This window comes from Agelaius tricolor, unplaced genomic scaffold (genome assembly GCF_023055355.1).
Source record: "Agelaius tricolor isolate 1412-34295 unplaced genomic scaffold, bAgeTri1.0.p SCAF_30, whole genome shotgun sequence".
Taxonomy (NCBI): domain Eukaryota; kingdom Metazoa; phylum Chordata; class Aves; order Passeriformes; family Icteridae; genus Agelaius; species Agelaius tricolor.
Genome location: NW_027269290.1, coordinates 3,617,255 through 3,688,918, shown reverse-complemented (window position 1 = coordinate 3,688,918; position 71,664 = coordinate 3,617,255). Strand labels below are relative to the sequence as shown.

At 43.8% G+C, this 71,664-nt stretch overlaps 1 protein-coding gene across 3 annotated transcripts; it reads right to left on the bottom strand.

The window, feature by feature from the left end:
* Positions 1-15,787: 15,787 nt before the first annotated feature.
* On the bottom strand, positions 15,788-43,840 carry NGF (nerve growth factor). Of its 3 annotated transcripts, none has more exons than XM_071450067.1 (3): positions 43,512-43,651; positions 20,394-20,521; positions 15,788-16,645 (listed from the first exon to the last, which is right to left on the bottom strand). In XM_071450067.1, the coding sequence occupies exon 3, from the start codon at positions 16,632-16,634 to the stop codon at positions 15,918-15,920; it is 717 nt and encodes a 238-aa protein (XP_071306168.1). In that variant the 5' UTR covers positions 16,635-16,645; positions 20,394-20,521; positions 43,512-43,651; the 3' UTR covers positions 15,788-15,917. The 3 variants fall into 3 exon arrangements, 2 of the variants coding, with proteins under 2 accessions (XP_071306168.1, XP_071306167.1); XR_011682850.1 differs by having other exon boundaries at positions 16,462-16,583; XM_071450066.1 differs by lacking the exon at positions 20,394-20,521 and having other exon boundaries at positions 43,512-43,840.
* Positions 43,841-71,664: the final 27,824 nt, after the last annotated feature.

The following is a 71,664-nucleotide window of genomic DNA, read 5'->3' as shown; positions in this document are numbered from 1 at the left end:
CTCTGCAAATACTGCAAAGAATAATATGAAAGCACAGCCCAGATGAGATGGTATCAGAATGTAGGAAAAAAGCTTAGAATGTAGGGAAAAAAATCCAAGTGACAAAAGCTGGATGAATCTGGAAAGTTTCTCCTTCATAGCCTTGTGATTGGAATCCTGCTTTCTGTCTGTCTTTGGCTGTGCTGTTTGATTGCTCAGAAATGGGGGAAGTCTAAACCCATTTCCTTGATTTTTACATTCAGAAGCTGAAAGAATAATATAAAAGAATAGTATAAAATCACAAAGAATAATATAGCATAAATAAATAAAAGCACAATAAATAAATAAATAAATAAATAAATAAATAAATAAATAAATAAAAACACAAAGAGTAATATAAAATCACAGCCCAGATGAGATGGTATCAGAATGCAGGAAAAAAGCTTAGAATGTAGGGAAGAAAATCCAAGTGGCAAAAGCTGGATGAGTCTGGAAACTTGGTCCTTCATAGCCTTGTGATTGGAATCCTGCTTTCTGTCTTTAGCTGTGCTGTTTGATTGCTCAGAAATGGGAGAAGTCTGAACCCATTTCTTTGATTTTTACAGTACGAAGCTGAAAGAATAATATAAAAGCACAAAGAATAATATAACATAAATAAATAAAACACAAATAATAATATGAAAGCACAGCCCAGATGAGATGGTATCAGAATGTAGGAAAAAAGCTTAGAATGTAGGGAAAAAAATCCAAGTGACAAAGCTGGATGAGTCTGGAAACTTTTTCCTTCATAGCCTTGTGATTGGAATCCTGCTTTCTGTCTGTCTTTGGCTGTGCTGTTTGATTGCTCAGAAATGGGAGAAGTCTGAACCCATTTTTTGATTCTTACAGTCAGTGGCTGAATGTCTTTTTTCCAGCCCTCCCCTGCACTTGCAGGCCAGGTAGGAAACTTCTCATGGATGCTTGTGGTGATTGCAAAACTGCTGGTGCTGTTCAAAAGCTGTTGGAAATCAGGATTTCTGGTGACTGATGTTGGCTTATATCTGGATATCTTCTGTGACTTTCACAGGTCCTTGAGAATTAAGCACTTCTGCTGGAATTGTGGTGTGGGAGGGTCACCATTCCCAAATCTTTTTTCTTCCCACCCACATCTCCTGAGTGTTTCTGTGCCTGCTGGTTGTGTTTCAGTTGTGCCCTGTTGCAAACACCTGGGGAGACACAAGATTTGTTCTGGCTCAGGATGTTTTAATGCTTTAAATGTAAAAATATTTTTTTGTGTGTAAAAATGGGACCATCCACCAACCTTTCCTGCCCTGATGACTGCCAGCTTCTCCTGATCCTGCAGAGGGAAGGACATGGACAGGGTGGGTTTAGATCAGGTGTTAGGAAGGAATTGTCCCCTGTGAGGGTGTCAGGCCCTGGTACAGGGTGCCCAGAGCAGCTGGGGCTGCCCCATCTCTGGAATGTCCAAGGTCAGGTTGGACACTGGGGCTTGGAGCAGCCTGGGACAGTGGAAGGTGTCCCTGCCATGCCAGGGGTGGCACTGGATGAGCTTTAAGTTCCCAACCCAAACCATTCTGTGGTTCTACAATTTTACAACCCCATTGATACAGTGCTTATCATTGAACATTTAATTTTTTTTCTTTTTCTGAGCAGTAACTTCAGCATCCTTTTTTGGTGGCTGCAGTGGATTCTGGGCTGAGCTCAGATATCAGGGTTCTGTATTCCTGGTGAGATGTCAACCAACATTTAAATGTGCATTGAGTCCTGCCTGATAAACCTGGCAATTTGCAGCTTCCCCATAAACACCACTTTGCATAGCAAATATTTTTCAATCAGTATCATCTGTCTTGCAGGTTTTGTTTCTTCCAGGATAACAAACCCTTCCTCTGTTTGCAAGAGTTTTTGCTCTTTCCAAGAGTTGCAAACCATTGACTGAGGCTGCAGCCTCAGTAAAAGGAACCATACGGCTGAGTTAAGATCCTCCAAGGAGGAATATGGCTGGAAGCAGCTCAGCTCTCTGCACTGAGCTGTTAAGGCTGAGCTTCCAAGTTTCTAATCAAAAGCTGAAACCAGATGGAAGTAAAATGTGAGGAATAATATGAAAAATATGTTTCTGAGGAGATCAAATGGAAGAAAGAAAATGAAAATTTTCTCAACTGACTGCAGAATTCCTTCAGAAGCAGCTTTGGAGGAGTCACCTCGTTCCTCCTACACCTTTATTTTGTCCCCAGGTGCACCCAGGTGAGGCCAAGTGGAACCTGTGGAGCTGGGGCTTTGCCACAGTGCTCCTGCCAGCACTGACTAGCTCAGGTTTTCTGTGTTACTAAATCACATTTAGGTACCTATCAGGTTTTCTGTGCCACTAAATCAGATTTAGGAACCTACCAGGTTTTGTGTGCTCTCCAAAGGCTCTCCCTGCAGTCAGCAGCTGAAAGGACAATAATTGAAGGTGCCAGCTCTGCAGGTGAAACTCTGTTCTTGTTTCTTTATTTGAGGCAGTTAGGATGACTTTCTCTGAAGAGCAAGATTTTGAAGGACCTGAAACCTCCCGATCTGAAGATCCAACAATTCAAGAAGGAGAAGGGAAAATAAATAATTAAATCTCTCTGACAAGCAAGATGTGTCCTTATTCAGAGAACAGGAATACCATTCTTTCCTTCTTTGGGGAATACATGAACAGAAAAATGAACCCGGAGACAATAACATAAGAGTGTTGTCAAAGTATTCCAAAAAATAACTGAGACTTGTGCAGATGCCAAGTCTAACTTTGGCTGATTCTCTTTTTTAGGAATGTTGTACAGCAATTTTCTGAATTCTATTAATATAACAAGCAAACAGACTTTGGATGCTCTGGATCTACATTGTGGGAAGTAAAGGTGATTTCTTGGTGATTTTATAGAGTCCAAGAGCCTGCATGCTTTTGAAATATGATCTTAAATGTTATTTATAAATAAAAAGATGGTTAAAAGTTTAGGGAAGGGAAAGAGGGGCACAAGGCCTATGGAATATGCTGGTGATGGTACAGGATGTGTGCAGGCCATGAAGAAGGATGATTACAACAATAAATTCTGTTTATTCCAGCCTTGCCAGGGAGGATGGAGAGGGGAGGTCTGCCCATGGCTCTGAGTTGATTCCTTTCTGTAGTCCTGTGGGAATGTACATTGCAAGGGCTTCTTGCAATGTACATTCTTGCAATGTACATTCTTGCATTGCAAAATGAGGATGGGAGTGAGCTGCTGAACCTCCCACCACTGAGGTGCATTTGTCTTTCTCAGATGTGGTTTCCCAGAGTCCTGGTGACACTGGTGTGTCCTCAGGCTCCTTGCAGGGCTGGCAGTTTTGGTGGTGAGCTCCAATACAGGAGGCTGAAATGTGTTTTTGATTCCTTGCTCATTCCCAGCTCCCTCTGTGTCTTGCATTTATAAAGGAAGAGGCTAAACAGGAGCACAGGTACTTTTACAGTGATACCAAAATCCTGTTTAGGTGCTAAAAGCAGCTGGCTTTGACAAAGTTAAGAAGGTTTTTGGGTTTGCTGCTGTTGGCTCAGGGGTCCTGTATTTCTTATCTCTGTTTCTCTCCTATTTTGTTTTCCTATGCTGGTAAAATGAACCAAGAGCCTTGAAGTTTCCCTGTCTTTTGAGGACCAGACTGTCCCAGAGGCACCACAATCCCCAGGCTGAGAGCAGTGGGCTCAGCTTTCTTCTGTTACTGCTCCAAACCATCCCTCAGCTGCAGCCTGAGCCCCTGTCTGCAGTGTCAGGGTTGTCATGGAGGAGCAACACCACCTTCTGCTGCTTCCATCACACTGTTTATTAAGTATATATTTATATATATATAATATGTATCAAAATGGGAGTAAAATGTGAGGAATAACATGAAAAATATGTTTCTGAGGAGATCAAATGGAAGAAAGAAAATGAAAATGTTCTCAACTGACTGCAGGGCTCCTTCAGAAGCAGCTTGGGAGGAGTCACCTCGTTTGTCCTACACCTTTATTCTGACTATATATATAATAAATAAAAGAAATTTCACTTTGACCTCTGGCTTAGAGAGGAAGGCAACTTAAACACTAAGAATAAACATAAAATGGAAGACAATTGAAGCATCACCAAGTCATTCCTACGTATTCTGTTTATCTTTTGCTGTGGATTAAACTCTGCTTGACAAAGGATCTTCTGTGCCTTCACAGCAAAGATGTGAATGAAAGTAACAGGAATTTAACAACAACACTGAATTAGTTCCTGTAATGTTACCTGTCAGCAGTGGCAGACAAGAAACTGTCTCCAGATGATTTCAATTTCACACATCTTCTATCTTCTAAACAGCTTTAGGTGAGATTCCAGCAATCAAAGAGGGTAGGAAAAGCTGAGTAATGGTGTCACCTGAGTCAGGAAATGTATTGCTAAGCATGCTGTCACAATATGACTGCAGGAATGCAGGTTTAATGAACTTCTAACAAAATGTGTGTCAGATTTCCAGGCAGAATTCACTATTTTAGTGTTGTGTGGATGTGTGCAGAAATCTGCAGAGCAATCTGCTGGAGCAGTGAGGAACAAAAATTAATAAAACTCATTTGAAGGGGCTAAAAAGGCAAGGCTGTGCAGGTTGCAGAGTCTTCATTCAAAGTGAAGGCAAAAATGTCTTTGAGAGTAGAAATGTTTTGAATGAGAAGCACAGCCTTGAGTGGAATCTGCAAACTGAACAAGTCCAAACAACTCTCACAGAAGAAAGGGAAAACCAGAAGGAAGGAGACAAAAACCCCAAGACACTGTTAGGAAATATTGCTCTAAATGTTGATGAGGAGAAATGAGTAGGGGCTTCAGTTTTTAAGGCCTCAGAGGCTGGTTAAGCTCTGGCTGGTGCAGCACAGTGGAGGTGCTAAGACCACGTTGCTGCTTCCAAATTTCATGCTGCATTTGCACTTTCCAGCTCTCAGTCCTGATGTGCTTATCTGTCCTGCTGGATCACTGAATTAGGAGTAGTCTTGGGCTAAAGATTTCCTAAAGCTCTTGAAACCTAAAATCTAGTGGGTCAGGAGAGAGTGTTTGAAGAGAGGGTTGAGTGATACCTTCCTTTTCTGATCTCCCCATGTTTCTCCTTCTTCTTTCTGGTTTCCATTTCATGATGTTTGAGTAATGTGAGCTGCACCAAATGATTGGTACTGCAGATCTTAGAATTCCAAAGTGCTTTGGGTTGGGAGGGACCTTAAAGCTCATCCAGTTCTAACCTCAACACCTTCCACTATCCCAGGTTGCTCCAACCTGGCCTTGGATGCTTCCAGGGATCTCTAGAAGTGAGATCTTCTTTTTTATTCCAATTCTTATTACTCTTTCTTTTAATTACTATTAATAAAATTTTCTTTATACCATTTTAAAGTTTTAAACCCACTCTACCTTTCTCCTAATCCTATCTCACAACAAAAAAAATTAATACATTAATAATATTAAGAAAATATTATTTTATATTGATATAATATAAGATATTTTATTATTAATATATAATTAATTATATAGATTATAAATATTATCGTCTTGATAAAATATTATTGTTATAAAAATAATATTAATACATTAATAATTAACCAACACCAAACCTGATACACTCTTTAAAATATTAGCCAAAAAAATCTCAAAATTGACAAAATCTCAAATTAACAAACCAAAACCACTACACAGGGGCAGCTACAGCTTCTCTGCCAGGCCCTCCCCACCCTCCCAGGGAAGAATATGAATGTGGCTGCACATTTGCTGGATGCTCCCATTTTTTTTGCTCCCTAAAACCAGACAGAGCATTCCAAGACACCTTCCTGTGACACATTTCTCCAGGCCTGGCTGTAACCTTGCCTTCTGTCCTAGGCAGACCACAGGCACATCTCTCAGGAGTGTTCTTTGCTGCAGGACTTTGTCTAAACATTTTCCCACTGGATCTAATCCAGTCTGGGATTGCAACTGTCGTGAGAATGCAACAAATCATTCTGGGAAGTCTCTAATTTTGCCCCTATTGGTCAAAGAAATGTTTATGCACAGCCAGAGCCACATGACAGAGGAGAGGGTACTCTTGAACCCTGTTAGCAATGTGTACTAAAAAAATACCAGAGCTCCCAAGTTTTTGTATGAGTAAATGGCAAAACTACTGTTTCCTAGTTTGAACAACCCCTGATTTGAACATCACTGGCAAAAAGCCAGGAAAGCAACTGGAGTCAGCCCAGAAACATTTTTTATCCTTGTGGCTGCTTTATTTAATCAATAAACAAACAAACAAAGCCCCTCAATAAACCAACAAAAAAGCCTTCTCAAAAATGTACTTTTCCTTTCAAAGGGTGTTTTAGGGCTTTACAATGAGGTTTGAGATGTGGTACCTACACAGAGACTGCCAGGGAAATGTGAAACACAAAATAAATGCTCTAAGTGCATGTGGTTTTGCTAATTTTCCAGTCCTGCCTCAAATAAATAATTGAGTAAATAAACCATTGTTCAGTTCCTCTCTAGGAGCTCCCTCACATTCCCCAGGTGTGTGCAAAGGGCCAGCCTTGCAGAGAGCTCTCTTTAGCAGTTTCCCAGTGGAGGGGACTGCAGAGCTCTCACACATCCAGGGCAAATGGCCAAGAAATGGATTATTTCCATGGGTTGCTCTGAATCCTCTGGAGAGATGGGCTTACCTCCAGTTCTAAGTGATGCTTGGGCTGAAAACAGAGAATTTAACATGTACCTGAGGGGAAGCTCTGAGTGACAGAGGCTGTGTCAGGGAAGAGCACTGGTGCTGTTGTAGCCTTTCTGCAGGAGCTCTGCAGGGTAAAATACCTTTGTTCCCCCTGTCACCACTTCATCAGAAACACTAAAACTGGCTGGGGTGCTCCTGCCTCCAGCTGCCATTTCACTTTAGGGTATTGACAGGAAAGATCCTTTGGGAAGGAATAAAACCTGGTTTGAAGGCTCAGATTGATGAAACACCCACCCTGTGCATGGTCACCTCCTGGGGAAGAGTCACAGCATCTCCTGGGTGACAATTTGAGAAATAAATGAAGGTTTATGGCATGAGGTGCACAGCAGGTAACTGAAATATATTGCAAAAAATAGGGGGGAAAAGAATGAGAGCTGCTGCTGTTGAGGAGCATTTTAGAAATAATATTAATAAGCAAGATCCTGAACACAAAAAAAAATAGTCTGTGAAAATAAAAGAGAAATAAGAATGGGATGGAGAAAATTGGCTAAACCAAAACAGAAACTGGGCCATGCTGAGAAAGTGACAGCGTGAAGTGTTTGTTGAATCACCTTTGATGCTCAAACACAAGATCCTGTTACAACTGGTTAACACAAACGCAGGGCTGGTTGATGGATGGGGAGATAAGTGCTGTATACTTGTCTGAAGAATGATGGGTTGTTATGAACATCAAGAATAAACTATTACAATCAACACCATTATTCAGCCCAGTGCTGAAGGAGCCAGAGCAGATCTCGTTTACAAAAATCCCATTTATTAATTTGATTCTCCCTGTTTGCCCTCGCATGGCTTTGATGTTCCGAAGTTGGTGTTTAAGCCTTGCTGATGACAGCTGTATTGGGAGTTATTAATCACCAAATGAATCATCTCTTCACTCACATCAGACAGTATCTAAGCAGTTTGATAAACCTGAAGGTGATCTGAATTTAGGGAAGATTAGATAAATAATATTTTTTTTTAATTTGTCCCAAATCCTCTGTAGATAAGACAATCTGTATCTTAAATTCTCCAAATAAATGTCTGGCTTCTTTTAAGCAAATCAGACAATTAGGACCTATAATGTCTTTACTACATTGGTGAAATAGAAGCAATTTGTACTTCAAGTGCAGTTTTCAAGAAAGTTTTTGGGTTGGTTATACTTGAGGTGCTGGGGACTCCATCTTGCATTTTCAGAAAGAAAAATCTCTTGATGTAACTTAATTGGATGATCCTAAAGTGACAGAGAGTAGGTTAGATCAGATGTTAGGAAATTGTTCTTCCCTGTGAGGGTGGTGAGGGGCTGGAATGGAACTCCCAGAGCAGCTGTGGCTGTCCCTGGATCCCTGGAAGTGTCCAAGGCCAGGCTGGACAGGGCTTGGAGCAACCTGGAATAGTGAAGGTGTCCCTGCTCATGGCAGGGGTGGGAGGGGCCTTAAGGTCCCTTCAACTCAAACCATTCCATGATTGTATGAAAATGGGGGTTTGTCAGCAGTGCTGAGCTTATAAAGGATCTGCTACTTCTGGAATGTGTAGCCTTAATTTTCAGTTCCACTCTTCTCCACTCTTTCAGTCCCTTCAACTCAAACCACTCCATGATTGTATGAAAATGGGGATTTGTCAGCAGTGCTGAGCTTATAAAGGATCTGCTACTTCTGGAATGTGTAGCCTTAATTTTCAGTTCCACTCTTCTCCCTGTGCTGGCTGTAGAAATTGCAATCAGAGTAACTGATTGCACTCAGGGCACAGCAGAAAACCTTTGACTTCTCTGAGAAGCTTTATTGCCACCATTCTCCTGGCTCTGAGCTCTCTCTTACTGCAGCAGCATGGATGAAGCATGAAAGCTCCAAGAGCAGAATGTCAAGAGCAAGTAACCCAAATGTTTGTTTTTTTTCTCTTTCCCACGTCAGCGATTAGTCACTAATTGTATCAATCCCTTCAATGCATAATGAGCTGCATTCTGTGCAGGTCACTGCGCTGATGTGGCCAGGGTGGAGCAAGAAGAGTTAGAAATGGCTTTTCTGCATCAGCTCCTGGCCTGGTGGCAAGAAGGGTTTTTGCAGTTCAGTGGCAGAGCTGAGTGTGGCAACCCCTGCCCCATTGCAAACAATGCTGCAGGAGCTGCTGCTGGGCTCTGGGGATGCTGCTGGTGCCTGACTGGGCTGCCTGGGCTCCCAGCTCCTGCAGGCACACAGCTGAGGAGTTGTTTGCTTCAGCCTGACAATAACCCTGGCCAAGTTTGTTGTCTTTGGCTTCAGGGATCTGCTTTGGGAGCGCACTTTGAAAGGGAACTTCAAGAACTCTTGACTTCCTAGAACAAGAGGATTGGGCTCCTATCATTCCCCAGTAAACAGTCCCAGTTTAGAGCAGCACTTTCCCATTAGATACTGCTTTTCCTGTGCTACTAATCATCTAAATTTATGGATATGATTCCAAAACCTCTTTTCTGCTCTCCTTGTCTATTCTGATTTATAGTCTTGAGAAGTTAATGGAGGATAAGGGACTTTCCACAATATTTTGCATTCTGGTCACCTTCACTTCTTCATTTTAGCTCATTACAGCTGTTCTGATTCAGAATATTTTTAACAAAGCCTCCAGTTTTACTGTTTGCTAAACAATATTTGTGGCTAAAAATTTCTTATAATTGTTGTCAGTGACGTAAAGGCTTTTAAAAAATTTGTGCAAAATCCGTCTGCTTGGCTTTTTACTACCTTAATAAGAAAATGTTTTCCATGACTTTCTGAAAAGTATTCTGGACCTTGTGTGAGAAAACAAAATAAAAACTTGGGTTTTACATTTATAGGTTTGATATAGTGCACATTGTCAAGCAAATTAAGCACACTCTCTTGTTATTTCCCTTTTGAGCAGCTCCTGCCTGTGTCCAGCATGTTCCACCCCACTTAAAATGTCAACTCACGGCATCTAAAGGCTTGGAATGCACAGGATTTTAGAAATTTGGGTTCCAGTCTCTGTAAGGAGCCTAGAACCAAAGCAATCCTTTCTAGCTGGTGACACTAATACTTTTCCTTTCCCTTTTCCTCCTGTGCATCATCAATCCAAAAAGAAAACAAATAGAGCTTGAATGTCAGTGCAACAGATCAACTGAATTTTGGAATGAGTGCTCAGTTGAGCTCCTAAATCAGACAAGCCCTGTTCTAATTAGAACCTGTAATAAAAGGCTCATTATTTATTGCTTAATAGACCTGTCACCAGGGAATTGGGGTTGTGCACACTCCTTCCTTCCTGCCACAGCTTAACTTGTTCTCAGACTTGGACTCCATGCAGTAGAACTGGAATGTACCCAAATCCAATGATTCAAGAGGAAAAAGGGAAACGGAACAAAATCCCCAGAGGACACATCTGATCAGTAACAACAGCAGATGTGTTTTGCACAGAGGTGCCACGAGCATCTGTGTTCATCCTGGGCTGAAAGCATCACCTGGGCTGAGGTTACCCAGAGCTTTCCAGCCCCTGTGAGTCACTCCTGCACCCATCAGCCTGGATCACAGCCCTGGGGGCAAGATCTTGCTAAATGCCTGTCAGGGCCCCCCGTGTGTGCTGGATTATGGAAACAGAGATGATAAAAAAAGAGGCAATCCGTGAGTCAGTGTGCTCAGTACAGGCTTGCCTTTTCCAGGCAGAAGGAGCCTTCACACAGGCACCACTCTGCACAGTGGGTCTGGTGGGGTTTGTGCAGGAACTGCTGGCAATATTCTATTTAAAAGCCATGTGTGCCTAAGCAATGCTTCAAAAGAAAAAGCTATTCACATTGGAAGCAGAAATCCATTTCACTGACTGTAAGAGCCTGAATGAGGGATGTGGGACTCCAGGCAGCTCTGCAAAATGCAGTTTATTCCGTCCAAGAGGTCACAGCAGTCCAGGGTTGTGCCTACAGCTGTCAGCTCCAGCTGCAGGCAGGCCTGGAGACTCTTTGGTTTTAGTCACAATGCATTATTTACTTTTCTTTTGGTTACATTGCATTATATACTTTTCTTTTGGTCACAATGCATTCTAGACTTTTCTTTGCTGAGCATCCTAATACAGTAGAACCAATCTATACCTTAACTTTTATCTATAGCCCATCATAACTACTGTAATTACCATATTCATGTTACTGTTCTCCAATCACTCAAAGTCAGTACATTACAGTTTAAGCTAGAAGTTGTTTTTCAGTTTTCTTGCAGTGGAAAATTCTGAGACCTTTTTTCTACTTGCACCATTTGCTGACTTGTTTGCCTGTGCTCTCTCCCTGCTTGGTAAAAACATCTTCTTGTTTGAGGTGGGTTTATCCTTTGCTCTAAGCCATAAAAACCCCTTCTAACTAACACACCCTTTGCCTCCTTGGTTAGCCAGTGAGACTGGCTCAGCCATTCTTCCCTTCTATATCAAAACTTGCTTCCATCTCTATTCCTTCATCAGATTCTACATTTAAAAACCTTTCTACTAAGCACACATATCTGTGAGACTTCCTTGTCAAACTTTCATCCTTCCCAACAACTGATTTAGACATGAGCAGATGTGGATTGGTTTTATTTTTCTTTTGGTGTAACGGAAATTTTTTTCTTTTGGTGTAAAGGAAAATTTTTTCCTCCAGAACAGTTTGTCAGAAACACAACAGAATAACCTCCTACTCCATCCCACCCACTTTAATTGTCAGACTGCAGTGTCCCCATCATTCAGACAGCAAAGGTGCACAGCAAAACTTGGCAGCTTCACTGTTCCTCTTCATGTCTCAGAGAGTTTAGGGAAAACCTCCAAAAGCTATGAATTTCTGATTCCCTGGGGAGTATTTGAAATCTGGAAGGACAAGAAGGAGAACTCAAAGAGCACTGAGGAAGTGCTGAATAGATTGTTGAAGTAAAGACAATTATTGTAGAACAGTTATCACTGTGAGGATAAGGACTAAATATTTTATCTGGTAATTTGAGGCCAAGGCCTGGGTTCTGCTGTAAAATTGGGCATACAGGAAAGATTTAATCATCTGATCTTCTTTACCACCAACCAAACCAAAGAACATCCATTTTTCTAACACGATATTGGTCCTGCCAAGATTCCCTTCTGCTGTCTAAAACCAATGGATGATGTCTCCATCCATTAGAAACTGGATAATTCTGTCTTGTATTTTCTTAGTTTCAGCCCTGTGCCAGGTGTTCTGCTGGAGTGTTTTCTCTATGTATTAAACTGCTGCTCAGTGGTAATTCCATATTTTGTTCTGCTTTGGGCTACATTTAGGGTTCCTTAGGTTTTGTTGATTCCTTTTCACTTCCAAAAGCAGGGTGATACTGAAGTGTCAATGTACAATCCTTGATGGTTTTACTGACCAAGGGGTTCAGGATTGAATGTCAGGCCCAATGATTTATATCAGGCTGGAGATGCCACATCAGAACATTCGTAGGCACAGAGACACTGACTTCTCCAGAGCACAGAATTCCTCAGGAAAACACTGAGAAAAGTGAAAACACACACACAGTGATTCCAACCCCTGCAAGGAAATTCCCCAGTGGTTGTAATTGCTCTCCTGAGGTGTAGCTTGCTAAGGAAGAGCTGGCAAGGGTGTGGCTGCTGCTTAATTACATGTTTGAACAAGGGATTAGAGAGTGGAGCAGCAGTGTCATGTAAGGGGTGAAAGCAAACCAGGAGAAGGCAGGACTGTTATGTAAACCATCTCTTCTCTGTCAGTGTCAACATTTCCTGTCTGTATTGCACTGAAGTCAAAATAATCACCCAGGCCCGATGAAGTGCAGCCTGGGTGCTGGTGTAGGAGTTGGAATGGGCTTTTTGGCATTCCAGGCTTTCTGGCATTTCTTGGCATCCCCTCAGCAGCAGGAGTGACTGAGTAACCTGTGGGGTTTTAGATGGGTTGGTGCCACCTCCCACACCCCTCTCAAAAAAAGCCCCACCAAGCTAATTACAGCAGTGATTAGAGGATGAGTCCCATGCTGGCTGATGGAAACTGATTATGATCCATCTCTCTAGAGATTGATCTGTTTCCCTCCAGGCAAAATTTAACCTTCACTCCTTAGTCAGACCCACTGAGCAGGAGTGAAATTGTGGGTGTCAGCCATGTGGCATTTGGCTAAAGGTGAAACCAGATTGATCTGATTTGCTTTTTAAATGTAAGGATCTTGCTTTTCTGTCCTCAGATTCTAAAGAGAATTCAGATTCTTGAATTAGCAATGATGTAATTTTCCCAATCAAACTGCTTCATAGCAGTCCCTCTAGTTGATCTCCTTTTGGATGAAGTAGCTTTATTTTTTCTTAGCCATAAATGTTTTCAGTCCTTATATTTAGAAGTAGGGCTTTAAGAAGAAATGAAGATGCTCCATCTTTAGGGAAGCAGTTGGTTATCATGCTTATATATATATATATATATATATATATATATATATATAAAATTAAAACTGGTAGACTTCTTTTCTTAAACAGTGGGAAGAGAATTCAGCACTCAGTGAGTAGCACTTGTTCCAAAAGCTGAGGGCACCAGAGGAACTCCTGGGAAATGCAGAGAGCTGTGAGTGAGCACTTAGTGTTGAACAAACGTGGTCTGTGGAGATCCTTCCTCACAGGTTTTTCAGTTACTGTCACCTTACACAAAAAGCTGAGCAGGGCATCAGCTCCATTCTCCATGCTGAGCTGCAGTCTTGACTCATCATACAGATTCTAATGCAGCTTTTACAAGTGAAAGTAAATTATCTGAGTCTGGATGGTCCTGTCAGCCCTTGGATACAGCAGAAACAAAGCAGATGAGCTGATTTGGGTGCTTGGCAGCTTTTATTTCAGCAGTGTGAGTTGAGCTGTGGTGTCACCTGGCCCTTCTGTCCCTCACCCCTTCTCCTGCAGTTGTGGGTTAGGTTTGATCACCTGAGATCTCACTCAGAACCCAGCAATTTCTTGCTGAGCAGTTAAATCCTGCAGTTGTTTTCTTCTCTCCCTAAAGTGACATCAACAGATTTCCCTCTCTGCTCTGCTATGTAGCCTCTTGGTGTGAACTCTAATTAGGGATGGTGGCTCCCAAGATTTATTTCATTATCATGGAATCCTAGAATGGTTTGGACTGAAAGGAATCTTTTGGATCATTTTCTTCCAACCCCTGCCATGGCAGGGACACCTACCACTGTCCCAGGTTGCTCCAAGCCCTGTCCAACCTGGCCTTGGACGTTTCCAGGGATCCAGGGGCAGCCACAGCTTCTCTGTGCCAGGGCCTCAGCACCCTCACAGGGAGGAAATTCTCCCCAAAATCCCATCTAAATCTACCCTCCTTCAGTTTAAAGCCACCCTCACTATCACCAATGTCCTTCTCAAAAGTCCCTTTCCAGCTGTCCTGAGGAAGAAAGGCATCACTTTCAGGGCTTTTGAAGAAATGCCAGGTCTTACACATGTTTGGAATTACCAAAGGCATTCAGAAGACACTTTCAATTGCAGTTCTCTTATGTCAGTGGTAAAATAATCTCAGTCTCCATAAACCTAGGAGTTCTGAATGAGCAGCAGCTCCATTCTTCTCTAGTTCCATTGTGTCAGTTCTAGAAAACAGTTCTACAGCAATTTGTTACCTTGGCTTTAAGGGCACTGAGGAGCACAGCCTGCTCCAGTTCCATGCTTTCCTCTGCCTCAGAACACTGTGTGTCACTGATGTCCCTCCATCCCTCCTGTGGTGGTGACAGGGTTCTGCTGCTGTGTCAGGGCACCTGAGACCTCTGTGATTTCCTTGCCTTCCCCTGCTCCAGAACAAGTTGTTATTTGGAGGATCAGGACAGCCAGGAGCCTGCCTCCTCCTCAGCATTTCAGATAAGTGATTATTCACAAAAATATTGCAAATATGTTGTTCTGGAGAGAGCCATACTTTCTCACTGGGACATTGCTGCCCCACACTATAAAAACTTATTGGAGAGGAGTGAAAAATGGCAGAGCAGAGATGGTCAGGGGTGGTGTCTGTGCCCTCCACGTCACACAGAGTGGCACTGTCCCACCAGGAAGCACCTCTTGCTTGGCCTGGGTTAATTGCACTGGCACTGTTTTACCCCAGCACGTTTTCTCTGGAGATTTTGCTGCCCTGCTGTGCTGCTTACGTGGAGGAAGCAAAGGTCAGCTCTGCTTTTTGCATTAAAGCAAGAACCGTGCAGGAGGGGAGCCGAGCGTGGCTGTGCCCTCTAGGATTTGGAAGGGACCACGTTGAAAAACCTTGATGGTATTTGTTTTGAAACAGTTTCTGCAATGGAGAACAGCTGCTCTTCCAAGGGAAACAAGGAGAGGATCTGCAGCTTTTGGAGAGCGCAGTGAAACGCCCAGCACAGGCCTGGGGCTCCGCTGGGTATTTCTGGAGGTCGATGTCCCCGACATGCAGAAATCTTGAGCACAGGGTTATTTTGGGTCCTTGCTAAAACACAGCCTCAGTGATTTTTTTGTTATTTATTTTTGGATTTTAGTCTGTCATGCATGAAAAGACTTGCTCTTATGGCAGGTCCCATTACCAGAACGCTGGCTTGAGAAAATTATCAAATTTGAATTATAAGGCACTTGAACTTTTTTAATTTATGTAAGTATATTGACATTTGAAATCCCATCATTCTGATATAGTTCTGAAGTAATGAGCTGTAAAATACCATTTTAACACAAAAATACATACTTTGAGATTCTATTCTTGTGCAGACAAATGTTCCAAAATAATTCAGAATGGATTATTTTTGCAATGAAAGTAACAGTGGGCAATTTTAAAATATGCACTAATGTTCTTACTTATAAAGAACTTATAAATTCTTACTTATAAATTGATCTGGCAACAATGAAGAATTAGCGTTTCTAACAGGACTTTACTAAGATGATTAATTATATATGATTAATACCTTTATGAATAATTAGTAACACTGGAAGCAAGTTTTGAAAGTTCTGTTTTGGTCTCTTGGTATTTGGACAAAAAATTTCAATTGAAAATAAGCCTACAATAAACTGGCACGGAAATTTTCTAGTAGAGGAGAGCAATACCTGTGAAAACTGTGTGGAAAATGTTTTCTTTTTGCTGAAAGCTCATTCAACACCCCAGAGTTGTAGAGGTGAATGACACTAAAACAAACACTCATTTTAAAGAGCTCTGCCAGTAAATAACTTACAAAACACCAGAGGTTTCCAAAAGAGTTTAATAAATAATGAGGTTCTTTCTGTACTGTATAAACTATAAATATACCATGCAGTCCTTTATAACTTAAAATAATTTACAGGCTGAGGTAGGGGGGTCGGAGGGCGCGGGCTCAGGGCCTGGCCGCCTTCCTGCTGAGCACGCAGACGCAGGCGGTGTCGATGCGGATGAACCTCCAGGCCGCCTGCTTGCCCTCCATGGTCAGGGCCTTGACGAAGGTGTGGGTGGTGGTGCAGTATGAGTTCCAGTGCTTGGCGTCGATGCCGCGGCACCCGCCCGACACCGGCTTGGGGTCCCTGCACTTGGTCTCGAAAAAATACTGCTTAAAGACGTTGTTGTTGATGTTGACCTCGCCCAGCACCGTCACCTCCTTGCCCTTGATGTCGGTGGCCGTGGTTTTGTCCCCGACCCACATGCTGACGCTGTCGCACACCGAGAACTCCCCGCGGTGCAGCACGGGGTGCGTGCTCCTCCTGCTCCTGGCAGTCCTGTTGAGAGCCCCCACGCCGCTGAGAAATCCCAAATTCCGGCCCTGCCCGGCCACCGGCGGGGGCTCCGTGCTGAACAGCACCCGGGGAGAGCGGAAACGCCGCTTCCGAAAGATTTTGGGGTCCACGGTGATGTTTAGAGCTTCTCTCCTGCCGGGGCTCCACGTGGCGTGGCCGTGGGACGTGTGCGGAGCCTCCTGGGCAATGCGGTGTCGGTCGCTCCGGGTGCTGAGCAGGGAATGTTCTGCAGGAAACTCCAGTGGGGCATTGTCCTCTGACTTGGGAGCTGCCTGTGTGCCGATCAAAAAAGCTACAGTCAGAGTGTAGAACAGCATGGGCATTACGTTATGACCTAGAACGAGACAGAAAGGCACTGTTACTGCAGTCAGAGTGTAGAACAGCATGGGTGTTACATTCTAACCTAGAACAGGAGAGAAAGGCACTGTTACTGCAGTCAGAGTGTAGAACATCATGGGTGTTACATTCTAACCTAGAACAAGAGAGAAAGGCACTGTTACTGCAGTCAGAGTGTAGAACACCATGGGCATTACATTGTGACCTAGAACAAGGGAGAAGAGCACAGTTACTGCAGAGTGTAGAACAGCATGGGCATTACATTCTGATCTAGAATGAGACAGAAGGGCACTGTTACTGCACTCAGAACAGCACAGGGATTACATTCTGACCTAGAACAAGAGAGGAGAGCACTGTTATTGCAGTCAGGGTGTAGAACAGCATGGGCATTATGTTATGACCTAGAACAAGACAGAAAGGCACAGTTACTGCAGAGTGTAGAACAGCATGGGCATTACATTCTGATCTAGAATGAGACAGAAAGGCACTGTTACTGCAGTCAGAGTGTAGAACAGCATGGGCATTACCTTCTGACTAGAATGAGAGAAAAGGGCACTGTTACTGTGAGGCAAGAGGGCACAAACTGCTGCTGTTCTGGCCATAAATTTATCAGATACCCGGGATCATACGGATTTCATCAGGTACTCATGTGAGTGCCAGATGTTGTTCTTCCGGAAGAGCTCATTCAGACAGCATCAGTGTTCTTAATAAAGCGAGAACATTAGAAAATAATAGCTAGATTATTATTAATTCCTCTGGTATTTGTCGTTAGAGCACTGTTTATGAAGCACTTGTTTGGTGTTATTAATGTGGAGACCATATGGTGACAGCATGTTCCCAGGAGTCAGATCTCTAGTGAGTTTTGCAGCAACCTTTTTGGCCAGGGCCGGTCTCTTGGCTGCACAGGAGTGAAAGCAGAAGCAGTCCCTTGGCTAGAGCAGCTGTCCATTCCCTAGATTTGTCTGAGAGGTGTCCTTGGGGCTATGGTGGGGGCCACCAAGCCCGTACCTCGTGCCATTATCACACCCTCAGCAGCCACCCTCACCTGCCACATGGCCAGGCCTCGCTGCAGGCTGGCTCAGCAGCCTCCAGCAGCTGCCAGCTCTCCCAGCTGCCCTTCCAGGACACACCACATCACTGAGTTAGGGCAGATAAAGCCCAGGCTCCTTCCTTGAAGAGCTCAGGTATCTGTGTCACAAGGGCAGGTGGGATTTTTCCACATTCAAGGGCAAATATAGGAGCACTGTGGATACCAAACTACCTCAGCTTGGATACAGCACAGCTACAGCAATTGTGGCCAAAGTACTGGAAATTCTGGACAGGGAAACACCTGGGTTTTTTTTCAGAATGCCACGAGCAAGAACTCCCCAAAAGTCTCTGCAGAGCAGATACAGTGCCAGTGCTGGTCCTTCTTCAATCCAGAGGACAGGCACATCTGTTTGAGTGTGGAAAAATGCAAGCCAAATGTCTAAACCTTTGCTAAGACCCATTTCATGCAGGAAGAGCAGCAGCAGCAATACCTCGTTGGGCAACTACCATGTGCTGACTAATTCAGCCACATGTTGGGAATGAGAGACATTCAAAAATGCTCTGGAATTGCAGTGAAGGGCAGACATTGTATTTCCTCTGTAAAGACTTAATAAGCAGAGACAGGGTATAAACAGAAAAGCCCAAGTGAGGCTCCTCCCCGTCTCTTTGCCTTGTTTTCCTGACATGTCTCAGCTGGCCCCGAGCTCTGCCGTGGCTGGCCAGCAGGCAGGGAGCCCCAAAGCCACTGGACAAACAGGGTTTTGTACCAGAGGAATCAGGCTCTGCAGTTCCACTGTGATTTCCCAGAATTTCTCTGTGTTTTTGCTGGGTGTGGGTCAATTATGGTTGCAGTTCCCCCTCTCTGTGGAGCTTTGTCAGATTAGAATCCCAAGCAGCACTAAAGGACTCCACCAGGGTGCTATGCCAGAGCATAATCCTGTGGAAAATGCAGAACAACCCTAAGATGTCCCACAGGATCTGGTGTGTCTTATCTCAGACAGGAGCAGAAATGACATAAACAGCAAGGTTTGTGCAGGGCTGAGCAAACATTCAGGGAACCAGCAGGAGACACCAAGTGAAGCAGTGACTGAGGAGGGAGGAGAAGCAGAGCCCTGGAGGGGAGGAAGGAAGAGAAAGGCCAAAAGCCTTTGTGTGAGCACTTGTCTGTGCAACTGCTGGGCTGGAGGCACTGGGGACAAAATGATGACGAGGAGAGTCAAATGTTTGTCACAGAGCAAATCCTCACTGTTCCAAAGGCACTTTAATTTGTTTAAAGCAAGGCTGAGGGTTGCTGCTTTCCCACGTGCTGCTCGTGCTGGAGCACTCGTCATCCTCTGTATAAGGAAACAGAGCTGGGTGTAGCTCAGAGCTTGGCTGTGCACCCTCCAGAGAGTAACCCCTTGTTCCACAACCAAACTAAAGTCAGATGGTTCATTACATCTCTCAAGAGTCAAGCTTTCCCGACAGAAATGTTAATGGAAAAGGTTTGCAGAATAAAATCCAGGCACAATTTAGCCATGCCAATAGCAGCCTCAATGTATTGTGTTTATGCATAAAGCCCTTTTTTATTATTTCCTTCTATAGGAAAGAGATGCTGCAATGTCAGCAAAGAGCTGGTTCTGGTTTTGTGCTATACAAGATTTGCTGCTCTAAAATGCAGCTACATTTACCTCCCTTCCCTGGGTTTCTTGTGTGGCCTGTGCTGAGATTTTTGATTTAAGGCCATTAACACAAAAGCAGAAAGACCTTGCCTGCCTTTTTTCTTTAATTGCCTTGTATTTCCTCTCCTTGTGCTAAATCATTCTGTGGAGTGTGGCCCAAACAGACAGAATGTATCTGGGATATGTGGTAACTTTTCTGAAAATTCAAAATAGAATTTCTTTATCAATTAATGAGTTAGTGGAGAATAGAAAGTGACACATTAAAAAAGTGAACTCAACTTGATGACAACCCAGGCAAGAGAAGTTAACATGAAAGAATAGGTGTGCCTTGGGCTGTGAGGGTTGTGAACTCTTTTGCTGGCACACAGAGGTATTTCACAGGCTATTTTTGGGAGTTTGGGGTGTCCCTGCCCATGGCAGGGGGTTGGAACAGGATGAACTTTAAGGTCCCTTCCAACCCAAACCATTTTGGGATTCTATGATTGTGTCTCCAAACTTTGTCCCATGATTAATTATTAGAGTCTCTGATGGTGCTTTCTGGAGATGCTCCCAGTGGATGCCTCATGCAGCCACCTGGACTTGCAGGGGACGTGCAGCTGCCAGTTCCAGTGCTGGGGGTCCGTGGGTGTGTGATGGGAACCCTGGGCACAAAGGTGTGGAGGGATAGAGTGTAAGAAGATAAAGATAGTGTAGAAGGTAATCTCACACCTAAGGAGTTGCAGCTGTACTAATCAGCAAAGATTAGGAACAGGCCTGCCCTTGACAGGCCACAGCTGTGTCCAGTAAGAAGATGAGTGCTACAAAAGAGTTGGAGTTTGTTGGTTGTGCTGTGGAGAAGGAGTCAGTGCTGCATGGAGCTGCCAGTGAGAAATCACTGAGAAGGTATGGGAGCTTTGCAATAAGATGACAACACAAAGGTTATCACAGGCATTGTAATGTCAAAATTACACCACTTGTACTGACCCCACTTCTGTGCTTGGCCAGTGTCATGAACCCTTCCTCTGTTACCCTGGCCCTGGGTGACCCCAGGCTGCTGGGGCAGTGAGTGTGGCTTACCTGTGAGTGGACTGCACGAAGAACTGCTCCCCCAGCAAGGTCCTTATTTCATCCAGAGCTGAGAAGGGCTGGGCTGCACCTTGCCATGGGGCCCTGCTGCTCCTGCCAGCTGTGTGTGCTGTGGGTCACTAGGGCAGAAGGGTTTGTGTCAGTAATCAGCCACAAATCAGAGTTCTCAGTGCCATCCCCCCCTGGCTTTCTGAGCTGTGCCTTTTCCCTGTCACAGCATCAAGGGAAACTTGTTCCTCTTGTCCAAAGCAGTTCCAGACTTTGCAGAGCAGCACATTTGTAAGACAGGGCTGCCTTTACTCAGCACCTTTACCAGACTGTCATTATTGATCCACTGCTTCCCACTCCTCTCAGACACCTTCCAGGCTCAGCAAACCAGGAGTGGGCAGCAATAGCTGATGGCTCTGCACAGCAGCCAGGCACCAACCAGGGCTCATAGCCCCAACATCTACTCTGGGAAGCAAATCTGGTTACAATTAAATTCAGGAGCAGAATCACAGATTGCCATTTATTGGCAGACAATTATCTGATTGTGGCTGATGTTTGAGAGGAATTGAAGATACAAAACTCACAGGCACATAAAAGCAAATCCTTAGGTGTTTGTTGTGTTGCTGCTGTAAGGGCAGCAATGACTCCAGTCTTAATCACTACATTGGGAATGGTCATACAGACCCCAGCTAAAGGAAAACCATTCTTTTCTTCACCAATTAAATCCAGCACACTGACACCTTCTCAGCAAAACACATTTTCTGGTTGTAAATTCATGCCACTGAAAGGGATAGAAATAGTATTTTATTAATCTTATTATTCAATAGCTCATCTACTCCATTTCATGAGGGAGGTAGGGGTTGAATAAGGTAAATAGAGGTTGTATAAGGTACTCCTGCACTGAAAAAATCCTGCTGCATCAGACTGAAGTGCATTTGCTAAGGGGAACAAGCTGCTAATGCAAAAATATGAATTGGACTCACTTTCCACCTGCACAGTCTGTCAGTGGGAGCACTGGCTGCCAGCAAAGGCAGCCACTGGGTTTGGCTCTTACAACACCCAGGTACAAGTTCCTTGATGTTTAAAGCTCCAGCTGAAACCTTCCCAGGCTGTTTCCATCAGAGCAGGGCACAGGAGTCACCCTGGTACGTGCGCAGTGGTTTGGGCACCCTGCCTTGCTTGGGGCTGTGGCTCAGGCTGCCCCTGGCTGTTGCAGGGTTTGGGAGCTGAGCTGCTTCCACTCATATCAGTGTGTCAGAAAGGTCACACAGAGTTCCAGAATCCAGAGGTTCATGCTACAGATGGAGTATGCTGTGTTTTTGCAGGAATGTACGAGTGAAGTAATAACCCTTTCAGTGAACTCTGGAGAGTTGAGTACCAGTAATGATAGAGCTATAATGTGCTGGCCACTGCCAAAAATAATCCAACAACTTTTCCAACTGTTCTGCCACCCTAAGAAAACACTGTTTCAGTTCCAACTGGCTGCTTTTTAACCACAAAAGCATTTATTTTCAGCAGGACTTTTTTTAAAAGTTCTTTTACTGTCTTTTTCCCGGATTCCTGGCTGTGGTGGAATCCAGTAAATGATGCAGTGTTATTCAGCATCCATAGACTATTCCTCTGTTCTACCACTCCCAGACATTCATAAAATATCCTACTGAAGTGAGTCTTTTTTCAGGATGTACCTGTATACAGGATGGCAGACCTGGTGGGTAAAAAAACCTCACTTCAGTCTTGTTTCTTAGTCTCAGCACATGTAGAGTAGAATTAAAGACTCCCAGACCTGTTTGGGCACAGGGTGCCCAGAGCAGCTGTGGCTGTCCCTGGATCCCTGGAAGTGTTCCAGGCCAGCCTGGACAGGGCTTGGAGCAACCTGGGACAGTGGAAGGTGTCCCTGCCATGGCAGGGGTGGAATGAGATGAGCTTTAAGGTCCCTTCCAGCCCAAACCATTCTGGGATTCCAGGGTTCCATAATTCTGGAGAGTGGGGAAATGGATCACATCAAAAAGCAAATGGTTCTGTGTCTTGAAAAGCTCTTTGCTTGCAGGATTTCTAAGTGCAAAAAGTGCCAAACAAAATATGTTTAGGGATTCCCCTTTTGTTAAAGTTACCCACAGAATGTAAGGAGAAATGGACAAACAGGAAATGTTGCCTGGAGAGTTATTAGGAATGAGAATTTAATAAATTTACTAAATTAATTGCTTCCAATGAGAACAGCAGTCAGTGCAGCCTTCTCACTGCACTTGACCAGATGCCATTAAAGCAGCTCCTACACTGAGAAAAGATAAATTAATGCTTATTTATCTCAGTCAAGCACAGCAAGTAAATTATTTTCTAAATAAAAATAAACATAGTCAATAAACATAAGCATAGAATGTTGTAATCTAAGGCATTATACAATTTGGAATGTTGTTTTGTGTCGTTCTTGAAGTTGTTGGCATATTTTAGGGATGTGTAAAAAATAAACAGAGCTGCTTGGCTGTCAGTGCAGCAAGTGGGATCGTGGAGGTCACCAAAATAAGCAACAAGTAGTGAATTAATTTTCTCTCATTGCTTCTGGTAGTGAGAGAGAAATGAGGGAGGCAGCTGCTGCTGAAGCTGCTGGTAAAGAGAAAGTGCCTCTGGCACATCTCTAATGGAAACATTTTCACCAGTATATAAGTTACAGGAATAAAAATTTAGCAGTAGCAGCTCAAGGAAAAGATTTCTGAGCCTTGGGAGGCCTTGAAGGGAATCCTGAAGCCATTATGACTAAGAGCAGTGTCAGAGGCACAGCTTTGCCTTGATCTTAGCTGATGAGCAAGAAAATGGGAATCTCTAATGGACCCAACATTTCATTCCTCCATTATATCTGCAGTGACTCAGCCTGTAAATAAGAGGTTTATGAATGCTGGAGAGCCAGCTGGAAGCTACCTGTGTCTCATACACTTCCTTTTTTTTTTTTTTTTCTTTTTTTTTTCAAATGCCTCCAGCACTGAAATGTTCCTTTGAGGATTTCTAGGGAGAGCAGTAGACTGAGAAAAATTCTGCCCTGCAGGAGGGAGCATCATCATGTCACCGTGATCCTCCTCGTCATCAGGATGTGCACCCTGCATCTGCCTCCAGAGCTCTGACTCAGCCTGGGCCCAGGCAAAGATAATCACAGGGATGGTTCACAGCCCACTGAGCCTCTGGGAATTTGGGGTGCTCAAGGGGGAATTGCTCCATGAGTCTCAACCCATCCCTGGAGGTGCTCAAGGCCAGGCTGGACAGGCTTGGAGCAGCCTGGGATTGTGGAATATTCCTGCCCTTGGATCCTTGAGGTCTCTTCCAACCCAAACCATGCTGGGATTTTGTAGGGTGGGGATGCACCAAATCCAACACTTCTTAACACTTCTTAATGTTTATTCTATATTTATTGGGGTATAAGTAATGGAAGTGGCTTATTTGCAAGGGCCTAATTTCATCCCTTCTTTCATCCTGAACCAGTCCATCAATATTTCACCTGCTGGTTTCTCTGTAGAGAAGTCCAAATAGATGAAAAGTGTCTTTCCCATCACCTTCATTGACACCCCATTCCCTCAGAGCATTTGGTGCTGAGTGAGGCCATCTGCTGGGAGAGATCCAGCCTGGAGCCACAGCTGGAGGTTCCTGACAGGTCTGGTGACATGGGACAGGCACAGCTCACCTTTAGAAGCTTCACTTTAAAACTCCTGAGTGGTAAAACAAAATCAAAACTTCTAAGAATATAATAATTTGTTTTGCTTCTCAAGTTTGTTTTACAGTGTTTGGCATCATGATACTCTGGCCTGTAGAACTTGCTCTTGGGAATTCAGAGGCATCAACAGTCATGTAAAATGTGATTCCTTTGGGAAAAACCCCATGCTCTTAGGTCAGGGTGGCCATACCAGCAAAGGCTTGTGACAGGATGCAGCCCTTGCTGTGACAGAGTGGCTGTTAGTGAGTGTTAAACATGCACAGAGCCACCCTGACAGAGCAGAAAGCTTTATCCTGCCGCAGATAACAAAACCAAACTGACAGTTGTTAAATAAAAGATAAAGAAATTGTCTCTGTCAAGATAAAAATCTCTTTAAGTAAAGTGAAGGGAAACACATCACTTACAAAACTAGTGACAAACTGAAAATAAATGGCAGAAAACAGCTTTTGGAGGAGCATGTGAATCTGATTCTCCTGAAGTCAATAACCTCAATGACATAAAGCTGGTAAATTAAATGAGCTAGAAATAAAAATCCTGGCCAGGAGTAAGTTATAGGAGCATACCAGGGTTGTATATCATCCCTATATTATTATCCAGAAAGCAAATCCTAGAATCAATGATTGGCATGTGATGATTGCTTTGGAACTTTCCATATCGCCTTGGAGCTGGATGTATATATTTTATAGGACTCCAGGGTTTCATATATCCTAATTCATAGGCACCAAGGAGTGACTAAAGATCTCAGGCACTAACTGACAGGAAAACTGCTGCAGGATAAATGGGATAAATCCATCCATATAAAGCTGCTGCCTCCATCCTACCCAGCTGCAGCCAGGATGGGATTGCTGCTCCCTACAATCCCTGTCCAAACACAGCAGGACTCGTTCCCTACTGCTGCTTAAAACAGAGAGTCCAGAGACCTTCCTGGGGCTGGAGCATGGCTTGCCCTTCTCCCCTCTACACCCTTCCCAAATGGATTTAAATTTGGGAATAGTTGGCTTGCTATATTTGGCCCCGAGGTTTCCAATACAAAATTACCAGGAATGAAAGAACTGGAATTTCAGACTTCACAACACTACCAAAACCAAACTGGAATTCAGCTGGGAACAGAAAGTATGAGGGCAGTCAGACTGTGATGTTACATCCCCTCTTACAGCCAAGAGTAGTTAAGGCAGAAAAATACAATATCTTTAGGGCCAGTAAACCTTTCCAACTAGTGATCTTATTCCAGCTATTCAGAAGGGAATATAAATCCTGATTCTTTTCCAAGCCCTGATTAATAAAAACCAGCTGAATCCCAGCAGCAATGCTAGCATTTCATTTTTATTCAGGCCCATAATTTTCATTTATATTCTCCTTTTTCACTTTTCTACAACTGCATTAACAAACTTGAACACAGGGATTTTAGCAATTGCATGTGTTGTAGTGTAAGGCATCAATGTAGTGCCTCCAAAAATGAGGTAGAAAACAAAAATGAGCTGGGATGTCATGATCACATTCCCAAAGGCAGACTCCATCATCTTCAGAGTTTCTCTGGATCATGAATTTGGAAAAGAACATTATGTAAGGAGAAGGAGCTGCCATAAATTATGGCCATGACTTTTCAGACTTTCCCGTTCTATTAATTATTTACATCCAAAAGGAATTTTATCTTCTACAAATCTTCCAGTGTGTTTACAACTATTTTCAATGACTCAATAATATTTTAATGGGGCAGGAATTCTGAGAAGTTCCAAAGGGAAGCTGAAGGGTGTCTGTGCTTGGCAAGTCAGAGTACAGAAGGATGCAGCAAAGGATAGAGTTGAGAGAACTTTAAAATCTCTGTTCTGCTGAACTGAGGGCCTGGCTGCACCTGATAAAAACTTCTATAGCTGTAGCAATTCAAACTGATGTGCTGGATTTTTTTTCCATTGAAAAAACCCTTAAGGATATAGACAAAAATCTCCAAAATTAAATCTTATGACATGGAGGTGCTCTTGTGTTCCCTCAGAGTGCTGAGATAGGGAAGAAACATCAATACTGGAATGGAATCTTGCTTTGCTTGTGTAGGATTTTTCCATCCAGAAATGTCGAGTGGTTTTACAAACACTTAATAAAATGATCCTCCCCACTCACTTATGGTCAGTAGAATTTACTTGTGTAGCATGTGAAGAACCCAAAGAATAACACAGGATTCCTGCCAAGCAGTAGCAATGTTCCTCTTCTCCACTGCTCACCTTCCTTTTGTTGTTTTTTTTTTTTAATTTCTAGGATGTTCTTTCCCATTTTTAAATCTATTTTACTTTCATGAGACCTACAGAATTCAATTGCCTTCTTTAGGGATTGAATTCCCTCTCTTATGATTTACTTTACATTACAATAGGAAAATCATGACAAAAACCCCTAAAATGACACCTTTAGAAATACAAATTCCTTATTTTTATTGCAGCTAGAAATGGGTATTGACCCCAGAGAAGTCACAATCATTCTGTGCCCTTCTTATTACAACTCTCAAGGCATAGGCATAATACTTTGAACTAAAGAAAAATGTTAATATTTTTCCTTAAACTAGCATACCCCAAGGTGAATTGTGTGTACAAAAAACCTCAATCATTGGGCTGTTGCTCATTAGCTGTTTGATTTCTGTATTCTTTGTCATATCCTGTACATTTGAGAAGTATATTGCCATATTTTCTGGACAACTGAACATAAGTTTTGTGTCCTGCTATTCATGAGGCGACCTCCAGGATTTGGGCAGATATTTGTCTGTCTGCTCATTTTAAAGCCTGAGTTTTTTTTCTGCAGATTGTAAAGATGTGGTAATGCCCAAACCCTTGTACTCCACCTGCCTTTCCCATTTGAAATTGAGTTCAAACCAATTTTTTTTTTGAATTCCTAAGCACTCCACTACAGAGGTGTGAAATACAGTGGGTTTTAAACTGAGCCGATGTAAATAAATAGTGATATACTAATATATTACAACATTTTAAAATATATTAAGTAACAGTCTTAGTGTTAAATGTAAACTAAGCAAATACTTTAGTTGGGTGCAAGAAAAACTTTCAGCTTTGAAGGTTTTTTGCTACTTGCTGGTGGCTTAAAAATTTAGTTACCAAAGAGGTGGAAAAAAGGGTTTTCTTTCCCTGCACAGCAGGAGCCTCTTAGATGTGGTGTAGTTTTGAAATGAGAGGGTAAAAACCTCCTAAGAAACAGGGTAGAGATTTCCACAAAAAATCTGGAAACACCACCAAATAAAACAAAGGCAACCACAGAAACACTGAGTTATCAGATTGCAGTGTCATCTTGTAATGTTCTCTGCAAGCACAAGTAGTTCTTGCAGGAGAAATAGGAGTCTCCTGTCATCTAGGGTCGTTTACCAAGAAAAACATGAGGATTTTACAATTGCTTAGACCTTTCAGATATTCCTCCTGATGCTGTGGCTCATCTGAGCACCATCAGAAGGAAACAACAAAGGGGGTTTCACCTTGCAGCTCCTGCACTCCAGACAACAGTGCTGCTTCATTTTCCATGAAGGGACAGAGCTGCTTTGGAAACTGTGCTGCTGCTGGAATTTTTACCCCTGGGCTTTCATACTTTGTATGTCTGTACTCAGCACTTACTGAGGATTAAAGCCTGCTTTCTGTGGAAGTGTGTTGACACCATGCAAAATGCTCCATACCTACATTTTCCCCTGTATGTTTTTCTGAGCTCAGCCTGGGAGATCATCTTGATTACTTGGCAGCAGAGTAAACCACTGCAAAGCACAAGTGTTCAGGATGTTTGGGAAACTGATCCTATTTCTTCCCATGCATTTATTTGCCTTATTGTCCTTATTTGTTCATTGTATTTTAGTGTCTGCATGCCTCAAGTGGTAGAAAAACAAGAGTGGTTTTGCCAGTGTTTGTAATCCATGTGAGTACCAGCTCCTTTTCTCTTTACCAAAACCCTTTTCTGCACCTTTCCTTATGGAGGAGATGGATTAAAAAGCAGCAGGAGAGTGAGACAGCCATCCCTCAAAACCTATTCTCTGGCTCTCTCACTCCTGCCCCCGGTCATGCCTGTGTGTTGACATCCTCTGGTTTGTTTCCTCTCCAGCTCCAAGTGCTGCTCCACGTGCTCTCTGACTCTTTATGTGCAAGGCTCTTGCCTTCTCCTGTCACACATTGAGTCCAGCTGCCTCAGAGCTGCTGCCCCACACAGTCTTGTCTGCAGCACACCTGGGACCTCTTCAGCATCTTGGCTTTCATCTGCTGTGGAAGGTATTTACTCCTTGCTGTGGGATTGTTTGAACTCCTTGCTGCCTTAACTCACAATGCCAGACACCTCTAAAGAGGGGTGGTAACAAAATGTGATGGATTCTGTACATTAGCACCAAAATATATATTCAGAGACACTAATCCAAGTAGTGTTTCCTTGCACTGAGCTAGCACAGAGATTGATTTAGGTGTTACTTCATTCCTATGCTCTGAGAATCTCAGCTCTGCTTCAGCTGCCACCCCAACACCAAACCTGAGGCCAGAGAAGCACAGCCCAAACTTCAGCACTCTCAGCATCCTGAGTGTGTCAGGCAGCTGCTGCACAACAAATCTGCTCATGCTCCCAGAGAGCAGAGACAGTTTGAACTGGGGCCATATTTCATATTTCAGCTGGACCTTGTGGGCTGCTGGGCACAGACCCAGCCAGCAGTGGGGAGTAGGAGTTTTCCATCTTTGTATTATGTCAGAGTCTGAGGGGAGGCAGCTGCTGTGGATGTTTTAAGATAGGAGGTTTTTATTCCCTGCTCACCCATTTAAGGTGAAATGAAATTTAAGGTGACATTTCAGTGTGGGAAGGGGTTTGTTTGTCTGGATCTTGAACCTCTGGAGCCTGACAGCTCTGGAATATCCTCACCTCACACAAAGCTTGAAGGGTGTAACACGCAGAGAAATGAATGATGCTCCCTTGCTGGGAGCCTGCAGCTGTGGCTGGAATAAATGTCTTTGAACATTGATTCAGCTCTCCTGGCCACACAGACCCTCTGTGCAAAAGGACAGCTCAACAGCAGAGTGTCTGCAAAGGAAAGATCAGATCCTGTCTGTGCTGTGGGAATCCTTCAAGCACAGAGCAGACAGCAAAGAAGTTTAAATGAAGTTCAGCAACCTTTGCTTAAGAACAGGAAACAGGGAGTTGGACTGACCTGGCACTCTCAGCAGCTCTTATAAATCTGTGTTTGGCAGCTCACTTGTGTGAGGAGGATTTGAAGGGTCTTTACATTTTCTGGCATCATCTGGTGGTTGAAAGCATTTTTGCTTCAGTACAAATGATAATGGGAAAGATGCCTCTTTTTCCTTTAAACTGTGCCCTTGAGTGTTTCTGTCACATTTTCTAGAACTCTCTTTGGCCCTGCTCTGAGTCTGAACAGCTCTGAAACCCTGAATTGCAACACAGTGCTATCACTGATAGCATTGGACATCTTTGAACAACTCATCCTTCATCTTTCTGTGGGGCTCACTGACTTCCCTGTTATATGGACGTGGAAATTAGGGAATTCTTAAAAAAGTAAGCCAAGATTAGAAGATTACTGTTCCTGTGTTTACCAGCATATTATTTTCCTTGCTAGCTTTTATTATATTAGATATGAACCTTTTTTCCCCCATTTCCACAGTGAGAACAATCAGTGGATTGAATGTGGGAACTCCTGGACTGGGAGGATTAAACTGCTGTAGTGAGTTTCCTCAATCTACATTCACCAAAACAATCTTGCAGAACCTGATTAAACAAAATTTAGTGCTGTGTCACAACCTTAGAGAAAATAGGGGGAAGGAGTGAGGGCAGGAGGGGCTTCTGAAAGCTGTGGAGTGGTACCTTCATATAGCAAGGAGAAGCTACAGAACTGAAAACTTTGTGAATAAAATGTCAAGGCTGCACCTGGTAAGTGAAATACAGCTTGAAGTTCACAGGATCATTAAGGCTGGGAAAAACCTTTAAGATCATGAACACAGCACTGTCATGTCCACCACTAAAGCAAGTCTCCAAGCACCACATCCTCATGTGTTTTGAACATTTCCAGGTATTCCACTCCACTAGTGCCCAGGGCAGCCTGTGGCAATGCCTTCAGTGAAGAAATCTTCACCAGTATCCAATCTTCCCCTGGCCCAGCCTGAGGCTGCTCCCTCTCCTCCTGTCCCTGCTCCCTGGAGCACAGCCCAACCTCCCTGGCTGTCCCCTCCTGGCAGGAGTTGTGCAGAGCCAGAAGTTCCCCCTGAGCCTCCTTTGCTTCAGGCTGAGCCCCTTCCCAGCTCCCTCAGCCCTTTCTGGTGCTCCAGACCCTTCCCCAGCTCTGTTCCCTTCCCTGGACATGCTCCACTCAGATTATGCTTCTTTCAGTTTAATAAGGGAAAAATGCTGCAGAAAAATGCATGAGTGCTCCTGACAGGACAAGATGTTGGGAGCTTTTGGTTGGCAGGGACACCTTCCACCATCCCAGGCTGCTCCCAGCCCTGTCCAGCCTGGCCTTGGGCACTGCCAGGGGGGATCCAGGGGCAGCCACAGCTGCTCTGGGCACCCAGTGCCAGGGCCTGCCCACCCTCCCAGGGAACAATTCCTAATTCCCAATATCCCATCCATCCCTGCCCTCTGACAGTGGGCAGCCATTCCCCTTTTCCTGGCACTCCAGGCTGTCCAAAGTCTCTCCCAGAGCCGCTTTAGGCACTGGAAGGGGCTCTCAGGTCTCCCTGGAAGCTTCTCTATTCCAGGCTGAGCATTCCCAGCTCTCCCAGCCTTCCCTTGTAGGAGATGATGTTGATCCCAGTACAAAATGGAGCCTGTTATTCAAACCAGTGTGGATAAAAAGTCATGGCCTACATGGAGGAGAGCTATCTTTGTGCAAGCTTTGATGTTAAAAAATAGTAACTTGAACTCACAGATGTACTGATTACCCTGCTAAAAGAAGATGTGGAATCTCTTCTCAGAATTACAGCATTTTAATTAGAAGAATGTGAGCAAAGCCTTAATCTTGTTAGTAGGGATAGATACGGATGAGGCAGAAACAAAATCCACAGCAACACAGTCCAAACACAAAAAGCTGTCTTGGATGTTGGTAACAGCACCAGAACTGCTCCCTGCCACTGCTTTTCCTGCAAGACTAAGCTTGACACTGACTAAGTTGGAAGAAATTGCTCCTCTGCCTTGTAGCACTGAGCTACATCACACACAGCTGTGTGAAAAAAAATAGCTGAAATGTGGGAAAGGTACTTCAGGTTTACAAACCAAATCCACAGATACTTGATTATTCTCTTTAAAGTTTCTTTGAGCCCTTCTAAATTCTTGTGACATTCAAGGATCAATAAGAATCTCATCTGTAGCTGATTCTGACAGATGTTAATCTTTGCCTTGGCTTTGCAGTCTGCTTGAAATAGTGCTTGTTCCTTCATGTCAGGCCTCTGGCAATGCTTACAGAGCCAGGATTACAGTCTCCAGTCAATCCCATTTGTACTGTCATTAACTTTCTAAACTGTTCCCCATAGCTGGCAATCTTTCCATGCTTGGAGATCTACTTAGTGGGAAGCTGGGAGAGTGATGGGTTTTGCCTGTCTGGAATTATTGTGCCTTTAATTGAGATTTGTTTAATTTTGTCATTAAGTCCATTTACATTGTAGGCATTTCATGACCATGATTACACACTGTGACTGTACCCTGGCTGTGTTTTGTGCCATTTACCTATTAAAGAAAGAGAAATAAGCTCTGTGTTTACTTAAGATTTTTACAAGTAGCCTTTGTTTTTTTTCTTCCATTTACTTATTTAATAAATTAACTTAATTTTTGGATTGGAAAAAATTGCTCATGTGCAGATTCTGTGCTGTGTTTCTAAGGAAATTACTAGATTTATTTGGCAAAATACAGGTGAGGATTCCATATCTGTTTGTCTGTAAGGAATTGTCAGAACCCATAAACATGGGAATTATGGTTGATTCCAAATTAGGGACACATCTCAATCAGAAAGCAACAGGAATGGGAACATTTCTCCTGCAAACAAGGACTTTGTGGTGAACAGAAATCCCTGGGTGCAGCTTTTCTGAGTGTGTCCCTCAGTCCCAGAGGTGTGGGAGGGCTTGGAGCAGCCTGGTCCAGTGAAAAATGTCCCTGCCCATGGCAGGGGTGGGATGAGATGAGCTTGAAGGTCCCTTCCAGCTCAGACCAGGGTGGGATCTGTAATTCCATGATTCTCTGACAGGTCAGGTGCTGGTTTTTGTTTTTTTTTCATCCAGGACTCCAACAGTCAGGGGTGCAGGTGACTTTCCTTCTCCCAGAATGTGAGTCAGGGGTGAGCAAAGCTGTGGGAGTTTCAACACGAGTTCGATAGTGATCACTCCAGCAGCTGGGGAAGCCAAAGTCTTGCTTCTTAACAGGAGAAAAGAAAGCTGATTAATCAGCTGAGTCATCCTGCTCTGCCTCAGTGCTGGTATGAGTGGCATTCCCTATGGATCAGCCTATTCTGAGGGAAAAGCCAAACCATAATCAAGGCTAATTGACTGAGCTCAATCAAATGTTTCAAAATACCACCCGTGAGTTTGACATCAAATAAAAAGCAGGGATATTCCCAGGCAGACAGTTAATTGCTTCCTGGAAACCTGTTCTTTGCAATAATTTGGAGATTTTCACCAGTGCTCCCTTTTATTTCCATTCCCTAGGCTTACAGTGCAATGTACAGATTAACAGACTGGAACAAGACACTTGCCCTCTCACCTTTCTTCTTCTGAATGATGCTGCAGTGCTGCCTTGTCTCTGAGACAGAAAATTTGCAGCCTCCAGGAGTTAAAACAACTTTTTAGAAGGTTTTAGAAAGATAAATAATATCAACTTCTTGCAGCTATTAGTACTAGCACTAAAAATTGCAGTATTTTAGAGCAAAGCCAGTAGGCTCTTTAGTCATTATGTTTAGAGAATTAATCCCAGAAGGATATTTCGATGGGTTTTGTTTCTTACATCCAGCAGAAACTGTTTCAAAGAGGAGCTGAAATGTCAGACTTGTTACAAGAGTTTGTCTGGTGGAAAATAACGGTGGAGTTTAAACATTTGTCTGATGTGCCCCAGGTTGTGTGCAGTGATGAAAAATCAGCAGCACATCTGTAAATGAATCATCATTTTCCCTGCACGCACATGCTTGCACAATTTTATCAGCTGCTTGCTTTGATGAATATTTGATATTTGTCATGTGTAGCTATCCCATCCCATTGTAATATCAGAAATTCCAAGCACGATTAACAGCTGAATTTGATGTCACAGTTAACGAGCCACAGTCCTCCTGTGACCCAGGGCAGCAGCACACAGGGTGAGCCAGCCTTGAGTCAGCAGGGATAGCAGGGCTGCAGTAACAGCACCAACATCTGGCTGCCAACCCTGCAGCTGGATTGGACATTTCCTCACCTGGCTGGGTGTGCAGAGCAGGTGGCACAGGACCTCAGGTGAGGCCCAGCATTTGAAAGAATCAATATGGAATCCTGGAATGCTGTGGTTGGAAGGGACTTTAAAGCTCATCCAGCTCCAACTCCAACACCTCCCACTGTCCCAGGTTGCTCCAAGCTCCATCCAGCCTAGCCTTGGGCACTGCCAGGCATCCAGAGGCAGCCACAGCTGGTCTGGGAAACCATTCCAGCCCCTCCCCACCCTCACAGGGCAGAATTCCTTCCCAATATCCCACTTAAACCTTTCAGCCTTTCTGTCCAAGCCAGTGTTTGGGTTTCACAAGGAATCTGGGAATGCTCAATCCAGAACTTCTGAAGTTCTCCTTTCTAGGAGCACCGGGGGTAGGACAGTGGGGACAGATGGAGATGAGAGATCTCTGCAGCCAGGGCTTGGAACTTGTGGGTTATTGCAAAGGGCCTGGGTGCAGGCCCCTGCTGGGAGCTGCCAGCCACAGCTGGAGCAGGACTGAGAGAAGAGAGGGGCAGAGAGGATGAGAGAAGGAGAGAGGTTCCCGTTACAATACCATAAATCTTCTGTGTTGAATATTCTGATTCTCACTGACCAATCTAGTACAAGATACAAATCCTGTAGCATTTCCATACAGCCTATAAGAATCATTACATTACCACACTGTGTTACATTTTAAACCCTACAAATTCCTCTTTGGGCCCCTTCTGCCAACCCTAAAAACTACTCTTTGGAAACCCTAAAAACTCCTCTTTGGGCCCCTTCTGCCAAGCTGTAGGGTCTGCTCTGCCCCTTGGGGCCTGTCTGCAAGCAGAGGGTGTTGTTCCATCAAAAGGGGATCACCTTCAGTGGCCACACCATTGTTTTCCAGTTGTTCAGTGACTGAGGGATCTCAAAGCTTGCTTTCATTTCAATCTCACTTATAGTTTCCGTATTCTCAAAATCTTTTGCCAGACAATCATATTTGTAAGGCTTTCCTGTTTCATCTTCCCCAACACTCTTTCAGTTTCTGGGATCCTCTGGGAAGGTCCTGCTGGGACCTCCCAGCCCTGGGATGTGGGTTTGACCTTTGTTGTGGGGCATTGGTCACAACAGGGGCTGCAGAATGATTTCATGGGTGTGGTGGTGTTCAAGCAAAGGTTGGGCTTGATGATCTTGGAGGTCTTTTCCAACCTTAATGATTCTGTAATAAATTCCATGCTCTTTTTCCCCACATAATCATAATTCTGGTTTGGATTTCACTTAAAAATCCATCACTCTTCTGCAGCAGGACATGAACACAGGTGCCACAGGCTTCACCTCTTCTGTACCTCCACAAAACACATCCAGAAAACTCCCAAATCTGAATTTCCATGGGGGTTGTGCCAATATTAATTAGTACAAATAACCTGATATATTTGAAATTAGCTGTCATTATAACACTTCACCCCATATGTAACCAAGTATTTTCCTTGTCTGGATACTTGCTGTGCACCTTGTATTTATTACAGTGTTATTTGTTAATGCTTTTGTGTGGTGAATCAGTTGTCAGGAAGAATCATTGTGGTTACAAAAAAGCAGTTTTATTGTGAACTATAAGGAAGAAAATATGGATGAAGATGGAGTGGGAGGAGACAGAAGATGACATTTGTAGCCAGATGTGATTTGTAGTATGAAAATATTAAATGCTGTTGAAAAGTGGGACTCCACAAATTATTGACATAATTGTGGCAATAGGAATAAATTTTCTTTGGTATTTGCCTATTTTTGCTACAATTTTCCTCAGATGATGAATACATGAAAATTTTACATTGTCTAACACAAAAAAATTGGCTTTTTATTCTGTTTTTTAAAATAACATATGTCTAGCAGATTTCTAACTGAACCATCTTTTAAAGAAGCCTATTGTGACTGAATTTTGCATCTTTCAACTTTTCTCTGGGGTTTCTTTGCATTAGTATTAGGTTCAAAGCAATAATCAAGGTCTAATCCTCACAAGATCATTTTTGCCTGCTTAAAATGAAAACCAGAGGGGAGTTTTGCTGATTAGGTGTGTATTTCATTTCTGTGCACAATGCCAGAGTTTAAATACATGTCACTTGGAAATGAGCTTTTGCAAATTCAAAGGGAGAGAGATGAACTTCAAATCTAAACTTTAAACCTCACATCAGTTTTCCTGTGGCACTGGAGATGTGTTATTTTCACAGAAAGCATTTCCTTTGGCTTTCAAGTGATGGCACAAGCAAGTGCTGAAGACTGAATTCAAATTACTCGAATTCTATTTAAAATTTGAAATCCTGAACAAAGGGGAGACATTCTGCAGGTCATTAAATTGTTTTCTAATTTCTTTGCTTTCAAAGAGGAGGGAAGAAATGAGAAGGAAAGGGCCACACACTTTTCTCTCTCAGAACACACAGAAAAAAGAAATGGTCTCTAGAACAGCCCTGCCCAGCACCAGGAACGTGCACCCAGGCAGAGCTCATGGATCAAACTCCCTCTGATGCTTTGGATTCTGGATGCTTTGCCAAAACCAGAAACTCACACTTTTGGCATAGATAAAGTGTCCTGGAATGTGAAGCTGAGCAGTGACCCTTTGCACTCTCCTCTTTACAGCTTGTGCCTGAGAAAATGATGAGAGGAAGGTTTGGCAGGAGGGACTGGGCAGGGAGTGTTTGGATCCAAGCAGGACAAAAACGTGGATGTTGAATGTTCAGAGCACTGATAACACCAATCATGGAATTCCAGGATGGTTTGGGCTGGAAGGGACCTCAAAGCTCATCCCATTCCACCCCTTCCACAGGCAGGAACACCTTCCCCTGGACCAGGTTGATCCCCAGTAATGAGAGAAGGGATGGAAAAGATTTTTGACATGGAAAATAAACCCACACCTCACTTCAGTAGCTTGTTCTGTGCTGATTGGTTTCTCTTGATACACTTCATGTACTTTCTCCTCCCAGGTAAGAAGTGCAGTTACTATGATCAGTTTTGCTGAGGGATATGGCTCAAATTGCTTACACTGAGCAGAAACAAAAATAATCAACTTATTCCTTTTTAGAGAGAACCCTTCAATGTCCTCTCAGCAAAGGACAATGACCAGGTGAAGGGCTTGATGTCTCTGGCAGGGGCAAACAGAAGATTCTAAGAGCAAAGTGAGCAAAATCTCAATAATTCACATAAACAGATTGTATGGCTGTGGGAATGCACCCACCTCAAACCCCTTGCTGGTCTGGTGCTGGAGAATGTCCCAAAAGGATCATGGAATAATGGGCAGGAAATGATGCACTGGGAAAATGCAGGCTGTGTCATCCACCACAGGGCAAAGCTCTTTGTGAACAAGCACAGGTCTTCTCTCATACCTGACTCATCCAGCACATAAAGTCGTCAAAGAAAAAGAATAAAAGCTATATTTCAAAATAGAAAAACATATATTCTGTGAGCCAAAGCTCTTAAATGTATCATAATCAAAATATTACGTAGTAATGAGGTACCTGGCAAATCCCCATCACAAAAATTCCTGAAGAACTCTTTTTTTTTTTTTTTTTTAAGAGCCTGGATCACATATGGTTGTGTCAGGAACAAAATAAAATAGTCAAAGTGAAGCAGTGAACCAGACCAGTAAAAAAAAAATCTGTGTCACCTTTCTACTTATACAACAAGGGGAAATACATAGTGATTAAGAACTGGAAAAATCAAAATAGTAGTTTTTCACCTTGCAAAGCCATAGTTGGCAAATAGAAAGTTATCAAACACATAATCTGCTTCCCAGCTGTATTTACACTGGGCTAATTTACTCATTGGAGGCCAGAACTGTCAGAATCAGTGTAATCTTTATAAATTTCCTGGGCAGTTAAGAAGTTAATGGAGGCAGTTTTCACTGCATCCTCTTTAAAGCAGCAACATTTCTCACAAATATGGCAGATCAAAAGAAATTACCAGCCCTGAGTTCCAAACCAGATTCATTTTATCCATTAGTCATTCATTTAATTCATTCCTTTGATTTTATTCTTGGAGGAGCTTCATGTTTGCATAACATAAATGGTCATTATGGTTTAGTGGGCATCGTGGTGTTTGTCAAAGGTTGGACCTGCTGACCCTGGAGGTCTTTCCCAACCTTAATGACTCCATGATTCTGTGATTTTGTCAATAATACGTCAACCAAGGCCCAGAAAAAAAAAAAATCAAAGAGCTGGTTTTACTCTCTGGTTGTTTTTTGTCTGTCTTTTGTGCTTGAATGCCAGTTAGGATTTTGATTCCTAGCAAGTCAACAGGAGCAGAATCTGAACTTTTATTGGCACGTTGTTATGGACCCCATGGGGACAGGAAATTGGATTTTGGAGCCAGGAAGATAAACGAGGGAAAGACTTTTTGGAACCAGTTTATGGTCTGTGTTCATGCTCAGTTTTAGAAAACCCTGAATTAAAGAAGTCTTGAACTACCTCAAGTGGTCTGATCACTGCAGGTTTGATTTCTGTCACACTGAGAGGGGATTGTGCCAGGGTTTGGTTGGAAGTCCAGGCCAGGGAGCTCCTCCCTTGGTGCACTGTCACCACCTCCCTTGGTGCATTGTCACCATCTCCCTTGGTGCATTGTCACCATCTCCCTTGGTGCATTGTCACCATGTCCTTTAGTGCATTGTCACCATGTCCTTTAGTGCATTGTCACCATCTCCCTTGGTGCATTGTCACCATCTCCCTTGGTGCATTGTCACCATGTCCTTTGGTGCATTGTCACCATGTCCTTTGGTGCACTGTCACCACTTCCCTTGGTGCACTGTCACCACTTCCCTTGGTGCACTGTCACCACCTCCCTTGGTGCACTGTCACCATCTCCCTTGGTGCATTGTCACCATCTCCCTTGGTGCACTGTCACCTTCTCCCTTCGTGCATTGTCACCATCTCCCTTGGTGCACTGTCACCTTCTCCCTTCGTGCATTGTCACCGCCTCTCAGTTTCCTCCAGGAAATGCCACTGTGAAATGTGGCAGTAACGTCCATGAGAGAGGGCAAGGAGGAATGGCTTTACACTGAGAGAGGGCTGGGTTAGATGGATACTGAGGACAAATTCCTCCCTGGGAGGGTGGGCAGCCCTTGGCACAGGTACCCTGAACAGCTGGGGCTGCCCCTGGATCCCTGCAAGTGTCCAAGGCCAGGTTGGACAGGGCTTGGAGCAACCTGGGACAGTGGAAGGTGTCCCTGCCATGGCAGGGGGTGGGATGGGATGAATTCCCTTCTCAGCCAAACCATCCTGGGATTTTATATGATAAAACCCATCCCAGCAACAGTGTGTGCCTGATACATCCTGATTTGGGTCATCTGGTGGTGTCAAGCACTGTGCCATAAAATCTCAAAGCATCTTGGAAATGCTGGAGCCTGGGGGAATAAAGGAGAAAGGTGATAAACAGCTGCCTCCAAGATAAGGAACAGTCAGAGGTGTTTCATTCAGTCAGCAGTGGCCTGAGGCAGCTCAAAGGATGGCAGAAAAACCATCGAATGTTATTTCAAACTACCTGCTGCAGTCATTTGAATTTAGACATTATGGCAGAGCCTCCTTGGTGTGTATTCAGGGCCTGATTTCTCCTTGCACTGGGCAGCTTCCAGCTGTGTGCTGGCTCCAAGGACTGAGCAGCACTTTGCTGATTCTCTCCTGCTCTCCAGCCCTGGTGTGATCTCAGTGTCTCTCCCAGGAGCTGTTCTGACTCTGGGCTGCTGGAGCCAGCTCTGGATGTCCTTGGTGACTCCCCAGCTCTCTGCCAATGCACTCAGGTTCTTGGCATCCAGGATTCACTGCTGGCGTTGCCATTCTCTGCTGCATTTCTCAGGGTGATGCAGTTCTCAGAGTGAAAGGTTTTGCCAGTGTAATTAATGAGGCATTGCCCTGCTACTTTTTACTTGAGATTTATTTGTGCATAATATTTTTTGTGGAAGCTGCTAGAAAAGACCTGAGCTCAGTAAAAATTTTCAAATAAGATGCCAGCTCCCTATGAAGGCCACATTGAGATGAGATAAAATGGTATTTCCCCATTTCAGTGAATTTCACAAGATGCTCCAGGATTCACAGGCCCTTCTCCACTGTCTCAGACACTGATTTGCCTGAGGAGCTGTAAATCTCATCACTGATGTCTTTCTGTGCTGGTAACATCCATGAACACTGGCCTACACCTAATCCTTGAGCAAACACCAAAATGAGAGATGTATTTTACCTCTTGCCATTCTTTCACCAATGAACTGGTAACCTGCAGCAAATATTAGTGTCACCTTTTTGGGGTGGGTGAGGTGGAGTATTTGACAGCTGAAGCACCAAGGAGAAGGAATTAGAGCAGCAGGTCAGGAATTCTGCCTCCTGCAGCCCCTGGGGATGGCTGGGGAGGGGGGGGACAGCAAATCCTTGGGCTGCTCTCCCACCCTGAGGTGGTTCTGGAAGCACAGACTGATGGAACCACAGGCAGCAGCTTTGTTCTCAGTGTGCCTGAGCGCTCCCTGAGGCCTGTGACCTGCAATATCCATGGGGAAGAATTACAGAGCTCCTTTATGCCCAGAGGGAGGAACACCTTGTTTTGTTTGCCTTGACTTTGCCACCTGCCAGTTTTATTTCCTGCTCCTCGATTTTGACAACAGCCATTTCCTCTCTACATCTTAAGGACAACTGTGACTATAAATATCTCCCTCACACCCCTGCTCAGCCATCTCTTTTCCAGACTTAGAAATCATAATCTCTGTAGTTTCTCTAAATACAGAAAATGTTCCAGGCTTTCATCATCCTGCACCTTTTCTTGTTTTGCTTTATCCTTTTATCCTTGTAACCAGTGACCAGAGGTACCAGCAGTGCCCAGGATTTGGGGATGGGATGGGTTTATATTGAAGGTCTGAGATCTTCTTTCCCCCAAATTCCTTTAGTATTAGTGGCCTTGGGCAGACAAGAGTGTACATAACTCACAGTGATTGATACTGTGATTTCTTGGCAACAGCAAAAATGATCTTGCTTTGCTTGACCACATAATTTTTGTGAATAAATTTACATACACACACACACACACACACACAAATATTTAATGAATTCTGTGGGGCTGCACAAAGGGCATTGTGGGGAGAGAAAAAGCCACAACACATCCCACAGGACATCTGTCCCTGACCTTTGGTTGGAGAAATGTTCTCAAATGCTTTGGCCTCTGTGACCCTGCCCAGGTCAGGCACAGCACAGGGAGAGTTTCCTTCTGGCCAGGGCAGGAATGCAGTTGTAGGAGCATGGGTGGATGGCTTTTTGCTCCCACAGGAGCATGGAATCATTCAGGGTGGAGAAGACCTCTAAGAAAATTGAATCCACACAGCACCACTGAGCCACGTCCCGAGTGCCACACCTGGGCATTTCCAAACACTTTAGGTGTGTGGTGACTCCAGACCTGCCCTCAGTCCCAATACCTGGCAGCCCTTTCAGGGCAGAAATTTTCCATAATATCCAACCTGACCTTCCCCTGGCACACCTTGGGGCCAATTCTGCTTGTCCTGTCCCTGTTCCCTGGAGAAGATCCCGACTGCCCCAGCTGTCCCCTCCTGTCAGGAGCTGTGCAGAGCCACAAGGGCCCCCCTGAGCCTCCTTTGCTCCAGGCTGAGCCCCTTTCCCAGCTCCCTCAGCCCCTCCTGGAGCTCCAGCCCCTTCTCCATCCCCACTGCCCTGGACAAGTCTTTTTCCTTTCTTTCTGTCCACGAGATAAACTGGTGGGAAGAGGTCTTGCCTCTTTCTCAGGGAATAGAATGAGATTTAATAAATATTTGGGTGTAACAAATCCTTTGCCCAAGCAGCTGCCGGCAGAGGTCAGCGTTGCTGTAGCTGGGCTGGAAGGGGTTGAGTTTCCCTGGCTTTTATTGGCCCCACATTTGGGATTGACAAACATTTCCTACCCCACCAATCCAGTGCTCACTGTTGCTGCTAGAGCACTGAATCTTCTGGAATGCAACCATGGGTTTTAGTAACCCTTTATCTTTTTTTTTTTTTCTTTATCAGCAGTTTGTTTGTAAAATGTAGATGAAAAAAATCAAAGATTTCTGTTAACTTCTTAAAACTACCAGTATTTTTCCACGTGCCTTTAATTTTAGTCAGTAATGCTGATTAGTACATATGCAATATTCTCCTAGTCCTAAAAGAATTTTGTAAGGAAACAAAAAACCAATTAGTAGAATCTGTGCTTGAAGGAACATTTATATGGCCAAAGCCATGGAGCAGTAGGGAAATTTGTGGGCTTTACTCTATTGATTGAAACAATCTAGTTTTTAATGTGTTCTATTTGACCCTTGTTCCAGACATCCCATTAAATAAAGATATTTTACACTTGAAAATGCTAATCTGAATACGTATTTTAGGTCTTTTTCTAAACTAGTTTTTCAATTAATATCTTGTGGTTATTTCATAGGCTGCTCAGTTACCCTATGAAGTAATTGTTTATTTAGCATATGGGTTAAAATGATGCTTGTGCTCATTGTAACTCTCCACTGAACTTAAATGAAGACATCTAAAAATATAATTTCAGACCTTGGTGGGGAAAAGGGGCACTGCTGAGCTACGAGGATGAGGAAATAGAGCCACAGTTACTTTCTTTACCACCTTGTTGGGAGGGCCAGATCCCCCCAGGGTGAGTGGCTGGGATTGATCAAGCTGTGAAATCACTGGTTCTGCACAGATGTGTCAGAGGGGGCTCCTCTCCAGACCTCGCTGAGATTTGTTTTAAAATGATTCATATCTATGATTATTAATACATTCTAAGGCCTTTAGAGTCTTTCTTATCATACTTGAGAACTCTCCAATATATTTGATTCATCGTTCAAATCCCTTCGTTCCATCCCTGTAATCTCTTGGGGAAGTGCAGAAAATGTTGTAACCCTCTGAATTTCAGACAAAACTGCCTGAAATGGCATTTGGCAGTGGGATTTTAAAAGGCTGTTTGCCACAATATCTGAACCAGCTCAGAAGTGCCATAAGCAGGAATGTACAGACAAATCAGCTCCCTCTCTGTCTTATTGCAGATCATTGTCACATTTTAGTTTGGCTTAGTAAAAAAAGTGCCCCAAAAACTTTATAGTGATACCCTAATGCATGAAAACATCCATAAATTATCTAACAGCCACAATGCAACTTCCAAGTTGTGACAACTTGGAAAACCAGCCTGACAAGCACGCTCACTTTTGGTGTTTTTCTAAAACTTCTTGAGCTTTATAAGGAGAATTTAAATTGAAGAAAGAACCGAAGCACAAACACTTTTTGTTCTCAGCACACAAATTCCTTCTGTCTCCCTGCCTGGGGTCCCTGTTTTTATCTGTGAGCAGTGTCTCAGCTAAAACAGTGTTATCACCAGCTATAAATCAATAAACATTGTCAGCTCCATCCTGTCACTACACACAGGCAGCGGGGAGGTCGTGAGCTTTTCCAAGTGGACATCCCAGAGGATCCATGGTCTCTGCTGAAGCACTGCTCTGTCTGCAGCTAAAAGGATCCTGCCTTGGGTCAGTCACGCTTTGATTTAGCAGAATTCCTATTTATTTATATTAGTAAAGAAAGAAAGGAGTTTTTATCTAGACTAGAATTATCACAGGGCATGGAAAAAAGGAAATAAGAAAGCCTCAATATTCAGAACAAAGCCAGTAAAGAATTTTCATATAGGTGCAACTGCTGTAGAATGCAAATAAAACTAAGTTCCCATATACCTGGATAAAAAGAGTAAGAGCACTTGCATTTCCTTGAGATTAAGCTGCTCTGGCTAAAGATGTTTTTCAAGCTCTAAGCTTATCCACAGCTGCCCCACCAACACCTTCCAGATGTGCGTGCGGCCAAACCTGCCTTGAGCAGATGCGATTTTCGTTTCCACCAACCCACAAGCAAGCAGCGAGCGCTCCGTGCTGCACAGGCATCCCATCCCACCTTATCCCACCGCATCCCACCGCATCCCACCGCATCCTGCCCCATCGCATCGCTCCGGAGGAGGCTCCGGAGGCTGCTCTGGAGCGCGGAGCCGGCGCTGGCCGCGCTCCGGGGCCGCGCTCCGGTGCCGCTCCCGCCCCGCTCGCTCACCTGGGAGCCGCAGCGCTGCTCGCCGCTGCCCGAGGCTGTCCAGGCTGTCCGGGCTGCTGTGACACCCCTGTCCTCGGCCCCTGTGAGCCATTCACATCGCCGCTGCCGTGGCAGCCTCATTCAGCGCTCGGGGCTCCGCTCTGATTCACGGCGAGCCGGCTCCCTCTGGGTCCTAGCGCTTGTGGACGTGTGGGAGCTGCACGGGCTCGCAGGAATTCAGCGCTTGGCTCGCTGCCGAGCGCAGGCAGGGATGCACAGATGTGCAGTGAAAGTTTCAAAGCCTTGGCTGCTCTGGGAGTGCGCTCGCACAACGCCCCGAGAAGGCTCCGGCTCGGCCGTGCCGCTGGCAGCGACTGAATCCCTCTGCGAGGGGGGTTTGTCCTCTGCCTTCCCTCTCTGCATCCTAATCCTTGCCCTCGATTTAAAGATGAGGGCTCCCAGAGGGAAACTCCCAGCTCCCCGGTGGGAAAATCATCTCCAGAGCTCTGTGCTCATCTCAGGAGTGGGGAACAAACCTGTAGGAACAGTAATGGTTAACTGGGGAAGGAGGGGACTGGTTCCCTACAGAAACCGTGCAGTCCCCATTATCAGCTGGCTGTAACTGGGGTCAGCCAAGCACTGGTTGAGAGTAGCAAAGAAATATTTGACCCTGACTTGAGGCAGAGGAAAAGATTATATAAGAATCCTTCCAAGTGAAATATTGTGTGTTTAACACGCTTACCTTCAGCAACAAAGAGATATGGAAATGTTTTCCAGCGTGTTTGAGGAGAGGGATTAAGTAGTTTACAAGGGAACAGCACTGGGATTTGGGCAATGGTAAATACAGGAAAGAAATGTAAAAATTTAAAACTTTGTAAAATATATATATATAAGGCAATTTGGCTAAAAACTCTACTCTCAAAAAAGTTGGCAGCTCTGTTGAGGATTATGAAGCAGCCCCTTAGAATTTCATAGTTCTTGTTCTGGCACAGTGGAACCTTTGTGATTACGCAGACCCAAGGAAAAAAAAAATTAAAAGCAGATCACTGCATTTTATCTAAGTGGAAGTAATCAAACACTTTTTGATTCCATCCAGGAGAGGGCAGCCAGCTGGAGAGACTGGTCCTTAAATCCTTTGGGAAAGGGAAAGATGTGTGGAAGGCACTATGTAAAGGAGAAGAGCAAGGAGGCAGAGTAGCCTTGAGATAATCAAGTTCTCTGCCATGGGGATGTGCTGCTTTCTGGACCTGGAGCACCCCTATCCTCATGTTTCATTAGCACCAGCAGAAAAACCTTAAATTCCTTCCCCACAGAGCCAAAGTGCCTTCAGAGCTAGATTGATTCTTGGAGGTGATGTGTGTTTAAAATTGCCTGGAATATCCTTTAGGAAATTGCAGCACAAAATGGTGGATGGGACTGCTGAAATTGCCTTTCCCATTTGCCAGGATTATGCAGATTGCTTTGTTTTTCTCCAAGAAAAATGCTTCTGCACATGGTGGCAGCCACAGGCCAAAGTGTGTCTTCATTTACACAGGGAGAGTTTCTTCAGATGTTGCCTGCAAACCTTGACCTGGGGATTTGGCCAAAGCCTCAGGGTCCATGGCAGAACTGCCAGGCTGTGCCAGTGCTGAGCATTTCTCTGGCCTCATTAGGACATCCTCTGATTAGGACTTGGTGCTGGAAAATTGGAAAGAGCCTTAGAGCTCATTGTGACTGCAGTAAACAGCATCAGATGAGAGCTATAAAATGATAGGATTTTTTCTTTTCTTTACATAAAAGTTAGTGCACACTTGTGTTGAGCATCTCTAAGAGTATTTCTTGGCAAGAACTGCCTGTTTTTTCTTAAAAGCTCCTTTGGACACAGTAATCAACAATACATTGTGTTTGTACTTAATCTGTATCACCAGCACTAATTTCTAGAAGAAATCCTCCTCTTGTCCCACATTCTCATTCCCCCTGAGCTCTCCCCAGCAGGCTGATGGTAGCAGGGAAGGAGCAGGAGCTTGTCTGCTCTTCCTGACGTTCCCATGTCACCCAAACAAACACCAAGTCAGCTCTTGGGGAAGGTGTGGCAGCACTGCAGGGAGAGGAATGTCAGATCCCAGGGCATTGCTGTGCTCAGAGGTGAATCCTCCTCCTCCCTCAGCAGTGGCTGGAGGCTCAGATTTAAGGAGGAAAGCCTTGCTCAACCCCTCCATGAGCTGAGGCTTCTCTTGCTTTGCCAGGGGAGGGATTGGAGTGTTAGGAGAAGGAAAGGATGTGCTCTGGAGTCAGAGAGGCAGCTGGATAAAGAGTCTTGTGAGCACAGGATGAATGAATCCTGATTCCTGCTTTGCATCCAGTTATTTTTCTGCTTCTACCACAGTTTAAAGTCTCCCATGATCTCTTGGATGAGCTTCTTCTGTGAGAAGCTGTGGCTGCCCCTGGATCCCTGGCAGTGCCCAAGGCCAGGTTGGACAGGGCTTGGAGCAGCCTGGGACAGTGGAAAGTGTCCCTGCCCATGTCAGGGGTGAGGCTGGGTGATCATTGATGTCCCTTCCATCCCAAAATGTTACAGGATTCTGCTGATTCCTCCTGAAATCTGTGTCCTTTGTGCTGCTGAAAGTCTTAGACAAGGCATTTGAGAAGAAATGTCTGTGTTCTTTTGGTTTAGAAGAAACAGCCTTCGAAGAAAAATGTTGTTTTTGATGAATCCTCATTTATTTCTGAAATCTTTGTGGGTTTGGAAGCAACATGGGCAAGTACAGCTGCTGTTCATAAAATCTTGGCACTTTAGAGAGGTGTCAGGTCACTGAGAAAGGGACCTACAGAGCATCAAACAGTTTTCAGAGATCCTGTAAAAGTATAAAGGGATGGGATGAACTTTTATTTTCTTTATTTTATTTATGGGATGAAGTTTTATTTTCTTAAGAGACACTTATTTAAATATGTGTGTGCATTACATTCAATATTTCCTTGTAATGCTAAGTCTTTACATGAGAAAAGCTGTATCACAAGCAACCCTCTTCCCCTGCCTGTCCTGGGGGTTCTTTGATGTTAGTGTCAGGAAGAGTTATAAACAGCTGAAATTAAACACTCAGAGTGGAAGATGGTGTCTGTTTTACCTGAAAGAATATTTAGCTTTTACACTTCTACATTTGCAGGAAGCAGAACATTGTTAACTTGTGTAAACTTGTCTGAGAGCTGTTCCCAGGGCTAAAGTGAGTGGAAAGAGATCACAGAATTCCAGACTGGTTGGAGTTGGAAGAGACCTTAAAGCTCATCCTGTCCCACCCCTGCCATGGCAGGGACCCCTTCCACCATCCCAGGCTGCTCCAAGCCCCATCCAGCCTGGCCTTGGCCACTGCCAGGGATCCAGGGGCAGCCACAGCTGCTCTGGGCACCTGTGCCAGGGCCTGCCCAGCCTCCCAGGGAACAATTCCTGCCCAAAATCCCATCCATCCCTGTTCTCTGGCAGTGGGAATCCAGTCCCTGTGTCCTGTCTGTCCCTCCCTTGTCCCCAGTCCCTCTGCAGCTCTCCTGGAGCCCCTTTGGGCTCTGGAAGGGGCTCTGAGCTCTTTCTGGAGCCTTTTCTTCTCCAGACTGGGCACCCCCAGCTCTCCCTGGCTCCAGAGGAGATTTTAACTCCTACAACTCAGCTGGAGGAAGCTCACCCATGTTTGGCTGAGTAAAGTTAATCAAGAGATTGGAAGGAACGATCACAATGCAAATTCTCTTGTGTTCATTACAGAAAAAGGAAAAGTTGATGGAGGAACTGGGGGTGTGTTCTGATAGAGGAACTGAGGGTGTGTTTTGATGGAGGAATTGAGGGGCTGTTTTGATAGAAGAACTGAGGGTCTGTTTTGCCTTTAGGGGTTTTGCAGCACCACTGTGGGGCTGTGTGTGGGGGAGACGTTTCCAGCAAAAAGCAGAAGCTCACTTATGGGTCATGAATAAATGGGTCAGACAAACAAGTTCATTACTGATTTACTGTAGGGCTCAGTCTCCTGTAAATATTTTCTTAACTGTCTCTGCCTCATGGCTCCCCAGCTGAGTCGATACCACATGGGGAGTGCAGCTTGGGCATGTTGGAAAATCGATGGGAACACGCTGAATTCCAATAGCTGCAATCCAAACTGAGCAGGGACAGCCACTCATCTGTGCTGCACTGCTGAAGTGATTTGCACTCATCCTTTCTTTCTCTTTCGCTTGGTTCTGCACTGTACAGGAGAAAGAAACCCTTTGACTCTAAATGAAAACATCTCAAAAGCCTGAGCTGACTAAAATGTCTGGTGATGGTTCAAGTGCTGTTACAGACAGAACATAATTGTAGTGGCAGTGACATATAGACAGAGCTCTGAGAAAAACTCCACATTCTGCTTCAGACCCTGCACACATTTGGCCTGACAGTTGTTTGAAGAGATAACAACCATTTCTTTCTGGAATGCACAGGCTTGCAGGCAATACATACTTTATTTAATATATGCTTTCATTACTGCCTCTAAACTGAAAGAGAGTGGGTTGAAATTAGATGTTAGGGTGAAATTCTCTCTGAGGGTGATGAGGCCCTGGCACAGGGTGCCCAGAGCAGCTGTGGCTGCCCCTGGATCCCTGGCAGTGCCCAAGGCCAGGCTGGATGGGCTGGGAGCACCCTGGGATAATGGAGGGCATCCCTGCCATGGCAGAGTTGGAATGGGATGAGATGTGAGGCTCTTTCCAACCCAAAGCATTCTATGATTAATTATCAGTCATTCATTGGCAGAGAGGATCAAATGAGAGCATATATGCTATTTAAAATATTACAAGAATTATGGATTTTGAGAATCAGCACTCAGATGTTTATTCCATGCTTTTCTATGAGAGAGTGAATATTTTTAAGAAATTCTGCTGAGTTGATGCAAAGTTTTTCCCCAGGACTGAGCTTTTTGTGCTTGGCTGAGCCAGGCTTGGGTGGAAGTCTGAATTCTCCTTGGAAACCATTGTTTGTCAGAGTTTGCTGATGCTGGATTTTGTTTGAGGTCTCTCTCCTTGGACAGAAGCTGCTCTGATGGATTTTTTAGAAGGAGAACACCTGCTCTGGTGTACCTTTCACATTCATCTCCTTGACAGAAGCTTTTAAAGAGCCAGCAAAATCCATCCCTCCCCGGTGCTGGGGTTGGGTATTTTTGCCTGGTTCTGTGCTGCCAACACTGTGCCAGCATCAATCTTTCAAACACCCACAGTCTGACAGGGGGATCCTGTTCTGGGGGGTGCCAGCACTGCCAGAGAAACTCAGCAGCTCAAGGACTCACTCCCCCAAAGGCAGCATGAAATGGGACCATTCTGGGGGAGGTCTGCATGCTCACAGAATTCACAGAATCACAAAATGACCAGGTTGGAATCACCTTCAAGATCATTGAGTCCAACCCAGCCCCAACACCTCAACTCAACCCTGGCACCCAGTGCCACATCCAGGCTTTGTTAAACACCCCCAGGGATGGTGACTCCACCACCTCCCTGGGCAGAACATTCCAGAACTTTATCACCCTTTCTGTGAAAAACTTCTTCCTGATATCCAACCTGTATTTCCCTTGGTGCAGCTTGAGGCTGTGTCCTCTTGTCCTGTCAGTTGCTGCTCCTCCTGCTGCTGGACCATGATTCCAGATCCCCTGGGCATCCATGGCTTCAGCATCACTCCTCTCCTTGCTGCAGAGGGTTTGGAAGCAGAGAGGAGCATCCCTGGCCTGGAGTGACTCCTCCCTGCTCTGATGGATGAAATGGCCTCGTGTTTCCCTCCCTGCTCCCCAGTGCTCCCCCACCCCTCTGGCAGGAGCTGTGCCAGCCCAAGCTTGGCACAGTGGGAATGGTTCTCCTGCAGGACCCTGCTTTGCTCATGACCTCTGGCAGTTGGCAGCTGCTTAAGGGATTTTCTATCTGCAGGGCATTAAAATCTGATCCTTTTTGCCCTGTTAGTGGGCAGATGACAAATGATCATGGCACAATTCCTCCTCCTTTCAGGGCTGGATCCTCATGTGCAGCAGCACTGGGGCCACAGCTGTGGGATCAGGTTGTGCTTGTTCTCCAGGGATGCTTCCATGGCCCTGGACAGCAAATTCATGTACACAACACCACAGGAACTGTGGCCACTGGGCCAAAGATTCTCCCACAGAAGAATCTGCTTTTTTCAGAGTGCCCCAAAACATTCCAGAGTGCCCCTTGACCTCCTGCTGTAGAACAGACCCCACGAGAGAGCTTGCTGCTCTCAGGGAATGTTGCTTTCTTGCTTAAATCTTGTGGAGGGGGTGGGACAAACACTTTGGCATTTGAGTTGCTGGTATATAATTTTTTAAGTGTGAAATTAGGCTTTTCATGAAACACCTTTTCCTGCTCTTTGGTCTGAACATGGTCTTTTTCTGTGAACACTCTGCTTAAAGCTTCCTTCTCAGGCACTGGTTTTGCTGGAAGTTTTTAAGAAAACTTTTGTGGAAAGGAGACAGAAATACTAACTAGCAAAATGTCACCAAGCTGTGGAATTGAGGTACAAAAAGGTAATTTGTCAGAGTTAACAATTACTGTGCAATAACAGGAATTACCTGGATGCTTAAAGTTCATCCAGGATTTGTCCAGGCTCTGCTACCAGGACAGGCTTTACCATAAATCAGCCAATTTCTTCAAACATTTCTGCCCTGTAAAAGTTTTCCAGCTACCTGTGCTTTACCATAAATCAGCAAACATGAGAGAGGCCACACTTTGAGGAGAGCCCCAGATTGCCCCCCAGTCATTCAAGATTTAATTTCCTTAAGTTGAATTCCAACTTTGTAAAAGAATCCCATCTGCAGGATTCTCCCTGGCCAGCCCTTCTCTGTGTTTCCAAGAAGGAGCACACTTAGGAATTGCTGTAAAACATGGCTCTCTGTTCCTAGCACTGTTGCAGGGCAGTAATTAAAACCAGGACTGTTATTCACTCTTTACATACCAATGCCTGGAAGCTGAGCTCTGTGGGGCTGAGTTCAGTGGGAAATGGACTGGCTGGGTTTGGCTTGGAGTTTTGGTTGGATTACTATTACTACTACTACTACCACAACTACTACTATTATTATTTTTTAAATTATTTTTATTTTCATTTAATTTAATTTTAAATTTGTTATTTTTATTATTAGTTACCATTATTATTTGTTACCATTATTATTTGTTATTTTATTTATTTCTTGCCATTATTATTTGGTTTTTGTGCTGTTGTTATTTGTATTATTTATTATTGTTACTACTACTCGTATTTCCTTAGGGACAGAAAAAAATTTTATTTTAATTTTACTTTAATTTTATTTTTAATTTATTATTGTTATTATTGGTTATCATTATTATTTGTTACCATTACTATTTGTTATTTTATTTGTTATTTTATTTATTTTTTACCATTATTATTTGGTTTTTGTGCTGTTATTATTTGTATTATTTATTATTGTTACTACTACTCGTATTTCCTTAGGGACAGAAAAAAATTTATTTAAATTTATTTTAATTTTACTTTTATTTTTAATTTATTATTGTTATTATAGGTTACCATTATTGTTTGTTGCCATTATTATTTGTTACCATTACTACTTGTTATTTTATTTATTTCTTACCATTATTATTTGGTTTTTGTGCTGTTATTATTTGTATTATTTATTATTGTTAGTACTACTCGTATTTCCTTAGGGACAGAAAAAAAATTTAGTGACTACAGCAGATTTAAAAGAATAAAAAATGCACTTTGTGCCCAGAAGTGACAGCTGGAGGTAAGATTTACTCACAGTGGTTGCAGGAGGGATGTTGAAGGCACACCCCTTTCCTAATTCCATTTATATCTGGATGAACCTGTAGTCCATGAACTTGTCTGCCTGAGGCACTGTTTGCTTCCCACCCTTTTCTGGCAGCAATATCCACGAGCTTGCAGCCTCTCTGTCAGTCCTTGTGCTGCTGTCAGTGAGTGCCCCAGGTTTCAGCAGTGCCAGAGTTCCTGAGCAGCTCTTGCACCCCACCTCAGCCATCACCTTCACCCCCTGCAGACCCTCCCCAGCCCAGGGAGCCCCAGCCTCTCAAGGCAGCTCTTGCATCTCTTTAATCTCTTTATTTGCCCTTCTGAGAGCCTTTTCTCATTCCCCTGTGCTCTTCCAGAGCCTGGAGCTGCTCATGGACCCGGTGGTGGATGCAGAGAGGTGCCCCAAGGTTTGTGCAGGTGATTTCTGAGCCTCACATATTTCCTGATTCATTTGCAAGCAGTAATGATATCCAATAAAACCATTTTTATGTGCACAGCATCAAGCCATCTGTTGCACTAAATGTTCATTAAAAAACCCCAGGGAATCCCTTCTCCATGTGGAGAAATCCTTTTCCATGCTGTATTCCAGCTCACTGGGACCTGTTTGCCAGTCTCTACAATCTGATCACCCCATTTTCTGGGCTGTCCTTTGTTCTGTTCACAGGCCAATTGTCTTTTTAAAATTAATTTCAAAATTAATTTCAAAATTATTTTAATTTCAAATTTAATTTCAAAATTATTTTCAAAGTTATTTTAATTAAGAAGGCAAATGTGCTTGAAGAGGCCTCCCCTGTGTGGGGGCACCCAGGTGTTTTTAACCTGACTGAGGGAAACAGCCCAGAGCTGGGTCACCAGGCTCACACCAGCTCATGGGAAATCTCTCTTTTCTGCACTGGATTTTATTTGTGGAATAGAGCAGTGCTACTGCTTTGTGAGGCTGAGCCCTTGTTTTCCTGGTGGTTTAAATTCTGCAGATACTGAAAAAGCTTTCCTGCTCTCACAGAGGGAGAGGGAGGTCAGACCCAGGTTTTCTTTGGGCATGTGGGTCCTGTCCCAGCCTGGACACAAGTCCAGCCTACCAAGCACCTCTCACCTGGCTCAGAGAAGCTGGGTCTGTCTCTTTTGGAGGGAACCCATTTTTTTAGGGTTGTCATCACTGGTGAAACCACCTTTCTATCACTAAGGATCAGAATATCAGAGTTATGAACGTTGTCCTGGCATTTGTAAATGTTCTCTCCCTCAGTGTGGGTCTGACCCAGGCTCCAGCACTCAGCTCTCCTCCTTCCAGCACTACCTGGGCAGGTGCAGGGGATGCAGGAGGGAGTGCTGCTGTGAAATTAGGAATATAAAATAACATCAGTCTTGGAGGGAGATGCATTTGACAATTTACCCATCCCTGGAATTGTCCAAGGCCAGGCTGGACAGGGCTTGGAGCATCCTGGTCTGGCACAAGGTGTGGAACGAGATGAGCCTTAAGGTCCTTTCCAACCCAAACCATTCTATGATTTTATGATTCTTTTGGAGTTGGGATATTTTAAAGTAGCTGAAAAAAATTTCCCAGTTGGAGGGACCCTGCCCTGACACCAGGGCCTCAAAGGATGGACTTGCCCTTCATCATCTCTCTGTCCAGCATCTGCTTGTCTATATTGATAAACCTCAATGAGGCTTTGGGGAAGGTTGAAAAGAGGTGCAAATAATCACTTTTAAAGCAAAGACCAAGAAATATTTAATATCCTACTCATCTTCCAGGACCTGACTGTGTATTGTATAACAATGGAGATAATGAAAGTGTAAAACACTGCGGCTCCCTGCCAATGTTACAACTTGTTTTTACTACTAAAAAAGGCAGTAAACTGGGAGGGCACATCCACCAGTGAATTGCTTTGCACTTGCCCTGTTTCTTACACTTGTTTTCTACACTTCTTCTGGGCTCTGCTGGAGACAGAACTCCAGGCCAGAACTACTTCTGGTCAGAGCCAGTGTGGGACTGCTCAGGGTGTTCAGCTGTTTTGCAGGAAAAGGCAAAATTCTGCCTGTGAGAATTATTCTGAGTTGAAAACTGAATGAAAACAAAGCTTTCCAGTTTTTCTGGAAGGAAAGCTAGGCATGAAGTGAGGCCCTGGTAGGGCAGTCACACTCATCATACACCAGGTTTTTATTTCAGTATCACACACTTTGTCTCATCTTCACTGTGATTTCCACCTCTGGAGTGCTGGTAAATAGTCTGCAAAATAAAATCCCTTAATTATCAGCAGTAAAGTGAAGCTCTCAAGCAACTTTTAGGTATCCTGGACTTCCTTGGCCTTCCCAGGTCCTTCCTGGGACCACGAGGACTGGGGGAGACTGGGGAACACAAAGCTTTAAGAGAAAACACAAAGCTTTAAGGAGAAATAGTAGAACAACTGGAGATGTGGGATGCTACAGAGATGGGGTGAAGTGGTGAGAGGCCAGGTGAGGTGGGCAGGAGGCACGAGGAACCAGCCAGAAATAAGTGTTTTCAATTGATTTCTAGTGTTTTCCATTGATTTCCAGTGTTTTCAATGGAATTACAGTGTTTTCAATGGGCTTGTAGGAAAAGGGAGAACTCTGGATTAAGGAAAATAGCTTTCTGTGGGTTTTGCCAAACCATTGTAGTGGATCAAGCCTTGCAAACAGGAACAGCTTTGGATTTCAGGGACACTTGGACACACCCTCCCAGGGTGTCCTGAGGAGCCCCTGTGGCCTTGTCCCCAGACCTGCTGGGACAGGAAAGTCCACCTGGGACAATCAGCCACCCCCCAATGCAGGTTTAAGCCATGCAGCTGCAGCAGGAGTTGGAAGTGCTCTTTGCATGCACAGAGGGAATCCAAACCAATTTGGGTTTGAGGAGAGCAGGGTTTACTCCAGGACACAACACAGATCATTGGACAGCTCACTCTTGTACAGAGCATGCCTTTTTATGGGGACATTCCAGCTCCAAAGAGAGCAAATTCTTCTCAAACACATTGTCTTAGTTAAACTTTTAATATGTTTTGATATTGCCAGCAGCAGCTTTATATAATGCAGTCATGTAGCAAACAAAACTTTGTGCTCTTGAGGAATGGGAGCCCATGGGTGGAGGGGATGGGGTGGCACTGTGGGATTTGCAGTGGTTCATGCCTGGAATCAATGGGTTAATGAACTTCCAGGACTGCCTCGGGACTGGGAAGTACAGAATGTTCTGGAAGCAGGGGGAGAGGACCAGGTTTTGCCAGCTCACCTTGAGCCCAGGTTATAGATGGCAGGAAAAGCCCCACTTAGATCAAACCAGTTACAGACTGGGCTTCTGATCCAAAACCAGTTACAGACTGGGCTTTTGACCCCCAAACCAGTTACAGACTGGGCTTCTGATCCCCAACCAGTTACAGACTGGGCTTTTGACCCCCAAACCAGTTACTGACTGGGCTTCTGATCCCAAACCAGTTACTAGTTGGTGCTCTCACCCCGAACCAGTTACAGACTGGGCTTCTGGTCCCCAAACCAGTTGCTGAATGATGTTTGATCCCCAAACCAGTTACAGACTGGTGTTCTGATCCCCAAACCAGTTACTAATTGGTGCTCTGACCCCAAACCAGTTACAGACTGGGGTTTTGATCCCCAAACCAGTTACTGTTTCTAACCTGGACATCAATACTGTTCCTTCCTGCCTTAGTGCAATGCACAGGCCACGCACTTCCCAAACACGAAGCAGATAAGACTGGAGCAGTCATTGCCATAAAAAGGAGTTTGGATGGTGGCACTGCTCAGAATTTCAGGGGCTTTCCCTCATCTGCAGAGCTCTGGGAGCCTGGCAGTGCCCTGGGTGACACCACAGGGACGTGCAGCTCCTGGTGGGGAGCATCACGCCTGGCTCCTGCCTGGCTGCCCATCATGTGCTGAGGGCTTGGCTCTGCAGGAGCTCCTGCCATGAGGGTTTGGCTCTGCAGGAGCTCCTGCCATGCTGCTGTGCCTTGGCACCCTTCTCCTTGCTGGGCTGGCATTCCTTGGAAGCACAGAACCACGTTGTGTCCTGAAGCTGTTCCTCGTTATGCACCAAGGGACAGTGGGTGTTTGGGGTTGTCCTCTTTGTTCTGTTCTTTTCAGGAAAGCAAAGACAATTTTATGTTGCATTTGTCACTCCACAAGCCTTTCCAAAATCTGGGTCGTTCCAAATTCAAGCTGTCACATGGGTTAATTCTGCTTGGGAATTAACCTGGGAATTTTGAGTGTTACTACATTGAGGGCAGAACTCACACTTGGAAATCTCAGGTAATACATATGCTTTATGTTTTCCTGTTAAGAACAACTACTCAGGAGTTCTGGGAGTCCAGGGGAGCTTACAGGATATTCAAAGAATGCCTCCCTTATTCTATGAGTCTAATGCTGATTTTATACCTGCAGCTCTTTTGTGGAACCTGAGTTACTTTACAACACTGTGGTCAGTGGGAAAAGTTGTGTTGTGCGTGTGCTTTTCCTTTTTCCATCCTGGATGTTCTGTTTCCACGTGGCCTGTGGGTTCCTCTGCCACTTGAGCACAGCACAGTGTCCTTTGGGACTGGAACCAGGCTTTGAATCAGCTCTGCTAATGAGGAGGGGGCATCCATTCCCTGCACTTTGCTTGGGATGCTGGGGAATAAGGAGGTGTTGAAATTACCATCCATAATCTTGGCTCTAAGTGATCAAACAAATCATCATCCACATTTGTAAACCTTATTTTAAGTTCTTAAAGGTCTTGTCCAGGTAAAGCAAAAAGAAAGAGGGATCCAGGAGTTATCCTCAAGGTGGTGGAAAAATCTCTGACTTGTCTGAAGCACGGGACAGGCAGGGCATGGAAAGGCTGCCCAGTGCTGCAGTGGAAGTGTTCATCTCTATTTTTAAATTACTCCCTTTCTTTTAGAATTATGTTCAACACTGTGATGCCTCTGGGTGTCCAGCAGTTGAATTATTAGCACTTAGAGCACTGATGAGAGCCAGCAAACCGAGCTGGAGCACAGCTGGCAAAGGAAGTATTTGTGTAAGAGGTGACTGACAGCAACTTGTCCCTGTCTGCTAAGTTTCTTCTGTGACTTCTGTGTCAAAAGTGAGTTCTTCAAAACCTCCAGCTCCCTCAATTTTTTAACCTGCTTGCTGGGAACAAGCAAATGTCTCTTTCCCAGCATTCTCCTTTTCACATTGGCCTTGTTGCAAGCAAGAGCTGAGTGAAAAGGAGAAAAACCCAAACCAGAACAACAACAAAAAAACCCCCCCAACACAACCTTCATTCCAGAGTCCAATTTGCAATGAGAATCTTTGAGTCTATTTTTGTCCAATTCCATTTGGACAAAATTCAAGAATTTGATTTTTCCCATTGCTTTACTTTGTACTCTGGTTGACTCGGAAAGCCTGGGCTGAAACCAATGCTGAACCACAAAATTCAATTAAAACACAGGGAGTAAGCAGGGAGGAGAAATCAATGGGTGGATTAGTCTATCAGCTGCTGTTCCCATGATCTTCTTATCTTATCCTGCACTACAAGAAGAGCTGTTGGGAAGTGGAGTTGTTCTAAAATCAGCTCAGGCTGCTGTGTTCTCTCAGCACAGAGCAGAAAATTGGATCAATAGCCTGAGCCTATTCCTCTTTGCTTTCCTTCTAAACAGCTGGACTGCCAAATCCAGCCAGAGAATGGAGGCTAATCTGGGGTTTAATCCTCTGCTCTCCCACTATGAAGTTAAACAACAGAGCCTGGAACAAGCAGAAATCAGTACAGATTCCAAGCCAGGCTGCTTAGGGTTTACATATATTTATAATGTTTTAATATTTTTTAAACATATTTTGCTGCTGTTCTTGCATCTATCAACTACATCAGATATTTGGAACAGAAATGTTTATCAATCCTTGAATTACCTGTGGGTCTATCAAAAAAGAAAACCTAAGGCAGGAGGGAAATGTTCTAAAATGAGAATATTTAATTTTTAATTTGTTCCTACTTCTAAAATAAATTTCACTTTTTATGTAGAACATAACAGGAGCACTTCTGAAGTTTTACATCAAAGGTCCTTGATATGAGGGGAAGAGAACAGAAAGGAGCAAGCACATTCTTGACCTTGTATGAGCTGTTTCAAAAACTGCCAATTATGACCTTTTCCAACCTTAATGAGTCTGTGATTGGTACCTGGACCTCTGTTTAAATAGACAAAGGAAAAGAGCAAAATATACTCTTTTTTACTCTTTCTTTTTTACTCACTAGCAATAGTAGATGGGTTTGCTGGTGGAAAACCATGTAAGGCTGAATGAGGAGTCCTGACTCATGGAATGGCTGGAAAACAGGAGGGGAAAGGGACTGGTGGTGGTTTCCTTCAGGTAACTCACTGCAAGGGATTTGCACTGAGCACAGCAACCCCCCAGGTGTCTCTGGTGATGGACAAACTGGGACATTCCACTGCAGAAAAGGCAGCCCAGCACATCCATGCACCTGCAAGGATTGGAACCCCCAGCTTGGGGTCACACAGGGCCACCTGAGTCCCTGCTCACAGCTTGGGCTCGCAGAAAATTGGGTATTTTTGGCTGGGTTAGGTGGCAGATGGCAATGTTTTGGTGTTGATGTGGGAGAGGTGATGGAAATGCAACAGGATGGGCTTTATGGTCCCTTCCAACCCAAACCATTCCATGGCTCCTCCAGCTGAGTCTCTGCTGGAACATTTAGCACCATGGAAAGAGCAGGTTTGGGATGTGCTGTTCAGGTGGCAGCCACAAGCCTTGGTGCTGATGTGGGAGTTGATATTTGACGTGCAGCCTTGTGTAAGGATGGACTCTACTGTGTCCTTACAGGGAATCACAGGATCAGAAAGGATCCCAGACTGCTTTGGGTTGGGAGGACCTTAAAGATCATCCTGTTCTGCCTTGTAAAGCAGTGGAATGAAATGATAATTGTGCTTCTGGAAAGTGGCTGCTTGTGTTGGTGCTGAAAACCAAAGGGTCCCACTGGGAACTTTTATAAGAGAGAACCAGCAAGGAGAGGTAATTCAGATTGTCACTGAAGGGAGCAGCTCCCTCTGGCACCAGCAGAGGCCAAAGGCATACACAAATTCATTTCCCCACCTTCTCTGGGAAGAGCTTCCTGGCATTTGGAGTTCTTTTGTGCTGGGAAGAGATGTGCTCAGCTGGGGCATTTCTCTACCTTCAGCTTTGGATGAGGATGTGTTTCTATCAGGAGTTCCAGCTCTGCACTGATCTCTCAGGCTCTGCTCTCCAGCACCCCAAATCTCACCTGGTCCAGTGGGAGCCGTCCCTGCCCATGGTGGAACCACTCCAGGGTTCCTCCAGGAGTTTCTCTGCTGGAATTTTTCTCCCTGTGGGAAGAGCAGGTGTTTGGAATGTGGTGCTCCAGTTCCAGCAGGAGAAGCAAAAAGCAGAAATGTCTCAGCAAACCTCAGCTCAGCCTGGGGTGCTGGAAATAAACCTTATCACAGAATCATCGAATCCTGGAATGGTTTGGGTTGGAAGGGACATTAATGATGACCCAGTCTCACCCCTGCCATGGCAGGGGCAATTTCCACCATCCCAGGTTGCTCCAAGCCCCATCCAGCCTGGTCTTGGACACTTCCAGGGATCCAGGGGCAGCCTCAGCTGCTCTGGGCACCCTGTGCCAGTGGGAGCAACACCCCAGTCTGCAGCCAGAAATGGACAATCAGCATTGCTCTGGGTGCTTTCAATGTTTTCCTGAGCATTCCTCCAAGAATATCTCATCTCTCTTAAGCACCTCCAAGCACCCATAAACACATCTTCCTTTCTGCACTTCCCTCAGTGTATTTATTTTTGCAGCAGGGAGGGGGAGATGGAAAATCCTCTGAGCAGTAGCCACAGAAGCTGATCCACCAGTGAGCAGGCACATGGCCAAGTGGATGCATGGGCATACATGCAGACAGCCCAAAGGACAGATGTATCAAATCAGATTTATGAGGTCAGTTTTCCCAGCCAATAAAGCCCAGATTGCTGTCTGCCCCATTATAACCTTCCTGTGTTTAAATGGATGTGAAACAGATAATCCAGCCTTTGGCGGGAACAGCGCTGATAAAACACAAACATTATTTCTGTAGCCACATAAGATTATTTTTCCAATTCAGCAGAAAGTATTGGCTTGAAGATTGTTAAAGAGGTCACAGTATTTTTATACTGGTTGTGTGTGAATAAAAATTTTCTCAGTCTGAGAGGAGGATCAGAGGATGTGCATTAATTATTATTATTATTGTACAGTAGAGTACAGCAGGAAGGGACTGAATATCTTGGTGTGATGAGATCTGTCCTGGGCAAACCTGTATAATTAATAGCTGCTCCTCAAACCCCAAATAGAATTGTTCTGAGCCCCAGGCCAGGCTGCTGTTTCCCTCAGGCTGAAGATTGTACCTGTAAAAGTTGCTGTTCTATGAATGGGACAGGTCTCTGAGAACATTCCATCCCACCATTATAAATGATTATTGACCACATTATTTCCCCAAACCTATAAAATGAAATGCAAATCTCCTATTAGGAGGGTGGTCTATCTATTATCTCCAGGATAACTGCCTGAAAAAGTTGCATTTTTCTTTTTATTTTCAGTAAAACAAAAATTTACATTCTTTAAGATTTTCCACAATTTTCCATTTATATAAGATCCCTTCTCTCAGCAAACAAACCTAAATTGGTTCAATATTGTTGTTTGAATCTCCATTTACTTATCCTATGGGAAAGAAATATAAATTAAAATATGAACATTACATGCAAGACACTTCAAGAAGATATTGAAATTGTACAGTAAAAATAGCTTTCTGATGGGAATATATTAAATAACATTGAACATAAAGACTCATTGGCAGTGTCATTTGCCAGCTGCAAAAACAGTATTGGGATGGGAAACATGCTAGGAAGAAGCAGGCACTTGGGAAGAATACATTAGTAAAAATGCTATTTTTATTTAAAGTTCTATACAGTCAAAGTTCATCTTCCAATGTTTTCTAAGGATTAGGCTTTCAGTGACATTGAAACTTTTGGCCCAAACATTCCTGGAATCACATTGTCCTCTCTAGAACCAAATGAGGAGAAACTAATGCATTCTATTAAAGCGTATTGTAGTGAATTGTGTAAACTGGGGTTCTTTTCCCCTTCAGATTCTTTGTTCTGCCTTGTAAAGCAGTGGAATGAAGTGATAATTGTGCTTCTGGAAAGTGGCTGCTTGTGTTGGTGCTGAAAACCAAAGGGTCCCACTGGGAACTTTTATAGGAAAGAACCTGCAATTCTGGTTCTTTCTTAGGTAATTCAGAGGTAATTCAGATTGTCACTGAAGGGAGCAGCTCCCTCTGGCACCAGCAGAGACCAAAGGCATACATAAATTCATTTCCCCACATTCTCTGGGAAGAGCTTCCTGGCATTTGGAGTTCTTTTGTGCTGGGAAGAGATGTGCTCAGCTGGGGCATTTCTCTACCTTCAGCTTTGGATGAGGATGTGTTTCTATCAGGAGTTCCAGCTCTGCACCAATCTCTCAGGCTCTGCTCTCCAGCACCCCAAATCTCACCTGGTCCAGTGGGAGCCATCCCTGCCCATGGTGGAACCACTCCAGGGTTCCTCCAGGAGTTTCTCTGCTGGAATTTTTCTCCCTGTGGGAAGAGCAGGTGTTTGGAATGTGGTGCTCCAGTTCCAGCAGGAGAAGCAAAAAGCAGAAATGTCTCAGCAAACCTCAGCTACAGCCTGGGGTGCTGGAAATAAACCTTATCATAGAATCACAGGCTGGTTTGGGTTGGAAGGGACAATGATGACCCAGCCTCACCCCTGCCATGGCAGGGACACCTTCCATTGTCCCAGGTGCTCCAAGCCCTGTCCAACCTGACCTTGGACACTTCCAGGGATCCAGGGGCAGCTCCAGCTGCTCTGGGCACCTGTGCCAGGGCCTGCCCACCCTCATAGGGAACAAATCCTTCCCAAGGTCTGATCTAAGTCTTCCTCTTTTCATTGTAAACTCTTCCCCCTCGTTCTGTTACTGTCTTACACCTTGGAGAAGAATCAGACACAAATCCTGTGTGAGAAGGTGGTTGCAGCCCAGAGGAGAGAGAGCTTTTGTCCTTTGGCTTTGGGGTTGCAGTTACTCCATTATTTTTTGTGATGGAAATGCGAAGCACATGGTGAAGATCACTTCAGACTTCTGACCTTTTCCACTTTCTTATTCCCCTTCCTCAGCTGAATGGGGGAGGTGGTTATGGAGCTGCCAACAAAGCCTGTGAGGAGCAGATAACAATGAGGTGATAGCACACAAATGTCAGCCTCCATTAATCCCAGGACAGCCACCCGGATGCGTTTACAGCAGATAATCTCAACACAAACACAGCGTTCTAATCTCTGCCCTGGTGACTCACCAGCAGATATTGACCTCAAGGCAAAGATCAGCATCTGTTCCAGAGCTGTTCCAGCCTCTTTGGAAGGTGTTGCTTTTCTTTTCACCACAATTGCAATGTTTCTCAGTATTCAAGGGTCCCTTGGAATTCTTAGAAGTGAGAACAGCCAGCGGTGGAAAACACGAAGGAATTTCAGATCCAGTCAGAGCAATTAAAGAATTCTTCCCCCAGAGGGTGCTGGCACTGTCCAGGGAATGGGCACAGCCCGAGGATCCCAGAGCTCCAGGAGGGTTTGGACACCACTCCAGGGATGCCAGGGTGGGATTTGGGGTGTCTGAGTTGGTCTCAGTGATCCCTTCCAGCTCAGGATATTCTATGAAATTAAGGACATAATCCTTATGTACAGCACTCCCTGGTTTTCTGTGGATGTTTTCTCTTGGGGAAAGGAGAAGTCTGTGCTCCAGAGTACACCTGTGCCTCTTCGAAACTGTTTAGACTGATGTGTAAATGCCTGGTTATTATCACAGCTGCTGCAGTCTCTTTCTTTTCCATCTTTTTGTCCTGGGTGAAGTGGTTCCATGACCTGCAGCTCTCCAGACACACCAAGTGTGGATTTTTCTTCCTTTTTCTGGAGTTTGGCTGCTTGTTGGCACACGGTGCTGAGTGAAGGGAATTCTGCAGGGTCCTCCCAGCAGAGAAACAAAGGCTGATCACTGCTGGTTAAAACTGGAGCTCAGCAAGGAAAAACCAAGTCAAATGCCATTTCTGAGGTGTCAGTACCTGAGGAACAGTGATTTTCCTTCTGCAAAATTAATCTCCAGAGCAGCAGATCACCAGGTTCAACTTTTAATAGGCTGCTATGTTTGACATTATCATAATGGGATATTATTTGGTATCATGACATCTTAGTATTTAAAAATTGCTCCCCATAGCCATTCCCATTTTACTTCTGCAAAATTAAGCTCCAGAGCAGCAGATCACTAGGTTCAACTTTTAATAGGCTGCTATGTCTGAAATTATCATAATGGGATATTATTTGGTATTTATCATGACATTTTAGTTAGACATTATTAAAAACTAATTCCCTATAGCCATTCCCTGGAAAAGAAAACTAAGATGTATTGTCTGCCACTAAGAGATGAGAACAAATTCCATGTAGCTCCTGAAACATTGCCAGATGATCAATATAGTTTTTATTCTCACATTGTGTCTTTTTTTCACCTTTATTTCTCACTGGATTTCCAACTTTAGATTTTTAAATATGCCAGGGTGGTTAATCTGCAGCCTCAGAGAATTAATGTCAGACAATGAGTTCTCCAAAGAGGGGTAAAGAAACCCAAATTCAGTCCTGGGAGGGGGGAAACGTGACTGAATGACACAAAAAAGGAGCTAAATGTTCATTCAAATACCGACCAAAACCACGGCAGAAAGTTCTCAGACCAAGGCTCCCAGGGGACAGGGACACACAACTATAAAATAAATACTGAGGAATATGGGACATAAAGAAATTCTAGAAAAAAACCTAATGCTGCCAAAAATATCACCTCCCATCCAGCCCAGATAAAAGGTGACATTTGTACATGGCCTCTTGCATTCAAAGAGAGCCAGACTCTGAGTGCAGGAACCAGAGGTCGAAGTTTGGTCACCTAAATTTAAAACAGTGATGTGGAAAAACCTCTGTGTATCTGCTGCACTCCCATCTGCTGTCATCCTGCTCTTTTATTTCCAAGTTAATGAATTCCCTGGAGATGCAGCAGACTTGGAAGGGCTGAGGGGCACAATCCCTGCTCTGAGGGTCTCATTCCCTGGTTTATTTGGTATATTCCATCTCCTAAACACGGCTCAGAATTCCACAGCTGAGATCAACCACAGAAAACTTCAGTGTTTCCATCACTGATTTCAAGTTGTCTGGAAAGGTTTAAAATGATGATATATGGGATTTGGTAAACTAGGATTATTGACATCAGCTGAGAGACAAAATGTTCTGGAAATTATTGACAACGTTGGTAAATTTTGGTATTGTTGTTTTTTATTAATCAAGTTGTTTAAGGATTTAATTACCTTATAAAAATGTGTAAAATTATAGCATAGAATTGAAGTTGATAATTGTTATGTATTCTGCTTTCCTGACAAAATCTAATAGCAGCAAAGGGAGAGGAGCTCCACAGATCCTCTCCATTGTCCTGTCCTGTCCTCCTCTCTTCCTTTCCTCTTCCCCTTCCCCTCTGCCACAGAACACCAACTACAGCCCCAGGCTTGGGGGAATCCAAGTGCTTCCATTGAGAAGCCCCTCTTAAAAAGTTATTTATTTTCCGCTTACTGACAACTGTAAAATCAGTTACCTTCAGGAAAAATGATTCCTTAATCTCCCTGACTCTAGCAGGATGTTCAGTATTTATTCAAGTGGTGACAAAGCAGTCTATTGCTAAGGGATGTTTTTGTTTCTTGTTGTAAGGGATCTTCACATAAAATTTCACTTGTCCTTGGTGTGATTCTCCATGAACTGATCTAATTCTGCTGGCAGGTGAACTGTACCTGCATAGATAGAAATATTTCATGCTGTTCTGTGCACTCAAACCTCAGACAGCAGAAATTCCCTTCTTCTTAAAGTGCTCAAACAGAAGTTCTGTAAGGAACTGTAGAAACTGAAACTACAACAAATCTGGGTTAAGTGAACACTCCCCTCTCTTTTCCTCCTCTTCAGCCTGCTTGGAATTCCTCATTTTCAGTAACCCAGCACTGCCAAGGCCACCACTAATCCCCATCCCCACATGGTTTTTAAATCCCCCCAGGGATGGAGACTCCAGCACTGCCCTGGGCAGTTGTGCCAGGGCTGGACAAGCCTGGAGAAGAAAAATTCCCCAGCATCCATCCTGACCCCCTGGGCATTTCCTCTCTGCTGTCCCTGTCCCCACCAGGCTGTCCCCTCCTGGCAGGGAATTGTGCAGAGCCAGAAGCTCCCCCTGAGCCTCCTGAAATGCTCCCACTCTTTAGGTGGTTTCACTTAAATGGAACCAAATAAAAAGATGAAATTCTCCAGTCTGAAACAATCTCAAAATCACAGCCATGCATGTCAGAAAAGCAATTTCTGTGCTGACACTGCTGGGCTGTCCTGGTCCAGGAGAGGAAATTCCTTATGGATCTTTTAGAAAGTAGGAAGAAAAATGGAATTAAAGAGTTGATTTCCAGCAGGTCCTGGGGTCTGAAGCTGGGCTTGGGGTATTCAGAAGGGATTTAGGAATGGGAAAATAGCAAGGAAACTCTGTTTGCATGGTGGGCTCTGCTCTTCAAACTCCCTGAGGAACTGCAGGAGGATGTTATTACATTTTCTATCAAATGGAATGAAAGGTAAAGGTCAGTGTAGGGATGTGAAGTGATGCACCAGGATTACTTTTTTTTAAAAAAAACCCAACAAAAACTAACAAAAAACCCCTTCAAAAACCTAATTTTGCACGAAGAGTAATTGGCTCTGAGCTGACTCTTCAGAACCAGGAAAATTAATTACATTTGGATGATTTGTTTTTAATTGCTCTCTAACGTGAGGCCACCTGCAGAATAAATTCTGTGCCTGTGGAAATTGCCTGGGCACATGTGCAGGGATTCCACTGCTCCAGGGGAAGGGAGGGAGCTGGGAAAGGTCTGAACAAGGGGGAGGTGAAGGGGATGCAGTTTTTTATGCAGAAAGAAAGGAATAGATGGAATATTTTAGTCTGGAAAGGAGTAAAATAATGGGAAAAGGGAATAAAATGATGGGAAAAGGAGTAAAATGATGGGAAAAGAAGGGGGAAAATGGTGAAAAGGAGTAAAATAATGGGGAAAAGGAGTAAAATAATGGAAGAAAGGAATAAAATAATGGGGGAATGAGTAAAATAATGGGAAAAGGAGTAAAATGATGAGGAAATGAGTAAAATAATGGGGGGAAAGAGTAAAATAAGGGGGAAATTAGTAAAATAATGGGGAAAGGAATAAAATAATGGGGAAAGGAGTAAAATGATGGGGAAATGAGTAAAATAATGGGGAAAGGAGTAAAGTAATGGGAAAAGGAGTAAAATAATGGGGGAAATGTATAAAATAATGGGAAAAAATGGAGGAATTTGATGGAACTGAGTCCTGAGAGCCAATGCAAAGGTGATGCTGTGTGCTTTTACATCATGGGAAGCAGGGGGCAACAAATTCCACTCTCAGGAAAGAGGATGGATGGCTGCTCTTTCTTCCTGTTGCTGTAGAATGTTGGGAATGTGGGAAATTTCTGTAGATTTGGGGGGAAATGAACCCAGGCAGGACCAATGCTGATTTCTGATTTGAGAAACCCCTAAAATGCAACTTTCTGAGGAAGATAGAATACTCTGGAGCCCTTTAATACATGTGTGTCCTACTCTCATACACATCCATGTCCTTAAGATGATTGTAGGGAAGACATTTAATTAAGAGGGGAGATATTTAATTAAGAGGGAAGATATTTAATTAAACAGTGTTTGAGCTGATCCACTGCTTGTGTGAAGCCAGCTTGTGTTAAATATTTTTTACATTTATCTGCCACGGTGTAACATGGAATTTATTGAGAAAGGAAGCCAAGTTTTGAGTTTTGAAGTTTTTACATTGAGCAAGACAGATGAAAGCAGAAATTTTATTTCTACTTTTTTTTTTGTCTTTACAGAGGTTTGAGTGGAAGAGGGAAACCTGTTTTTATGTCAGCTGTTTACTGTGCATGGCTTTTATACTCCAGTTCTGGACAAACACAGCACTTAAAGCACTTGCCTACCTGAGGTACCTTAGACTGTGAGTGTAAGCACAAAAATCAGTAAAAGGGTAAAGAAAAACAGTGGATAGTTACTGTAATACAAATATTTATTAAGGTGAGAGAGTCATTTACATCCTGTTAGGATTCTGGTGATTGTATTTATGTATTCTATATTCTATATTATGTATTCTAATGTATAATGCATTGCATACATAATACAGTATATATATATATATATATATATAAAATTGGCTATATGTATTTTTATATATATTTTTATTTATATATATATATATATAAATGTATGTATTTTATATAAATTTATATTATTATTTTAGTTTTTTCTGGATGAGTCTTATGGCTTAGTTTTAGGTATCCCTGCATGGAACAGGTAGTTGAACATGATTATCCTTATGGGTTCCTCCTAATTTCAGATGTTTTATGATTATTTAAGGAAAAATATTATGACTTTTATGGAGTCACAGCCCAGAGAAGACTCTTGGTGTGGCCTTGCTGAGCTTTCATCAGGCACTTTGAGCCCAGGCTGTTCCCTCCAGGCATGAGCTGGGAGCCACTGTGGCTTTTCTCCTGTGTTTCCCACATTCCTGCAGGAAAATCCTGCAGAAGAGCTTTTGGAGAACACAAAAGAGAAGCCCAGGGTGTGGAGGCTGGGGATCTGCTGGAATTACAGCACCTCTGTGTTTGTGGGGCAGCAGCTGCCAAACCTTGCAGGGGTTTTCTGCTGATTCTGTTTTCCCCTTCCAAAACACACCTGGAGCTCCTTGGGAGCAGCTGCTCTCCCTCTGGCTGATGCAGGGTCAGGTTCTGCACTGCGTGGGACAAAATCTCCCAAAATCTCCCCAGTCCTTGCATTTTCCCAGAGCAGGACAGGAATTGGAAGTGGTCACAAAAATTGGACAAAGTGTTTGGTAGCTTTCACCTAAAACCTCTAATCATAACCCAACAACTATTGACCTGAACTTGAAAACATTATTGTACTGCAGCTGGTTATTTGTAATATCTGATTTTTAGTTTGTTGGAAATACCTGGGGTTTAGTTCATTGCAATATCTGATTTTTTAATTTATTGGACAATTCTCAATGTTTATTATTTCACCTTGCTGTAGTGACTTAGGATAAAAATGAGGCTATAAGAACCAGGGTTTCTCTAAGAAATTACACAGTTATCATAAACCTTCAAAAAGCCTTAAGTAACAGTCATAAGTCCAAAAATATTGGAAAAATAACTCCATTATGGAATGCCAGTCAGGTTTTTGTGAGCAGTGGGGATGAGAGGTTCTGGACACTTGTGAAGTGTTGGGAAGGATGAAAGTTTGACAAGAAAGTCTCACAGATATGTGTGTTTGGCAGAAAGATTTTTGAATGTAGAGTCTGATGAAGGAATGGAGATGGAAGCAAGTTTTGATATAGAAGGAAAGAATTGCTGAGCCAGTCTTACTGGATAACTAAAGAGGCAAAAGGTGTGCTAGTTAGAAGGGGACTTAGAGCAAAAGATAAACTTACTTTAAACTAGAAGATGTTTTTACCAAGCAGAAAGAGAGCACAGGCAAACAAGGCAGCAAATGGTGCAAGTAGAAAAAAGGTCTCAGAATTTTCTACTGCAAGAAAACTGAAAAACAACTTCTAGCTTAACCTGTAATGTACTAACTTTGAGTGATTGGAGAACAGTAGCATGAATATGGTAATTACAGCAGTTATGATGGGCTATAGGTAATAGTTAAGGTATAGATTGGTTCTACTATATGAAGATGATCAGCAAAGAAAAGTATATAATGCATTGTAACCAAAAGAAAAGTATATAATGCATGGTAACCAAAAGCAAAGTCTAGAATGCATTGTGACCAAAAGAAAAGTCTATAATGCATTGTAACCAAAAGAAAAGTCTATAATGCATTGTGATCAAAAGAAAAGTCTATAATGCATTGTAACCAAAACCAAAGGGTCTCCAGGCCTGCCTGCAGCTGGAGCTGACAGCTGTGGGCACAGCTCTGTCACCCACAACCCTGGGTTGCTGTAACCTCCATCCTCTGGATGGAATAAACTGCATTTTGCAGAGCTGCCTGGAGTCCTGCATCTCTCATTGAAGCTCTCACAGGGAAGTGCTGCTGTTCCTCAGCTCAAACGTGATTTTCTTGCTCCATGAATCACAGGCCAGGGCTTGGCTCTGCTCCTACCCCTCGACAGCTGCCTGAGCGTGTCTGGGCATTCCCAGTGTGCTGTGGGAACCCCTCAGAGAGGGACAGGACTCTCTGCACTCACAATTAATTCCCTCTTTCCATCCCCCATCTCACTGAGGAGAGCTTTGGTGTAAGAGTAAGAGTGTCCCTGGAGAAGATTTCTAATTTTGCTGCCTGGTTGAGCTGAAGCTTTTCCAGAGCAGGCTGTGGGGTGGAGGAGGGCTGGGAAAGGTCAGGGATCCCATCTTGGCTCCTTTTTCAGCAGCTTGGATGGTAAAACCCCCCAGACGTTCTCGTGGGCTCTCTGCTGGCTGCGACAGACAGATCATTTCCCCCTCTAGATTTATAAAACTCTTTGGGGTTGTGGCATCCTCAGGGGCCAGGAGCAGCCAGGATCTGTGGAAATAGCTGGGAAAACTGCAGCCACACAAAGGGAGAGAGTGAATGGTGCAGGCAGAACCTTGAACCATCTATACTTGGAAGGCAAAATGTAGGAAATTTCATTCCTCCAGCTCCAAAACATTCCCCATTTTTTTTCTGTTGGGTTTTTAAAAATAATATTGTGTCCTTTTCGGGCACACATAAATATAGTGATGCTCCTTCTGTGCCTCATGTATTCCGGCAAACAAGCTGTCAGATTGCCCAAGTGGATGGTATATGTGGCAGGAGATTTATGAAACTGTTCCATCCTGCTTCTAAATAAATTAAAAAACGTCATGCCTTTTGGAAATCAAAGCTTTCAGAGCAGTGTTGTGGTTTTTGTTGCTCTAAATTAGTGAGATGAAGCATTTCATTTGAAAAGTTCCCTCCTCTGACAATTGTCGGGGAGTTCACACGAATGGAGCTTTTCATTTTGGTGGAGAAAACCCAAATTGTGTAAGTGATGTCATCTATTTTCATACTCTGTTTAGACAGCCTTGCAGACTACAAAGGACATTTTTTCTGGACTGTGGATCTGAGTTTTCTGAGGGAAAATATCAGATATCTGTGAGGAAATGTTAGGGTTTTGTGACCCTCTGCCCAGACACATCCCCGGGGCCTGTGTGAGAAGGGAGCACCCAGGAACCCCCTGTTTGCAAAGCAAGGTTAAAACACACCAAGCTGAACTTCACATCCCAGCATTTTTTATGGAAAGTGGAAACAGATGGACTAGACAAAGGCACAGTAATCATGTGTCTAACACTAACCAGAGGGAAGAAACCAAAGCAGCCATTCCCACATTGGTGCTTTTGCTTCTAGAAGATGTTCCTGCACTTCAACATTTGTTTGAAAACCTGAACAAGCCCGTGGGTATCTCCTGGCTGCTGGCCTGACAGGGAATTCCACAGGGATGGCCCTGCAGAAGGGTGAGGGGCTGGGGGGGATTAGGAAAGGCAGGATGATTTCTTAGCCTGAAACAAAATCTTTGCTTAAAGCAGGAAAAGGAACCCCAAGTAACTGATTATGAGAGTGAGCACAAGTCTGGTTAATCAGAAAATAATAATCATTTTGTCCAAGGCTTTTCATGCTAGAGAAGAAATTTAGTAGTGCCTTACTACTGAGTTCAAGGAACAGGTGACAATATTCTGCACAGGTCTCTGTTGACACAGAAATATCTTTAAAAAGCTCAAAAAGATGTCAAAAATAGTAATACCAAATTATAGTAAATAATTAATAAATAATACCAAATTGTATTAAATAAATATAGTAAATATAGCAAATAAATAAAGAGCAAATAAATATAGTAAAATAGTAAATAAATATATAAATAGTATATACTTCTAGTATAAAGTATATAAATATAGTAAAAAAAATAATACTCAAAAATGTCTGTAATTGAGAATCAGTGAATGAATTACAGTAACCCTTAAACAGTAAAGCCAAATGACAAAAGTTCTAAAACTTTGTTGTTGAAGGAAATGCTTTTTTGGCACATGCAAGGTATGCACCATAAATCAATGGTTTTGAAAAAGCCTATCTAGAACTGCTGTGTTTTATTAAATTATTTGCCTTAACCCATCCTATTGAATTCCCTTATTCTGTTAATATAACAGAAATTAAAATTCTGAGCTTGTTTCAGAGGATTTCTTCTGCTTTCACCACCTGCTTCTACTGCTCATCCCTGTGACTGAGACTTTTCCACATCTGAAATATTTCCTGAGACCAGTTCATTCCTTTGTACCAGGTGGGTACTGACACAACAATTTAATAATTTCTATTGATTAATTAATTACTAAAATCAAACTTAGAAATTAACCAAAGCTTTCTTTTATTTTCTCTTATAATTTTTTTCTTAACTGTGCCATATCCTACATCTTATTACTGCTCAGCATTTCTATATATTTGGATTTCTTCTGACCAGGAGCTGTTTGATTTGACAGATTCTGTATTTGCAGCATCAAAATATGTTGCTATGGAAAAAGTCACGAGTTCTAATTAAAAATGCAGAGGTCACAAGTTTCCCAGAAGCAGCAGGGCATAGATCCTAGGAGAAAAGAATCACAACATAAAAAATCCAGAGATATGTCATTCTGCAACTTTCCAGATCTGAAAAGGGAACAGCAAGCATTCAGGACAAAACAGGAGGCTGAAATTCATTCAGATGCTAACTTCTCCTTCCCACTGGCACAAGCTGCTTCTGGAAGTCATGCAGAGCACTGAGATTTGAAATGTCATCATAATCCAACTGAAACTGAAGAGAGAAATTAGATGGGCTTTAATAAAGAGAAATCAGAGCAGAAATCAGGTCATCCTTTCAACTCCAATACCAATATTGAATTAATTTTCAATATTGAATTAATTATTGAATTAAGGTCATCCTTTCAACTCCAATACCAATTTTGAATTAATTTTCATGTCGTGGTGCTGAGGTTTTGATGAACAACCTGTGTCCATCAAAGTGGCCCAAAGTGCCTGATGAAAGCTCAGCAAGGCCATACCAAGAGTCTTCTCCAGGCTGTGACCCCCACACAAGTCATAATATTTTTCCTTAAATCATCAGAAAATATCTCAAATTAGGAGGGACCCATAAGGATCATCATCTCCAACTACCTGTTCCTGTCCTGAGCCTTTGAAAGATCATCACACTGGAAAACACCCTCAGGCACAGGGTGGGGCTTTGGGGTCATCCTGTGCCTCAGAGCTGGGATGGATCATCC

Bases quoted from the DNA above. Each gene is read 5' to 3' on its own strand.
- NGF (XM_071450066.1), bottom strand. From the start codon at position 43,602: ATGGCTCACAGGGGCCGAGGACAGGGGTGTCACAGCAGCCCGGACAGC. The intron at 16,646-43,511 runs GTGAGCGAGCGG...GTCTCGTTCTAG, and splicing joins AGCAGCGCTGCGGCTCCCAG to GTCATAACGTAATGCCCATG.